Here is a 72,089-nt window from a genome sequence, read left to right on the forward strand (position 1 = left end):
CCAGTTGGCCCCTAACTATGTTAGTGGGATTACCTCCCAATCCTAACTCAACTTTTATTTTAACTATGATAATTAAGACATTTGACTAAGCAATCTTTATCTGGTATGTCAATTGTTCTCTCGATGAACTTCCAGCGAACTTCTCGGCGAACTTCCGGTGAACTCTCGACGAACTCTCAGCAAACTCCCGATGAATTCTTGGCGAACTTCCGACAAACTCTCGACGAACTCTCGGCGAGCTCCCGACGAACTCTCATCAAGCTTCCGGCAAACTCACGACACATCGTCCGAATCTTCGACGTATCGTCCGATCTTTGACTCCGGCCCAATATCTGCTTTATGTCTTTATTGCTATCGTAGTTAATCCTGCAATACTTATCTCAACATATGGATTAGATTAATAATTTACCAATTGATTTCATCATCAAAATCTAAGATTCAACACTAGGATCTACAAATCAAGGATATACAAGTTCCCTTAGGCGAGATCATCTTATGTCTTATGTAGTTTTTTATTTGACAAGTTTTTCACTCCTAATATTTGCACGCGATTTGATATAAACCTATTTTTAAAAAATTAATTTTTATTTTATTTTTTCGCTATGCATGTGATGCTCTTCCAGGTTTCCCAACATTATGCACCTAGTTGAGTCTTTTCACACTCTTTATTCCAATGTTTAGCCCTTGTAATTTGGCACTTTTTATTTTAAAGCAATAGAGATTGTTTTCTTTTAATTTTATGCTTTCCATAGTGATATATTTCTCTTCCGTCAAAATTTTTCATCCAAGAAGTTGTATCGTATCGATGGATTATCGAACCCAAACCCCATATGGATCACGTAGGCTGGAAACTAAATGAACAATTACTGATGCAAGGGTTAGACCACACCTTGATTTGGATCCCCTTGCCAACGATCCTCTAAAGCCCTCCCCAAACATAATACAGAAGTCAGAAGAGGCCTCGACTAGCATGGGACGTTCTAGTGTGCATATAACTGGCCTAAGGCATGATTGATAGGATGCACTTATTCTCGTGATTCAAGAGGGGTAGGATGTGCTTAGCATCGATGGTATTGTTGACAAGTTTGAGGTCATGAATACTAAGGTCACCAAGACAGTTAGGATCGGTGACCTAGTCCCAAAAATTAATTTGCATTTGTTATGATTAGAATGGTTGTTCCAAAAAAAATTTCCTAGTAATGTTACCTTCTGATGTTATCAGAAGTCCAAGAATTCAAAAAGTTATGTCAGAATCGAGTTGATAACAAAGTTAATCAAAATGGTTTTACCAACCAAGGTAAGAAGGCCCTTGTATTGAAGTAACTTTAGCTTGAATGCATTAGCATGTCCCTCTCCTATTTATAGGGATTAGGATGGAGGATTTTCCTCAATGGAATAAAGGATTTTCCTCAACAGAATAGATAAGATTTCCTCATATAGTTGAGGAAATCTTATCTTCTATCATGCCCCCAAGATGGTGCTCCTGACAAGGATACCAATCTTGGATCGATGCAAAATATGGTTTACAAGCGAGAGGCTTCATGAGTAGGGCAAGAGCATATTGCTGCTGCTATTGTTGTTGCTATAGTTTTGACGATGATGGCTGCGGTTGCGATGGCAGCGGCTATGATTGCGACGACGACGGTTGCGATTACGATGGCGGCGGTTGCGGCTGCGACGACGACGGTTGTGGCTGCGATGGCGACGGTTGTGGCTGCGATGGCTACGATGATGGCAGAGGAGAAATCTATAGTAATGTTGCAGTGATGCTACTACAACAAAGGAGGAAGCTACAACATAGGAGGAAGGTGCAGCAGAGGAGGAAGCTGCAGTAGAAGTGCAGCAGAGGAGGAAGCTGCAGCAAAAGAGGTAGGAGGTAGCTACAACGAGAAAGAAAGGTGGGGCAATGCTGGTGAGCACAGCACTAGAGACACCGCAAATGAAGGTAACAGACATTGGCGCAGAGTGGCAGTGCCGTTCGCCGAAGAGGAAAGATTTGTCGACGATGGAAAAGTAATGGTAGAAAGCTTTTTCTTTTGCCGTCAGAGATAGAGAAGCAATAGTGATAAGTCGGCAGTGAGAAGAGAGAAGAGAGCTTGCTCTAGGCAAGCAGCTCTGATACCATGATATAAAGAATAGAAGATAAGAAGCTTTATTGAAGTAACTTTAGCTTGAATGCATTAGCATGTCCCTCTCCTATTTATAGGGATTAGGAGGGAGGATTTTCCTCATAACTTTAGCTTGAATGCATTAGCATGTCCCTCTCCGGGATTAGGAGGGAGGATTTTCCTCAACAGAATAGATAAGATTTCCTCATATAGTTGAGGAAATCTTATTTTCTATCAGAGCACTCAAGAATTCTGCCAGGGGAGATGAATGTGCCAAGGTAAGGCATAGGCCAAGCCTCCTCCTTGAGTCCAAGTGTGTCATAGATGATCCTATGCTTGGACTAAGGAGTGTAGTGCTTCGGAAAAAAAGATATTAGATTTGTCGTTATTGGCTTTAAGATTGGTGAACTTCAAAGAGGTCAAGAGAGGAAAGAATGGCAACACACTACTCGGGATTAGCACGAGAGGTAATCAAGACATCATCGGCAAACATAAAATATAAAATTTTAAGCCCTTTGATTTTAAACAAGATAAGGCTGTTAGAGTCATCAAGGTCGGAGAAGATAGAGGATAGGCCCTACCGAGTGCCCCTATGGCTACGGAACCAACTAGAGTAACCATTTATTAGGCAAGCAAAGGAGGAAGAGGTAAGACAAGCAAAAATCCAAGAAGTAAACATATCAAGGAAATTTATTAGATTAAGGACTTTCATAATGTCATCCCAAGAGATGCTATCAAAGACCTTCTCTAGGTCAGGACAAAGGGTAGAGACCTTTGTATCATGGATAAAACAGCCAGGAACGAAAGTAGACTGTTCTTGGTAGTATCAAAGTGCAGCTAAATTCTATTCGCCAATACTTTAGAGAGGAGCTCGTAAATAATGTTACACAGGGTAATCAATATGTAATCCTTGATTCTCACGAGGTTATCTTTCTTAGGGATGAATACAATAAAAGTCATCCCCTAACTAGGAGGCCGAAACTTATAATGGTTGAAACACTTGAAAGCTGAAGAGGTACTATCCTTGAGGTAATCCCAGAAACTCAAAAACACACATTCAACATTATAACCATTAGGGCCCATACTTTTGCCCCTACTCATCTGTTAAAGGGGGGTTTTTAATTTCCAATAGGGGAAAAGGTTCACACAGGAAGACCTTGTTAACAGTAGAAAGTCTAGGAATGGAGTCAACAGAATTCTAGAGAACCAGAGAGATATAGGACTCATGGTGAACCAAAGATCCGAATACCATCTAGAAAACTAAGAGAGGATCTCATTATCATCGTAGATAACATTACCATTATCAGTTTTAAGGAGATTGATTTGGTTCTTCCTAACTGAGGGTGGCCACTTTATGAAAAGTGATATTTCGATCTCCCTAGAGTGAGTTGTTTGTTTAAAGCTGAGAGCTTATTGTGGAGGCGAAAGAGTTATCTGATCTCCCTAGAGTGAGTTGTTTGTTTAAAGCTGAGAGCTTATTGTGGAGGCGAAATAGTTATCTGATCTCCCTAGAGTGAGTTGTTTGTTTAAAGCTGAGAGATTATTGTGGAGGCGAAAGAGTTATCTTCCAGGATCAACAACCCTTGAGAGTCCTTGATCTCCAATGTGACGATCTCCTTATCGATATCGACGCTACATCTTTACCTAGAGTGAAGTTGTTTGTTTAGAGTTTAGAGCTCGTTGCGGAGACAAAGGAGTCAACAACCCATGAGAGTCCTTGGTCTCCAATGTGATGATCTTCTTATCGTTATCGACGATAGATATTTCAAACCTACGACCATTATGACCATTATTGCAAGCCAACAGGAAGGTAGGTCCACTGGTCTAGGAGAGATCGGTATGGGATCAACAGAAGCGTCGTCAGACGTCCAAGAAGAATTAATATCTTTGACTTCCTGGAAGTCTACCTAATAAGGCTCAAACCAGAAAATCCTAGCTTTACGTCCATTCTTCTAAAGTATAGTGGAGTCATAAGGAGGGGAGCATGATCAGAAGCAATATGAGCTAAGTGTTGCATAGTGATCCTGTTGCAAAAAGGACAATCAGAGGTTATTACCAAGGAATTTGACATAAACCAGAGGTGTCGTGGTTGTTGCTCCAAGTAAAACTAAGGTAAGCAATATCGAATAATACCGTCTAGGCGGTACATATCGATCCGACGATATACCGATATGCGGACCGCTCGTTACGGAACAAAACGAATAATAATAATAATATAATATTTATTTATTTATTTATTTATTTTATTATTATTATTATTATTATTATTATTATTATTATTATTATTTTAGAAAAGGTTGAAAGGTTTATCTCCAAGCTCATCCTCGGCTGAAAGAATGGGATCAAAATCGTTGCAAACCAACCTAGGAGAATTAATAGTACTGATATCCATAAATATATTCTAAAGGTCACAACGACAACCAAAGAAGTACTGGAATAAACCATGGAAAAAAAACAAAAAAAAAGGCAAGGAGGCACACCTGGTGTTTCCAGGATGATATTAAGACATTGAGGAAATTTACCAGGTGTCGCCTTGACCGAAGCAGTTCTCCATACCACTATAATGTCACTAGAGCATCCATTGGCAGGGATGACGTCACCCTCTCAAGCAGATCCTAGCTTTCGGAAAAAGGCAAGGTTGTGGTCCTCAACAGATGACTCTCCAGGATTGCACCACTGCAATTCTAGGATAAAATAAACAAGTTCAGAGGATGGAGGCAAGAGATTCGCTGCATCAACAACATTGTCGCTGGTATGAAGGGTCTTCTTCTTCTTACTCCGAGCAATTGATAGGAAAAACGGGACTGAAGGGACCTTCTTAGGAGGCTCTCCTAGCTTTCGACCCCTCCTTGTCCATAACCTGAACCCACTCTGGATCCACTTCATCCGAGAGGAGATTGTCACCCCTCCTCAAGCCATCCCCTACAACTGTTGTGGAAGGCCTCCAACATCCTACAAACAAGGGATTCGAACACAAATACATGCATATTGACATTGGTATATTCCTCACTGTGACACATGCATTTTTAACAGTCGATTGCTTCAAGGGAGAAGAAATTTCAAGATTTTACCATAAATTCATGAGGAACCAATTTCTAAGGACATTTGGACAATTCTTAAACATGATGAACAATAAGATTCCATTATCATATTATGATTATTAATGTATCTGATACTGTGCTGCCATCATACTACATCAGAAGAGCAGGAAATCAAAGAGAACTTCACTGACAAAATGAGTTATATTGTTTGAAGTATACCTTTGTAAGTATTATTGTATTGTACACATGACAATGAAAAATAATTTCATGATTGACGGAAATAATATAACAAATACCTGTATTGTGATTGTAATTAGAAGCTCTAGAAACATGATTGACTCACGGGCATGATTTCAAGAAATTTGCACCTGAGATCATTACACTTGCACTGCAAGGTCCCTGCAAAAATATGGTGATACAAGATGAGACTAGAGTGATTTTTCTCCATTAATTGGTTTGAAAATAACTAGTTGTAAGATGATGCAGCACCACAAACCTGATTAGACTCATTTGCTTTCTAACCACCTGAAATCAGGCAAAAAAGAGAGAAAAAGTAACATGTACCAAATTTAGTAGCTTCAAGTTCTCTGGCATGCTACAAGGCCACAGGGACTTGCAGGTTTCAAACAGAAGAAAACAAGAAAATATGGAAATTTATTAGGCTGACATCATCTGAAGTTTCAGCCATGGTCTAGCTAAAATCCTCGACAAGATAATGTTACAAAACAATGAATATAAGCATATTAAATTTCAAAATAGAACTAAAGTTTTAGTACAGATTATTATGCTTCATTACATTCTGGCCACTCAAACAGAGGCCGGAAGGGGAAAAAATTCTGACGTCCTGAGTTATTACTCAGAATATAACAAAGAAAGCATGTGACTGATTCCAAACAAGTAGGACAGGCTACAGCCCCTCTTAACTAGAGGCTTCAGTAAAGCACTAAATAAGCTATGACAACAATGCTAATTCTCGGAAGACTTCTCCTCGGTGTTCAAAGTTTCTGAAGTCATCAAAACTAGCACATCCTGGACTCAAAAGAATTGTATCACCTAAACATAACACAAATATTTGATCAGCTTCTCTTAAGAATCTAACCAAACATAGAAGCTTTGATGGAATAGAAAATATAAAACAGCATATAACCAAACATGCAGCCCCTGAAAAAGTTAAAATTTATCATAAGTATACTGTCATGTGATCTTAATAATAAATACAGCAAAGTGATTTATGTGCATTGGTTACCATTCAGCAAAAAACAATGGATACAATGATGCATCACAATGAAGGAAAGATTTCATAGAATATTTAGAAAGCTAAGCAAGGTTTGTTTTACTCTGAAAGACAAGTCAAAAGGACTGTCAGTAAACTAATACTAGTTACGGACAAAGTAGGCTAGATCATTCCACTTTTACAAACCGTGCCCTTTTTTCATTAGATGTGTGTGTCTACAACAGCAAATCATAAGGTCCCAACTATATGGGGTCTGCTACATGAATGTTGTCCACAACATTCAAACTCTTTTTACAGTTTTTTTAGGGTTTCTATATCTAAAACCCAAAGCCCCAAGAGCATGTGGCAACTGAAATATCCAGACTACAGCTAATTCTCTGAAGATAAAAATTTGGACTTACTTGTAAAACCAATGAAAAATTGCATTGCAAAGGAGAATTGCTATAAAAGATAAATATTTCTTAGTTCCAACAGCAACAAGAAAAAATAGGAAGACGGAAGCTCCTACTTGCACCTAAATCTTTTAATAGGAAGGAAAAAAGCAAAATGTCCAAAACTAGACAACTTTGGTTCCTGATAAAGACTACAAGTATGCTTCAAAGAGAAAAAAGCCAAACCATATGTTGCCATGTTTTTGGCAATATCCACAGCTTGTTTAAGATTCATGGCTCTGACACAAGGAACTTCTAGACCACCATCACAGAGTGTTTTCTGGATCATTGCACCTGATGATCCAAACTAAAAAAAATCCATGATATTGTTGGTTAACAAACCTATCATCAGAAATTTAATTTATAAAGTAAGAAAAGTATAAACTAGTGGATCTAGTCATATAAGCACAACCAGCTTCAACTAGAAAATATCTTACCGTGATAACACCTTTGTGGTGTTTAAGATCGTCTATTAGTTGTTCAAAACCATTGGATTCTCGATCATTCAAAGCCTAGAAAAGCACATAAGCATGACAAGTAAGACATATAATGCCATATGATTTCCCTTCTTAAAAATTTGTAACTTAATTAAAGATGTAGACATCAAGTATAAGCAACTGAATCCAACAGCCACCATTAAGAAACTTTAAGACTGTACTGACATGACAATTTATACATAGGCAAGTCCATATTCTAAAAACACCTATAATGTTTACAATATCAATGTTATCATAGGGATATGGTGATACTCAAGAACTCATGTACCTCCCAACATTTAAAAAACTTACAAAGAAAGAAAAAAATATCTAAAAGCCATTATGATTAAAAACGTTCTGTTGAAAACACATGTTATGAGTTGAAGGTCAAACTAAAGTTACCTTTGCAACACCACCAAGAAGAACAACAGCATTATGTTCTTTTAAACCCTTTAATCCTGTCAAGGTTGATTCAACATTTGTTGCCTTGCTGTCATCCACCCATGTTATTCCATGTGCATCTATGCAAACTGTATTTAGCAAATCCATCAAAACTTGCAAATAATATAAAACCATGTCCAGGAATAAATCAAATCCAGAACAACCATGAACAAAGTAATATATATTTTTTCTGAGTGAACAGGAGTGACATCTTCAGAAGAAAATTTATTTTGACCAACAATTCCCTTGAAATAATTTGTAAAAAGAGGTGTAAGATAATTCAAACAGTTAATCACATAGTATTCAGGTAAAGCAGGCCCCAAACTTATGCAAGATAGCAATAATGTTTATCATTTGAGCAAGACCCCACATTTTAAATTTGAGTGTCAACTCAATCCTATGATGATCTGTCTATAGTTCATTGGTTTTCTTACCTCAAGCAAATTGAAATTCTTGTCTTTGATGTCATTGAACTACAATGACACAGGAGTATCTAATTTGGTACAATTTGCTCATAAGGACCTTGCTGATGATATAGTATTTTTTTCAGCCAATAATGTTGCCTCAATCTTCAACTCAGGCTACTCAAATATGACAGCTCATCAGCATATTCCCTACACAAAGTTAAAACTATTTCAATATGCTTTTCTTCATAACCAAGGAATGCTTTAAAGGAGTTGGTTTGCAGCTGTAAAACACTTAATTTAGAAATTCCCTATGCATGAAGGGTTGTTTCATGCAAGGTTCGCAATACCGTACCGTACCGGTATTTCGACCTGGGCTCGGTACCGGTACGGTACGGTGTACCGAGCGGTACACCCAAGTGTACCGAGCACTGTAGCACTTCTATAGTGCGGACCGGTACCGGGCGGTCCGCGTACCGCTGGCCTATCGGACCGGTACGTACCGCCCGTACCGGGCGGTACGTTTCGGTATGGCAGACACTGGTTTCATGCACTAGTACTTATTTTGGTGTTTAGGGCTTAGAAAGGACTTTAGAAACTGATGATATTTTGGCAGAAGCTCTCTTGGAGTTCTCTTAAAAACTTTGTATCTCTTGGATACTTCCTTGAATGGTGAGTCTTTTATTTTCAGTTTTGTATCTTTGTTTAATTTTCTTGGGGTGGTTAATTCTCTGTATCCCTTTGTGATTTTAAACTTGGTGGTGAGCTGTTTTTTTTTCGATCTTATTGAAGTATTATCCTGAGTTCGTACATTTTCTATCTGAAAAACTATACCATCAGTTTTCTTTCGAAATCTATTCTACTTTACCCACATTCTGCATCACACCAGTATCAGTTTGGTATCAGAGCTAAAGGTTAGTGTAACACCCTTGATTAGTCCCACATCGAAAGTGGACAAGATTAAGATTAGCTTATAAGGGTCTGATGAGTGTACTACTATCAACTTCAGCTTAAGCATTTTGGTCAGTGGATTAGACCAAACGAAGTTGATAGGCTAGTTAGCTCATCAGGCTCGGATCATTATATTTGGTATCAGAGCCGACCTAGCATTTGGGCATAGTGAGGGGGCTCGAGTAGGAAAGGGCTACCCGTAGACGGAGTCAGAGGACTCGTCACGGCGTGGAGCCACTACTGGGCTACGCCTCACATGCACTATGTTAGGGTCTGATCTGGGTTATGTTGGGGCTTGACGAGGACGTCAAGCCTTTGAGTGGGGGTGATTGTAACACCCTTGATTAGTCCCACATCGAAAGTGGACAAGATTAAGATTAGCTTATAAGGGTCTGATGAGTGTACTACTATCAACTTCAGCTTAAGCATTTTGGTCAGTGGATTAGACCAAACGAAGTTGATAGGCTAGTTAGCTCATCAGGCTCGGATCATTATATTAAAAATGTAATCAAATCAAATATTTGAGATTGAGATTTAAATTTTGTTTTCCTTACTTGCTATCATAATTTAGGAAATCTTAATCTACTTCCTTGTTTGTTGATATGAATTAAGGAAATAACTATTAAGTATTCCAAATATGATGATATCATATTTGTTAGTATATTAAATGGAAATAATTTATATTAAATAAATACGAAAATTAAATTTTATTTCCCTTAATAGAGGCTCACCACCTCCTATTTAAAGGGGAGGGATTTCTCTCTTTCGTTCCTTACCTAGTCGAGCCTGACAACGGGAGGAACGAGGAGTTACACCCTGTTGACAAGAGAACGAGGAGTTACACCCTATTGACAAGAGGTAGGTTTCCCTACATTTCTTAAAAGTTTTAGCTTTTATTTTGATTCTTTAAATGTTGAAAGTTTTATAGTTTGAAAAATGTTTATCAATTCTTTAAATGTCAAATTTTTTTTATATTAAAATAATCAATTAAAGTTTTCATAATATTCTTTGACCCATGATTAAGGTTTTTATTGTAGAATTAAATATGTAAAAAAAAAATATGTTTTATATGATATATTTTATGTATTACAGTTTATCTTCAATCTTTTTTGGATTAAAATCTTGTTAGACTAGAATATGTTATCTAAAATCCCTTTTTTTATATTCTTTGATCTGAAATTTAAAATATATTATTCTGAATGATTTAAAATATGACTAGAATATGTTAAAATTTTATGTGTTGAAAACATGATTTTTATTTGAATTTAGAAAGCTATTTCATTGTGTTAAAACTTATCTCCTAGTCCCTCTTTAATGTCTTGTGATTTCTAGTCAAATTGAGAATGTTATTTCTTTGTATTAAAGCATTTCTCCTCATCTATCTTTTAATGCATTATTATGTTTTCATTTATGTTGTTAATGAGTATATGCTATGACTAGTCCATGGGCCAAGGTTGGGCCAGTTTTATGTAATGCATGCTCAATCATGTATAATGCACATGACCAGTAGATGGACTGGCTCAATCTAGTCCAATATTATTGTTGAACTTGAGCCCAAATATTGATTGAATTAAACTAGACTTGATTAGTCTAGATCAATTCAGGGTGATTCCGAATTGATTGACTTATTCAAGTTAGTTTAACCTAAATTGAACTTAATCTAGTCTAAATTATACTAGTCTAGGGTGGTTCCAGACCAGTTAAATAAGGATTAGAGATCAGTTCAGTTAGGCTCTAGTAAATCGAGTTCAATAGAATCGATTAAACTAGAGTTCAAGTCAATTGAGGGTTAATTTATATTATTTGATATTGATGATTTTTGAAAGAGATGTTTTAAATATGTTATTTCATCCCGAAATAGATATGACCAGTGTGAGATTATATTCCTGCCGAGAGCAGGTAGGGCGATTCCCTTCGGGGATTAGCGGGCCGTCAGACGTGGCGGCTGGACAGTTCCTCCCTCCGCTGTTGGGAGGAACGTGTCCTCACTTTGGCGGGTGTGGGACACCACTCCATCCGCTGTTGGGAGTGTGATATGAGTTTGTCTCCATCCGCTGTTGGGAGAACACAAACTCATCCCGTAGGATAAAGCCTCTCCATCCGCTGTTGGGAGAGTGCTCCTTCGGGTATTTGATATACGCCAATGGGATGATTGATTGAATTTTGGTCATGTATTCATCTTGATTTGACTTTTGGGGTTCCTACTCAGCGTTGCTGAATTTTCTTTGTTTTTGATTTTCAGAGCAACCTCCCTCTAGTACTAAGTCGGATTCTAGTGGAGAGCGGACCTTCCTCTACCGCTAGGTAGAGCCACTTGGATGACTCTTGAAGTTAACATCACTATATTTACTTTTCTATTTGTAATTTGATGAATAAATGAATTGTAATAAATGGTTATAGATGATGAATAAAGTGATGTTTATTTATTTGGCCTGTGTGAAAAAAAAAAAAAAAAAAAAAATCCAGGATGTGACAATTTTTATGGTATCAGAGCCATGGTCTAGGGCCTGTAGGTGTATTAGGTCCCTTGATTGACTCTAACCGATGATTGTCTTTAACATATTATAGGAGTAATGGAGCCAATTCCAGAGATTAGTGGTCCTGTCACTCGGGGAGCTCATGGTCGCAATGCTATTGGTCTACGCACTCGGAGAGGTGTTCAAACAAATAATAACTTGGAAGCTCCACGCATCGTAGAGCAAACCCAGTCCTCCCGTACACCTGTCACTAATTATGGGCCAGCTTCTCCGACTTCGCAGAATGCCCCTCATGCCCCAGCACCCGTCAATGCTCAAGATGACGTACACGGAGTCCTCAATGCTATTAGAGGATACTTTGAGCGTCAGGAGGAACGAGATGAAATTCCACGGGGTAGGAATAATACTTTAGATCACTTTAAGAGATTGGGACCACCAATTTTTGAGGGCAAGCCAGACCCAATCTTTGCTGAACGTTGGATTCGTCAAGTGGAAAAGACATTCGAAGCTATCGAATGTAGGGAAAATCAGAAAGTGCCTTTCGCTTCTTTCATTTTGGAAGGGAAGGCAGACACTTGGTGGACCTCAAAAAGGAGGATGTTAGAGGCTGGAGGTAATGTGGTAACTTGGGAACATTTTAAAGATGCATTTTATGAGCAGTTCTTTCCTGATTCAGTTCGCTTTGAGAAACAACAAGAGTTCCTTAGCATCCACCAAGGAAATAGAACTGTAATGGAATATGATCATCATTTCACTGAGTTGGCTCAGTTCTCTCCACATATTGCTTTTAATGAAAGTCAAAGAGCTCGTCATTTTGAGAGGGGACTTCGATCATCAATTAGAAAGTATGTTGCAGTACTGATTTTACCAACATATGCTGAAGTGTTAAATCGAGCTTTGGTAGTAGAGAAATTGGATAATGAATTACAGCAAGCAAAGGATCGAAAGCGACCTTTTAGTGCTGCACCATTTACGTATGGGGGATCACATTCTGGACCCTCAAAGAAAGGAAAAGGCAAACAGTTCGGGCATCAACAAGCAGGAGCTCCTAGCAATCAAGTTGTTATAAGATGTTATTTCTGTGGGAAGACAGATCATGTTTCCACCTCATGCCCCATGGGACAACGCGTATGTTTTTATTGTCAACAACCGGGGCACATGTCGAAGGATTGCCCACGGAAGCAATATCAACGCCGAGCTCCACCCCAAACAACTGGACAACAACAGCTACGACCCAGAGAGGAAGGACAGGCAAGAGTCTATGCACTGACTCATCAAGATGCTGAAGCCTCGGGATCTATTATTAAAGGTATCATCACACTCTGTGGTATGCCAGCATCTGTGCTTATTGATTCTGGTTCTACGCATTCTTTTATATCACCTTGTTTTGCTATGAAACTGCATAAGAATCGTGAGACAATGAATAATGCATTAATGGTAGTAACACCGGTTGGAAACTCTTTGATAGTTGATCAGATATATAGAAACTGTGTTATTACTATTGAAAGTCACGATTTGCTAGTAGATCTTATTCTATTAGAATTTCAAGATTTCGACGCTATCTTGGGTATGGACTGGCTTTCCGCATACCATGCAAGTGTAGATTGTTTTCGGAAGACTGTTACTTTCTCACCTCTAGATCAACCACCTTTCAAGTTCATTGGGATTCAAGAAAAGTTCCCTTCTATTATTTCAGCCTTGAGTGCTACCCAACTATTACTGAAGGGATGTCAAGGATACTTGGCCTTTATTTCTAGAGAAGAATCTAAGAAGCTAGTATTAAAGGACATCCCCATTGTACGGGATTTTCCAGATGTTTTTCCTGAAGATCTACTTGCACTGCCACCAAATAGACAGATTGAATTTACAATTGATCTTCTACCTGGTACTGCACCTATTTCTAAACCTCCATATAGAATGGCACCAATTGAGTTGGAGGAGTTAAAGAAACAGATCCAAGAGCTTTTGGACAAGGGTTTTATTCGACCTAGTGTATCACCTTGGGGTGCCCCTGTCCTATTTGTGAAGAAGAAAGATGGATCTATGCGACTATGCATTGATTATAGACAACTCAACCAAGTGACCATAAAGAATAAATATCCTCTTCCTCGAATAGATGACCTGTTTGATCAACTTCAAGGTACTCAGGTATACTCAAAGATTGATTTGAGATCCGGGTATCATCAACTAAAGATAAGGGAAGGAGACATACAGAAAACTGCCTTTAGAACAAGATATGGTCATTATGAATTCTTAGTAATGCCTTTTGGACTCACAAATGCACCAGCTGCCTTCATGGATCTCATGAATAGAGTGTTCCACCCTTATCTCGATAAATTTGTAATTGTGTTTATTGATGATATCTTGATCTACTCCAAAAGCATAGCAGAGCATGAACACCATCTTAAGACAGTTCTGGAAGTCCTAAGGCGAGAGAAACTATATGCCAAGTTAAGTAAATGTAACTTTTGGCTCAATGAAATTATGTTTCTCGGTCATGTAATTTCGAGCATTGGCATATCTGTTGACCCTCACAAGATTGAAGCTGTGATAAAATGGAAGCAGCCTTCTAATGTTTCAGAGATTAGAAGCTTCTTGGGTTTGGCTGGATACTATAGAAGATTCGTAGAAGATTGGTATCAGAGCCGACCTAGCATTTGGGCATGGTGAGGGGGCTCAAGTAGGAAAGGGCTACTCGTAGACGGAGTCAGAGGACTCGTCACGACGTGGAGCCACCATTGGGCTACGCCTCACATGCACTATGCTAGGGTTTGATCTGGGTTATGTTGGGGCTTGACGAGGACGTCAAGCCTTTGAGTGGGGGTGATTGTAACACCCTTGATTAGTCCCACATCGAAAGTGGACAAGATTAAGATTAGCTTATAAGGGTCTGATGAGTGTACTACTATCAACTTCAGCTTAAGCATTTTGGTCAGTGGATTAGACCAAACGAAGTTGATAGGCTAGTTAGCTCATCAGGCTCGGATCATTATAGTTAGAGATCATAGTGAGGCGGAATAGAAAAGATATAGTTGGTAAAGGTAGTTGCCATGAAGATGATGCTGAGTCATTGAGGCTGCAGCTACGAAGATTGCTACGTAGTTTACAAGAAGAAAATGAAATAATCGAAGAACTTCAAAGTAGACACAACCAGCATGAAAATGATGTCCATGAATTTACTTCTGATGATTATACACCTCCTCATCCAAGGGAGTCGAGAAGATTTCGGACAAGGCATGGAGTCCAAGACGAGTGGCAGAAAAAATACAACCCAAGATTGGATATTCCAGAGTTTGAAGATAAAATTAATGTTGATGACTTTATTGATTGGCTTAATACAGTAGAAATAATTTTCATTTTTCAAGAACCATCATAACAAAAGGTAAAATTTGTGACACTTAAACTTAGACGGAATGCATCTTTTTAGTGGAAAAATATGAAGAAACAAAGAGAACGTGAGAGGAAGAGTAAGATCGTGACATGGGAAAAAATGAAAAGGGAGTTGAAGATAAAATATTTACTTAACAATTATCGACAAGAGATATTTCTCAAAATCCATGATTTTAAGCAAAAAGATCTTAGTGTGGAAGAGTACATAGCAGAATTCGATAACCTAATGTTAAAAGGAGAGCTTATGGAACCAGAAGAGCAAACCATTACAAGATTCTTAGGAGGTCTGAAGTATAAGATTGCTAAAGTTGTTCAACTGCAATCATATTGGTCTTTAAATGATGTGAGCAAGCTGGCATTAAAAGTTAAAAAGCAATAGAAATTTGAAATGAGTTCTCGATACGGTTCAAAAGAAGGCTATACAAAAGGAGGAAGTTCCAAGCCTACTTTACAAAGCAAGGTGATATCGAAGGTGCAAAAAAAGGGTGAAGAATCTGTTGGGAGCAAAAAAAACCTAATTCTTCTACCCCAAGTGGCCGAAAATGCTTCAAATGTCATGGTTTTTGGTATATTGCTTCAAATTGTCGAAATAGGAGGATTGTAACTTTGGTTGAAGATCATAGTGATGGAGGAGTAGATGAAGCCGACGACGAACCAAAATATGATGAAGATAAGGAAGAGGTTACTTATGCAGATCATGATTTGTCTATTGTATTGCAATGTAGCTTACAAGTATCTTATGTGGCCGAGGATAAAAGTTGGGTGAGAAAAAACATGTATCACACTAAATGCACTTCTCTTGGCAAGGTGTGCTTGGTGATCATCGATAGCGGCAGCTTTAAGAATGTGGTATCTTTGAAGATGATGAAGAAGCTAAAGTTAGACACAATCCCTCATCCACATCCATACCAATTATGTTGGTTGCAAAAAGAAAATGACATCAAGGTAACTAAAAGATATTTAGTTTCGTTTTCTATTAGCAAGTATTATAAAGATGAAGTATGGTGTGATGTTGCTCCTATGGACGCTTGTCATTTGCTGTTGAGAAGACCTTGGCATTATGATAGAAGGGTGTTGTATGATGGCTACAAACATACTTATTCTTTTAAGATGAATAAAAAGAAGATTATCTTAGCTCCACTACAATCTTCCGAAATCAGTGCACTAAAGAAGGAAGTTAGTGCTTTTATGTCCTATGGCGAATGCAAAGGTGAATTAGACAAGGGTGGTCATGTTATGGCTCTAGTAGTAGTAGAGGAAAATGAATAACACAAGGAGACACCAACAATCATGAAACAAATCCTGGAGAAGTTTAAAGATGTTATACTGGAAGAGATTCCACATGGCCTTCCACCTTTGAGAGACATCCAGCATCATATGGATCTTATTCAAAGGGCTATTCTACCTAACAAGACCGCCTACAGAATAAGTCCCAAGGAGCATGGAGAACTTCAAAGACAAGTGGACGAGTTGATGGAAAAGGGATTGATTCGGGAAAGCATGAATCCTTGTGCAGTTCCAACCTTGTTGATGCCTAAGAATGATGGTTCTTGGAGAATGTGTGTGGACAGTCGCACCATCAACAAAATCACAATGGACTATCGTTTTCCTATTCAAAGGTTAGATGATTTACTTGATCAATTGTGTGGTGCTTATATTTTCTCTAAAATTGATTTGAGGAGTGGTTTTCACCAAATAAGAATGAGGCTTGGAGATGAGTGGAAAACAACATTTAAAACTAGAGAATGCTTATATGAATGGTTGGTTATGCCATTTAGGCTATCTAATACTCCTAGCACTTTCATGAGATTTATGAATCACATACTTGAGCCATGCATTAGAATATTTGTTGTAGTTTACTTTAACGGTATATTGGTGTCTAGCAAGAGCGAAGAGGAGCATATGAATCATCTGAAAGAGATCTTTCTTATTTTGAGGTAGAAAAAACTTTATGCTAATCTAAAGCAGTATGATTTCTTTACTTCTAGTGTTGTGTTTTTGGGATATGTTGTTTCAAAAGATAGAATCATGATGGATCAAAGTAAGGTAGAAGCTATTCTCAATTGGCCAACACCTGCTTCATTGTATGATGTGAGGAGTTTCCATGGCTTAACTTCCTTTTACAGAAGATTCATCAAGAGTTTCAGCTCTATTGTCGCTCCAATCACCGAATGTCTAATATGTGATAAATTCAAATGGATTAGTGAGGCTAATGATGCTTTTGAGCTTTTAAAAAGAAAGGTGACCGAAGCTCCTATCTTAGTTTTACCAAATTTTGACAATGTGTTTGAGGTTGAATATGATGCATCTAATGTGGGAATTGGTGTTGTTTTGAGTCAAGACAGAAAGCCTATTGCATTATTTAGTGAAAAACTAAATGATACGAGAAAGAAATATTCTACCTATGACAAGGAGTTTTATGTCACTTATCGAGCTTTATCTCATTGGAGTCAATATCTTCTTGTCAAGCCATTTGTCCTATATTCTTATCATGAGGCATTAAAGTTCTTTAATCACCAACACAAGCTAAACAAGAGGCATGCAGCTTGGGTAGAGTTTTTGCAATCTTATAACTTTACAATTAAGCATAAATCTGGTGTTCAAAATGTAGTTGCTGACGCATTGAGCAGAAAGTATTTTTTATTATCAGCAATGAAAGCCAAAGTGGTTGGATTTAAAACATTCAAATATCTTTATGAGAACAATATGGATTTCGGCTCAATATGGTAGAATTGTAAATTATGTTCCTTTCAACAATTTTCTATCTTTGATGATTTTCTTTTTCGAGCTAATGTTTTATGTGTTCCATCTTGTTCTTTGAGACAAGTAATTCTAGCTAAAGCTCACGGTGGTGTTTTTGGTGGATATTTCGATAAAGACAAGACTAGCTCTTGTTCAATAAAACTTTTATTGGCCTAAGATGTTTAGAGATGTGGAGAGACATGTAAAGCAATACCGAGTGTATCATTTGGCAAAAACAAAAAGTCAAAATTCTGGATTGTACACTCCATTGTCTGTGTCAAATGCTCCATGGGAGAAAGTGAGTCTTAATTTCGTTTTGGGACTACCAAGAACTCAAAGGAACAAGAATTCTATCACGGTTGTTATTGACAGATTTTCAAAAATGTCTCACTTTGTTCCCTGCAATAAATTGAATAATGCATCTCATATTGTTGATTTGTATTTTAAGGAGATTATTAAATTGCATGGTATTCTAAGAACTATAGTGTCTGATCGAGATTCAAAATTTCTTAGTCATTTTTGGATAACTCTTTGGAGGAAGATGAGTACTTCTGTGAATTTCAGCAGCTCGCATCATCCACAAACCAATGTGTCACGGACAAACTTCGAAACTGGATGTTTGATGTAATGCTTATGTATGTCCGTGTCTTTTCGTATGTTCATGCTTTGCCTAACATGTAGAGGGACAACCGAAGGTTTAATAGTCCCATTTTAGTTGGGTTTGGTGGTCGTTTTAGGCTCGTAAATAAAGGTTATGTCATGTGGACACTTATGAGAGATTTTCGATCTATAGTGGACCATTTTACCCTTTGTTGTGCAACTGTTTAGAGCTTGTAAAGTCTATTTGTAATTTGCATTGTCTATGAAGTGTTTTCGAAAATGTTTGATTGTGGATCCCGAATGAGGCGTTTTCTCTAACCCGTTCTCTCGTTTGTGGATCCTAAGGGACATGAGAGGCTTCGGGGAGGCTGACCTTTGCGGACGGACATGCAAGGGTGCCGCACGACTTAGGCAAAACCAGCTAAGTCCGTGACAAATGGTATTAGAGCGGGACAAGCACTCATAGAAACACTTAGCATGCAAACGTGGGGGACCTAGCGGGGCTGTGTTGAGGGCAGTCAGCACACGCATGACCTTTTGGGAGAAAACGGGCATGGAGATGCAAGGAAAAGGAGTCGCTCGGAGGAGTGGGCATTTGAGATTGGCATTCAGAGGAATGGCCAACCCTTCGCACAAGAGGCACCACGAGAACAGGCAAGCTTGAAAGAATGCGGAGCGCACAAAGGTTGGGATGGGTGAGTTTGAGCTACGGCTCAACGTTGACAACTAGACTTGATGGTGCTCAAGGCAAGCGAGGCGCTTAGTAAAAGATGAGACCATGCAAGGTGGAATGAATTGCTCAGCGACCGAAAGAGTTGTGCAATGCTCACAGAGGTGAGGGGAATTGCTAACTCAAAGAATTTGGTACTCATGCATGAGCTTGTATGTGGACAACGGAATGTTCACGGCCATCCCAAGGCGACCAAAACTCAACGCCATGGAGCATTGAAACTTTCTCTTCGGCATGTGAAGGATACGTCCGTAGGAGGCTAAAGTGTGCAATGAGTTCAGTATGTTGCTAGGCCTTGAGTGGTGCAGCGGGGGCTGTATTGATGTGAAGTCACAATCTAGCAAGTGCGTTTGCAGGAGGTAGAACAATGCACAGTTTGTTCAGCAAATCGGAGTAGTCCAAGGGGATGGTGGACTCCGAAACGAAGAGAGATGTTGCTCCAACGGGATAAGTCCCGGCTCTCCAAAGGGAGAATCATGTGGAACGAACCTCACATGTTGAGGAGTACCTCAACAAACAACAACTCCACGAAGCTCAATGGACTGAGCGAGCGGCGAGGAGTCGTCGCATGATCTCGCTCGAGAGAATATATTGGTGGATGCATTGCGAGATCAAGTGGGGGAGCGATCCAAAGCAACACAAATGAAGGCAAACTTAGAGTCGATATGGAGATCGGACTCGAGGGAGAGCTGACCCGTGGAATGGTGGGCAGGAAGGCCACCATCAACTCAATGCAAAAACGAGGAGCGGAGCAACTTGGGTGTAACTTGGCGAAGTACCCAAGCCGCATAAAGGGAGCCAACTTAGAAGATGGAACATGGAGTAGAGGCACAGTGCTTTCCTTGGACAATGGTCAAGGACATGAACTCTTGCAGAGGCAAGAGCAGGATCATGTTGTTCTATGGGTCCTTCATTCTATCGGAGCAGACTCATCTTACATGATGCCAAAGACGAAGGGAGCTTCTAGGCACATACACTTTATCTCGGAAAAGCATTTGATGGAGGAACTAAGGCAACTCAAGTTGCGGAGGCGAAGTTGGGTTTAGAAGGCCTTGGCACGGGGCAAGAGGACGCGGAGGCGGGTACTCTTAAAGAATATGCCACAGTGTTGTCATTCAAGTTGCCATGAAGGAAGCAGTGCGCAACGAAAATTGTGTTGGTAGGGGCAGAGGCCCAGGATCCAGACAATGGTGCACTAATTGCAGCGAAGTCGGGGGACTTCGGGAGCTACTAGGTGACGGACTGTCCTAGAGCGGTGCTTCATCTAGGTGTGACCCAAGGGTGGGTGGATGAAGATCGATTGCCAAATGAGCGAACAAAATCGAAGGCGGAAGAGACCCTGCGATGTATTGGCAGAGGCCACACATGGAGGGATCACAATTCGAGTTCATCCCACAAGGATCAGAATGCAATGGAGATGTCACCAGGAGGCGACATGATACAGCGGATCATGGTGGAACAGTTCGTGGCAATGCGATACACATGAATGAGTCCTGTGAGGGACTAGATCATATAGAGGTATGATCGGGAGCTTCTAGAAGCTCCACTTCGGTGAACAACACGACAGCAAGAAGGGCTATGGATTCAAGGAGTGAAGGCCATGGTAGCACAGAGGTGGGTCTTCCATACGTGCATCGGATTTTGCATCGGATGGAAGCCTTGGTCATCAATATATGGGGGCTGTGTTTCACCAAGGAAAAAGTTAGAATGCAAGTACCAGTAAGTCCTATGCGAGGGACTTAATCATGCAGAGATATGATCGAAGCAGCTGGAGAGTTGGACTGCTCCAGAGCCCATATTTGCTTAAGGGAGCCCAACAAGTCAGAGGACAAGGTCGAGTAAGCGAATGTTGCTACTAAGGAAGCTAAGGAGAACAGAATCGGTGCAAATCCTACAACGTGATGGCAGAGGCCATGCATGAAAGTTGCAGTCTGTCTTTCCATCGACCAAAGGGAGCTGTTTGGAAAACACAGAGGTGTTGAAGCAAGGGGTCGAAAGGGGCGAGGAAGCAATGACGAGTCCCGAGGGACTTAGCTACCCAAAATCAAGCATCAGTTAGAATGGAGGTGGACTCAGAGGAGTGCCACAGAGACATATCTACTGATCGGGAAGAAAAGGGACGCAAATGCGAGGCGACGGATAGTAGGGCCATGGGCATGGTAGCGCCATGGTACTGCAGAGGCGGGACTTCCGTGAAAGTCATTGATCCCTTACTCTCATGGAGGGAGAGCGCTTGGTCGTGAAAGGGGCCGAGGAGGTGGAGCATGCAGAGGCAAACTCCAAGTACCGAGACAGAGCTGAAGGGTAGAGGCCAAGGAACTTCGTAAGACCAGTGTCAACGAGCTTCTCATCAAGATAGCCGAAAGTGAAGGACTTCGGGTCATGAAAGAGTGCACGACCAAGGAACGAAGTAGGCAGTACGCGGTGCTGTACCTTTGCTACTCAGTGGAGTAGGCGACAGGGTTGATGGAGAAGACGGTACAATCCCAGAGGCGACCAAATCTATTAGAGAATTACTCTAAGTTGGGGTGAAAACTTCTTGCATTCCAGAAGTTCGATGGCATTGAGAAGGTGAATCACAGTAGCTAACTCAACGCAAGGAGTGCAAACACTTCAAGTGCTTCAGAAGTGTGAGCAAAGAGCAGGCAAAGGTCATTAACCAGCTCGATGCATGAAGTACAACCTCGAGGAGGCGGGCGAAGTCAAGTAACCTTTGCCTTCTCAACCCTTAAGAGAATGGGCGAAACCGAGTACCCCAATTCTCTTATCTATCCAGCAGAGGAGCTCTGCACAAGTTCAAAGACCCTTCGAAGATAATGGAAGACAATAGTTGTCAAATCCTCACCAACGGTGATCAGTGCTACTGAGAGTAGATTGTCCGCTTCATTTCCCAACGAAATGCTAATCGAAAGTGAAAGTGATGCGAACCTACTTGGAAGTGACAACTAAGTGAAAGAAGAGTTATGGACAAATTTTATGGAGGAAAGACCCAAAACTTCAGAAGTTTGCGAGACGATGCTCGTTAAAGCTCCAACAAGCATCCACCCAGTTCAAGCAGCATGAGGCATTTGAGAGACTAGCGCAGTAAGGATGGTCTTTTCCTTCATCTGGAGGATCCGCAGGAACCAACAGGGATCAACACAACTCAGCCAACCCCACACTAGAGTCAGAGTCATTGGCGAGTTGAAGCAGTATGGCGGATCAAAGGTTCGACTACTCAAAAACAGCAACGGAGAGCAGCTGGGAGCCAGGAGGCGAATTGCAGCTAGAGCAAAAGATTGAAGACTCAGCAAAGGCAAGGAGTTGCAGTGTCGGCAAAGGCTTCGACGAGGACGTCGAAGGAGTAAGTGGGGGAGAATGTCACGGACAAACTTCGAAACAGGATGTTTGATGTAATGCTTATGTATGTCCGTGTCTTTTCGTATGTTCATGCTTTGCCTAACATGGAGAGGGACAGCCGAAGGCTTAATAGTCTCATTTTAGTTGGGTTTGGTGGTCGTTTTAGGCTTGTAAATAAAGGTTGTGTCATATGGACACTTGTGAGAGATTTTCGGTCTGTAGTGGACCATTTTGCCCTTTGTTGTGCAACTGTCCAGAGCTTATAAAGTCTGTTTGTAATTTGCATTATCTATGAAGTGTTTTCAGAAATGTTTGCTTGTGGATCCCGAATGAGGCATTTTCTCTAACCCGTTCTCTCTTTTGTGGGTCCTAAGGGACATGGGAGGCTTCGGGGAGACTGACCTTTGCGGACGGATACGCAAGTGTACCGCACGACTTAGGCAAAACCAGCTAAGTCTGTGACAAATGGGCAAACTGAGATAACGAACAGAAGCTTGGAAAATTTGCTTAAAAGCTATGTTGGCAAGAATATTAAGCAGTGGGATCAAATTCTTCCATAAATTGAGTTTGCCTACAATCGTTCTATGCATCATAGTATTGGTAAGAGTCCTTTTTAGGTTATTTATGGTGCTAATCCTACTGGTCCTTTAGACTTCGTCTCTTATTCGACAACTAAGCAATTTAGTGGAGATGTTAATGAGAGAGTAAAGCAGATAAAGAAACTACATGAGGGTGTTAAAGCAAATATAGAAAAGCAAAATAAGAGGTACATGAAAGCTGCCAACAAACACAGAAAACATATGGAGTTTAATATTGGTGATTTGGTCTGGATTCATCTAAGGAATGAGAGGTTTCCATCGGGCAAATTTAGAAAATTGAAACCAAAGGCTGATGGTCCATTCAAAGTGCTTAAGAGAATTGGCAAAAACGCTTATAAGGTTGAGCTACTTGAAGATTATGGAGTGTCCCCAACATTTAATGTTGTTGATTTAAGTCTTTTACACAATTATGTTAACGAAACAAACAAGGACTTGAGGACAAGCCTTTTTCAACCAGGGGAGATTGACACGGGAGTGTCTAATTTGCTACAATCTGCTCATAAGGACCTAGCTGATGATATGCTATTTTTTTCAGCCAACAATGTTGCCTCATAATCTTCAACTCAGCCCACTAAAATATGACAACTTATCAGCATATTTCCTGCACAAAGTTAAAGCTATTTCAAGGTACTTTTCTTCATGACCAAGGAATGCTTTAAAGAAATTGGTTTGCAACTGTAAAACACTTAATTTTGAAATTCCCTATGCACGAAGGGTTGTTTCATGCACTAGTACTTATTTTGGTATTTAGGGCTTAGAAAGGACTTTAAAAACTGATTATATTTTGGCAGAAACTCTCTTGGAGTTCTTTCTAAAACTCTGTGTCTCTTGGATGCTTCCTTGAGTGGTGAGTCTTTTATTTTCAGTTTTGTATCCTTGTTTAATTTCCTTGGGGTGGTGAACTCTCTGTATCCCTTTGTGATTTTAAACTTGGTGGTGAGCTATTTTTTTTCGATCTTATTAAGTATTATCCTGAGTTCGTACATTTTCTATCTGAAAAATTGTATCATCAGTTTTCTTTCGAAATCTATTCTACTTTACCCCTATTCTGCATCACACCGGTATCATACATCAAAATATGACTTTTCTTAATAGAAGCAATTCAGTATTCTACACTGGTTTTGTGAAATTATATCATTTCCAGGGAACCTCAAAGTTAGTAATCCCATTGCTTGTTAGCGGAGCATCAAATCATCATGAAGTTGAACCTGTTATTAACAGAAATGTAAGTGTACTAAGAGAGTGTGAGAGAACCTAATGGTAGTTAAGTACAAATTTCATTATTGAACAAAGCCCCACCATGTTAAAGAATTTAGCAAACTAACCTACTTGCATCCGATGTGGCAGAATACTGAGAATACCCACTGTGGATTTAATGAAGTCACAATCAATTCCAACATCCAACCCAAGAACTGAAAATGCAGCCACAGCTGCATTACTATGATTGTGGGCCCCTATTGCCTTTAGATCTCCTAGTTGTAGATGTGTCACAATCCCAGTTGTAGGAAAGCTAAATGTGGCGACCTTTGACCCAAAATCAGTCTTCAAAACAAAACACAAAGTCAAAGACTATAAGTAAAAAAAACATTTAAAAGACCAAACAGAACCAGAGAACTCAAGATTACCTTAATGCCTGGGTTTCCTTCAATCCAAGCTAGATTGCACTTATCAGTATATTTGCTGTAAGCTTCCTCCACGTATTGATTTCCTATCATGAGAGTCAAATCTTAAGAATACAGAAAGCAATGGGATATTAAAATGAAACAAGGTGATAGGATATTGAATTTAAAGTTCACTTCCTCTTATTATCCGGTTTTCCGGAACATGTTTGATTTTTGGTTTTTATTTTCAACATCTAACTACATATGGATCCCATATCTTAGTTTCCTTTATAGTCTGATGCATTTAACTCAAACATTTTGCTCTACCAATTAGCCTGATATCAATTTCCCATGTTTGTTCCTGATGCCTAACTACAGCACCATTTCCAAAAGAGATGCATGCTAAAAAAATTTAAATAACAGTTACCAGAAAATTACATGCATCACTTATGTATTTAAGTCATGTCAATGATCAGGTGAAAAACATAACAAAGCAGTCAAAGCCAAAATGGAAAGCAAATTCAACTTTAAATAGAATACACCACGTATTACATTAATGTTGAGAGAAGACATAGCAAATGGACTTTACCCTTGTCCCTTGCATTGTTGTTACTACTGAATTTGAAGATCATGGGATCTCCAACTCAAGGAATTAATGATATTAGTCAAGTCATGGTGTCATCATACTTCACATTGTGTTCAGGAGATTACTGTAGTAAGCAGTAATATGCAAGGTGCACTAATTTATTTGCTCTTTGAGGAGTTGATTAAAGAGTATGCAAAGGGCATCTCTGTAACAGAACAATGGGGTAGCTACATAGAATCCAAATGCAGCACCATTAAGAGAAGAGTCAGTAACTTAACAACTATACTTAACCCCTCATGCACTAAATTTTTAAGAAACATATGCATCTGCAGTTCTCAGTCTATCTTCATAGCATAATCCTAGAAGTAATTGTTTTCAGTTCTCAGTCATATATGACAGCAAGTACATGAGATGTGTTAGCTATCAGAGCAGATAACCAAAATGAAAATAATAGTGCATATCAGAATAATTAGAACACTTGCATACTTCCTAGACACTAGAATTATTCCTACATGAAATAAATGAATCAAGGCTGATGATAAACTAAATATTTCAGCATCAATAAAATTGTCAACATGAATTTTCTAAACCAACAATTGCTTCACTATTCTCATGTTGATGTGTTATAACACTTCAATTTCGACCAACAAACGCAATGTAAATATCTTGATCTCAATATAGACACATATCTAAAACTTTGTAGAAATGTACCAACGGGGAGGATCGCAAGCTTGTTATGCTTCAAATGAGAAAACAAACGGCATTTTGTTTCAGCATAATTCTTCAACGTCTTGTGCCTCTCTAGATGATCAGGAGTGAGATTTAGAAAGACTGCAACCTTAAAAGATAATTGAGATTAATCAATCAATAATTTGCTAATTGGATGCTATATAGAAAAAAACAAACAAATCAAACTTACTGATGGGGAGAAGTATTTGGTTGGAATTTCTAGCTGGTAGCTACTGACCTCCACCACAGCAACCTAAGACAACAAAATTAGATGTCATTAACACATAAATCTAATTGAGATGATCACAAAAAGCCTCACCAATGTTGTAAGTATAGAGGTTATAAGATAATAAAGGTCGAATTATGGATATTATGCCACATGTGAAATGCTAGAAGTTTATTACTTGTGCTGCTTATGTCCTACCATTATCAAAATTGCAAAAGGTACTTCACTTTTTTATGCTTATCACATACCCTAGTCCATCTTTGCAATTGATAAAAAGACATATAAGCAGAGAGTTAAGACTATCTTTTGCATTAAATTTATCAAGGAATAATGATACTGCCAAAAGATGCATACATAGAGTATTTTAGTATCATTTATCAACAAACTATTCTGTCAAAAAAGAAAATGTTAGCACATGCATTAGCTAAAACAAATCAAACAGTTGTGCACGTAATCCAACCAAGCAATGGTGAGACGACTGCAGCGGGATTGCTTATTAAGGTGCATAGCCCAAGAGCATTACAAGCCTCATTTTGACAATATATATCACAACTGTGATGTCCAACGTCATTAAATTTGTCCAACAAAGAATACTTGAATCTATACCATCCTAGCAATTTTATCTTGAATAAATCAACCACCCATGATTACTATGGTAGAGAATAACATCTTTCAATGACCAGGCAACTGATCCAGAATTAACATAATTCGCGTAATTCTTATTTTGAAAGCGTGAAATCTTGAAGAAAGAAAATAAACATGTATTCCATTGACAGAGAGATAATCAGATTTGCCTGAATCATATCCTCAATGGAATTTGCATGCAAACAGAGGAAGGCAGCATCTGAGAGTGGCTTTCCAAGGTTCCCTCCAACAAAGATTTCAATGCCAAAATGATGAAGCATCTGTATCCAATAAAGGTAGAAAGTAATCAAATGCAGCCAGTTTCCACCTATGTCATCCAAAACAAACTTTGATTAGTGGTAATAAACTCAGTAAAATAAATATTAACACCAAGGTAGAAAGTAACAAATGCAGCCAGTTTCCACCTATGTCATCCAAAACAAATTTTGATTAGTGGTGATAAACTCAGTAAAATAAATATTAACACCAATAACCTGCATGATGCATGTTCTAAACTATCTTTTAGAACATGAAAAATCACATGGATAATTTCTGTCAGGTCTGAATTAGGAATTAAATGGGTCTGAATTACTATGTTAACATTAAGTCCAACATACCAGGTCTGCTTCAGATAGGTCCACAACAGGTTTTGTTACATCTTGTTCTATGTTGTTTTTTGTTAATAAAATGTAAAGTAGCTACTTTTTTATATGTTTGTAGAAATCTCAGGGTCAAACCATGACAAATACAGGTAGATTGAGAAAATCAAGACTGATTAAATACATTGATTGTATCCATTTATTATTTTTAGTCAAAATTTGGATCAAATTAGGTCATGTTTAGTTTGTCAAGAAAAAAAAATTCAGTTGGAAAAGGCAGCATCCGAAGACTGGGGATTGTGTACAGAGCAGGTCTGGCTGTTTTATCAATAATTGTTCAGATTTTTCCTACCTGAACCTGACCCGAAGCAGGTTTGCTGACAAACCTCAAATTAACCAGTCAAAATTAAAAAAATTGATTTACAATGTGGTGTGGGAAACTTAAAGTGCCACTAGTAGGACTCCTCTCTAGTTCAATGTCTTAAAAATGTATATCTATCAAAAGATAACATGCTAGAATTCTCAATTGCTTGTTCAGAATGATAACAGGAAAAAATCATAAACTTTATCAAGGTCTCATTCCAGTTATACACAGTGATTGAAAGAGGCGCTCGGGCGCTCGCCTAGGCGCTCGGGCGAGGCGAGGCCCGAGCGCCTCGCTAATGTCCCAGGCGACGCGTTTCAAACAGGCGCCGCCTGGGCGCTCGCCCGAGCCTAGGCGCTGGGCGCTTCGGGCGAGCGCCTAGGTAAACCAAGTGACCGAACCAGGATTTTAGGTCTGGTTCGGTCCTGGTTCGGTTGTTAGTTGGTTCAATCGAACCAACTAAACCGATATAACTCTTACCCAACCCTAACCCGCGGCCGCTGCCGCTTCCGATCTCGCTGCTCGTCGCTCCTGCTCCCGCTGCTGCTGCTCGTCGTTGTCGCTGCTCGCGCCTCCCGCGAGCCCTCCCGCTGCTCGCGCCTCCCGCGAGCCTTCCCGCTGCTAATAGATTAATAATATATTATTTTGATTTTAATGTTGTTAATTTTTATTTTGATGTAAAATTTTATTGTTTTGAATTTTGAAACTTTTTATTAATGTGACATTGTGATTTTGTATCTTAGATTTTCTTAATTTAATAGCATATTTTTATTTAAAATTTTAAATAATTATATTTATTAACTATATTATATATTTTTATATTTTAGCGCCTCGCTTCGCTCGAGCGAGCGCCTAGCGCCTCGGGCGTTTTTGGACCTTGGCGCCTTTTGGCGCCTAGCGCTTTTTAAATCACTGGTTATATTAAAACCGATGGCCAAGGTAGATCAAAAAGGCAGAGATAACTTTAGCCATAATAATTAATTTGATAACAATGCCACAGGAAGTTGTCTAGGGAGAAAGCCTAGGTGTAACTCCTAAGTACAGAAAAAAAATATCAAGTTACCTGTCCAGCAAAAGTAGTGACGGTGGATTTTCCATTTGTTCCTGTCACTGCTAAAATCTTCATGCTCTGAGGCAATGCTTCAGCTGCAAAGTCCAGTTCAGACATCACTAGCTTTCCCTGCAGTTAGTGACAACATAACTAGTTTTGTTTTGCCATATGTCAAAGTTCTTTCATGAAATACAATATAAATATAAAAAGCTATTGAGCCATTATATCTGAGCCCTGAACTACTCAGTGAACACTTTCATTGACTTCTATCTCTAGGTAGACGGGGTATAGAAGAAACCAAGAGGTAGGAAAGGGTTGGCCAATGGAACTTACAGAATGCAGCAAAGAGGAAAGGTCATACTCCTGGAGGGGAACCCCAGGAGATACAACTATTCTATCTGCATTAGCAAGGTGCATGTTGTCACAATAACCAAGCATGGTTTGCAAATCAGCATATTCCACAAACTGAGGATCTCTCTGAAATCATGGATGTCTGTGATTAGATTAAAGACAAAAATGAATACAAAATAATTTTGACATGATCAATATGATAACAAACCTCCAGAGGAACCATTTGCTCATTTTTATCGATCGCAAGAACAGAAGCACCTCTAGAAAGTGCAAGCTTAACCGCAGCTCTCCCAGAAACACCTAGGCCTACAACCTGCCAAACTAGGATAACATCAACTCAATGAAGTGTGGTAATGCTGTAAGAAGCCTTAAGGCAGACCCGCAAGTTAAGCAGCAACACATAATTTAAACTATGCGAGTTTGCAGCATTTAAGATAATCTAAAACAGTTTCTCATGTAAAGTAAAGCAGTAAACAACATAAATGGTGACACTCTAGGCTTTCAGTTCTTCAATCTGATACATGTAGTGCATTAGGTATTTTTCTCTAAAACTTCCACCAAAATTGCAAACGTGATATTCCATAAACAAGGATAGACCTCTACTGAACAATTTTAACGGGAAAATTCACATAAATGTCCCACCAAAATCAATGAATTGCGTGTGTTTTACCCCATAAACAAGGATAGACCTCGACTGAACAATATTCCATAGGCAAAATCACATGCAAAACCCAGGAAACTCAATGAATTGCATTCATGCTCTTCCATTAACAAGACCATCCCATGTCTTCTCTCCCTTGTTCGAGCAAATTCTCCAATACCATCCAAAATGGAAAAGAAATTATTAGTAATGGAACACCCTGTTGAAGCAAGCCCTAAGTCTCTCTAAATGAAAATTGGTAAAAAAATTCAAAACTTTTCACTTATTTCGTCGGTTGTGATTCGTCAAATGTAAGTATGCTTGAGATTCTAAACAGAAGGTTTAAAAGGAAAAGGACATTCGACTGTGAACATATTGACATTTGGTAGAGTGGACTATGAAAGTACCTTGAGGAACTCGATCCAACATCTGTTGATCAGTACAAAGATTTTCTATTCTTGGATTTGTTGTCACCTCTAAGGGAAAAGATCGACAGAAACTACAAGAACAAGATATTTCCAGAGGAGGAGGAGGAGGAGAGTGAGGAAGACTGACCGCAACTCTCTGGCCCTTGAGATCCTCGATGGAGCACTGAATCCTACGAAAAAGTGTATAAGGAAAAGACTTGAGAGAGCTCGGAGGCTTAGGACGAAGGCCAATAGAGGCCGCGAGAGCCGCCATTTCGACGGGATTTGGAGAGCAACGCGAGCAGCCGTTTCACTTCTCGGAGGCGATCAACCAATTGCAAGTGTGGAGGTTGGCTCTTCCCATCGCGAAACGATCTTGGACAGCGGGAAACGAGAAACGGGATCTCTTGTGAGTGGAGTGAAGGCATTTCTTGTCTTTCTACTGCAAAAATTGCTTCTAATGTTTTAAAAAATTGTAAATTTTATTTTATATATTTAGTCACATATGAACATTGGGAAGTTTTATAACCAATTTAGATAGAATCATGGAAATGGTGAAAAAGAAAATTTCGTAAGAAAAGGTGATTTTCCTAAAATGCCTCCTTTTTCATTTTTTTTTTAAAAGGCCTCCTGTTTTATTTTTTTAAATGATATCCCAAAATACCCTCGTATACTACCCTCATATCAGTTTCAAAAATATCATCCTCATCTTTTTTGGAGTCATCTTATGATCCGTCCATACTATGACTTATTATAGTGTTTTAGTCATCACAATAAAAATATTATAAAAATTATTTGAAAACATTATAAATAATAATATAAATGGATTCACAATCGAACTTCTCAGTCTAAAAATTTGATTTTATAACAGTGTCTACGAGCAATCAGAAAGACATAATAAAATATTATTTATAATTTTTTTAATAGTACTATAATATTTTTAGTACCTTAATAAAAATATTATAACGCTATTGAAAACACTGTAACTAAACAAATAGAATCGAAACATACCAAAAACCATTTGATAAAACCGAGATTCAAATATATATTTATAATAATTTAAAATATCATCGTATAAATATAAATTAAAAATGACCTACTTAGTGTTTTGATCATCAAAATAAAATTACTATAAAATTTATTTTAAAATATTATACATGATTCAAATAGGCTCTTTATAGGGAAATCTATATGTGACATTATGCGTAACGGAAGAACTGAAAACAAAAATCCTAAATTTTCGAAAAGGTGTTCATCGTCGAGCGAAGATTAGTACACAAAACTCGCAACATAAAAAACCACGTATGAGATAGTTATGTTACCTAGGAAGATCGTATATCCCTGAATCCTTATAGATCTATTAGAGATTATAAAGGAAGCCAAGCATCCTCCTCTCTAGTGGTGATTCACATAATAATGTTAGGATCAAGAGCACTAAGAGGGGGGGGCATCAATTAGTACAGTGGATAACTTTCGACGATTTAAAACGACGTTCATACGATAAAAACACTTTCGATGAAAAACTAATTTCGAAAAGTTCTTCAACTTAAGATTAAGTGAAGTACAGTTGAAGAAAAAACAATTGAGGCAATTTGCAGTTAAGATAGAGAGTAGAATGTAAATGCAAACTGAGATTTAGAGTGGTTCGGTCAATCTTGACCTATATCTACTTTTGGCTTCCTCCTCCGATGAGGTCACCGACGTCCACTAGAGGCTTTCCTTCAATAGGCGAAGGCCAACCACCCTTTTATAGCTTTCCTCTTTTTGATAGGAGACAACCCTTACAGATTTTCACTCCACTCTTGAATGATCAAAACTTAGATAAAAAGAGGGAGAAGAACTTTTGGCCTTTACAACACTTTTGAGCTCTCAAATTCTCATAATAAGATTAAGATTTTCGGTGACCTTTCATGCAAGAAAGGGTGGGGTTTATATAGGCTCCAACTAGTTCGAATTTGGAGCTCAAAAATGTTATCTCCCGGATTTCTAGGGTCCTGGCGGTACTACTGCCATAATTGGGCGGTACTTCCGCCTGGCATTGCTCGGAGACCGAGCTTAGGCGGTACCATCGCCTGACAGGGGCAGTACCACCGCTCTGCTAGTCATAGGTGCCCAGCAAGCCAATCACGTGAGTGATGGCACGTGTGACTTGATACAGAATCTTTTTGCTTATTATATTTTGGCATATATCACTTTATAACTATTGCATAAATGCATATATATATATTGTGATGTCCTTGGATTTGTGCAATAGGAATCGGATCGTGATGAGATCACGATAATGAGATCGATTCACCTTTAAACACATATCCTAAATAATCCCGGTCATAGGTTACTCGAGAGGGACATCGTGATAACCGGATAGACTGGTGTGCTGTATACCCGTCCATATGATGGATGCAGTTGGTCTTGTTAGGATCGAGAGCACTAAGAGGGGGGGGGTGAATTAGTGCAGCGGAAATCTTACAGCAATTAAAAACCAAAAGCTGCGTTCGTTCAAAAACTATTATGATGCAAAAGCTGATTCTCAGTTTGTATCTAAGTGCAGTTTGCGTCTAAGCGCAGATTGCGTCTAAGCGCAGTTTTGCGTCTAAGCGCAGTTTACGTCTAAACTCATATTTACGTCTAAACGCAGTTTTACGTCTAAACGCAGATTTACGTCTAAACGCAGTTTTACGTCTAAACGCAGATTTACGTCTAAACTCAGATTTACGTCTAAACTCAGATTTACGTCTAAACGCAGATTTACGTCTAAACGCAGTTTTACGTCTAGACGCAGATTTACGTCTAAACTTTGAAACTCGTTTGTATACTCGTAGAAGGCAGTATGCAGTTGAAATCAAGACGTAAACGTGAACTGAGATCTGATGATTGTGCGAGGAAAGTCGATTTACGTCTGAATGCAGTTTTACGTCTAAATGTTGAAACTCATTCGTAAAATTGTAGAGGACAGTTTGCAGTTATCAATAGGATCAAAATGTAAGAGTAAACTGCAAAGAAGCTCGTTCGTAAAAGCACGGAAGACAGTTCTGCAGAATCAAACGTAAACGTAAACTGTAATGTATGAAAATATGAATTTACGTCTGAATGCAGATTCGGAAGAACAGCACTTAGAACTTGTTCGTGAAAGCGCAGAGAGCAGTAGTAATGAAGGAGGTTTGCAGTAATGATAAAGTGCTCGAGAATAAACGCAAACCAGAGATTTAGAGTGGTTCGGTCAGCCTTGACCTACTCCACTTTTGGCTTCCTCCACCGACGAGGTTGCCGACGTCAACTAGGGGCCTTCCTTCAATAGGCGAAGGCCAAACTGCCCTTTTACAATTTCTCTCCTTTTGACAGGCTCAGGAGACAACCTTTACAGACCTTTCTCTCCTCACTTTACAACTGAAAACTTGAAGAACAGAAGGAGGAGACTTAAAGGCTTTACAACACTTTTGAGCTCTTAGAATCACAGAAAAGATCAAGATTTCGGTGTAGGTCTGTATCTTTTCAGTGCTGAATGGGTGGGGTATTTATAGGCCCCAACCCAATTCAAAATTCGAGCTCAAAACGATCAAATCGATCAAATCCCAGAATTCTGGGATCAGGCGGTTGCACCTCTTGACTGGAGAGGTGGCACCGCCTGGCAGAGCTCGAAGACTGAGCTCAGGCGATTGCTCCTCTCTGCCAGAGCTCGAAGACTGAGCTTGATGGTTGCATCACCTGGCAGAGCTCGAAGACTGAGCTCGGTGGTTGCACCGCCTGGCAGAGCTCGAAGTCTGAGCTCGGTGGTTGCATCACCTGGCAGAGCTCGAAACTGAGCTCAGGCTGATGCACCTCTCTGCCAGAGCTCGAAGACTGAGCTCGGTGATTGCATCACCTGGCAGAGCTCGAGACTGAGCTCAGGCTGATGCACTTCTCTGCCTGAGCTCGAAGACTGAGCTCGGTGGTTGCATCGCCTGGCAGAGCTCGAAACTTGAGCTCTGGCGGTGCAACCTCTTGACAGAGGAGGTTGCACCGCCCAGTCTAGCTCGAAGATTGAGCTCTGGGCGGTTGCACCTCTTGGCTGGGCGGTTGCACCTCCCAACCTCATAGCCCTGGCGGTTGCACCTCCTGGCTGAGGCGGTTGCACCTCCCAACCTCACAGCCCTGGCGGTTGCACCTCCTGGTGCAATCAGGGTCCGAATGGTTCGCTCCATTCGGCCCAATTTGAATCTTTTCAGGGGCCCAATTGCCCCAAGATTAAGCTAATGGGATCACCTCCCATTTTCAAGCTTAATCATCGTGCTAACTACGATTAACTCTAAGACAACTTCTGCAGCTATGCTCCGATGCGTCAATCGCTTCTTCCGGCGAGTTTCCGGCGAACTTCCGTCGATCATCCGATAAACCCTCGGTGATCCTTCTGCGGACATCCGGCATACTCCTGGACTTTGCGACGATCCACTTGGCGAGTTCCGACGAGCTTCGCTTGGCAAGCTTCTGGACTTCTCGGATCTGTTCTCGCTGAACCTCCGACGACCGTCCGAACTTTCGTCGAACTCTCGAACTCCCAACGTGATCATGATCTTGACTCCGGCGCAACACCTGCTGCTTGTCTTACTCTCATCGTAGTTAATTCTGCACAACAAAACAAAACTTCAATCGAGACAATTAATCCTAAGCAATTAACCAAGTTGTCCAACATGTCATTGGTCCCTCGACGCTTCGTCCGATTCTTCGGCGCATCGTCCTCTCGTGCAGCCTATTGCCCAATCGGCCAGTTGACTCCGCAACTCCGATATCCTTGGCACAATACCCGCTCTTCTTGGCCCGATGCCCGAGTCCACGGCCCGAAGCCTTCTGTCGATACGCCGACCGATCCACCGGCCCGACGTCCAATCTTCTGACATGTTCCTTCGGCACAACATGATTTTCCTGCTTTAATTGTCTCATCCTGATCGAAGCATCCTGCGTCACTCAAAACGCAGATTAAATCATAAACATATATCAAGTAGTTTCATCATCAAAATACGAGATTCAACAATCTCCCCCTTTTTGATGATGACAACCACTTGATGACGGAGTTAAACTTAACTCCCGGAGTTTAAACAAACTCCCCCTATCAATATGCCATATTGATAGAACCTTGAATTCACACTGAATTCAAGTCATTGCAATATTCATCATGAATACTTGCAATACGTCAACATGAACATATGCATAAACTTATGCATCATATGTCATGTCATCAACATACTTCTCCCCCTTTGTCATCAACAAAAAGGAGAAGTACCACAATCAAGTGTGTGTGTGATATTGGTTCATCTCATTGCATGAAAAACATAGTATCAAGTTTTATCATCATGCAATCTTGGAGCTAGAAGATTTAGCAATAGTTATATCATGCTTAGAACATTCATGCTATCAAGTTTTAGATATTCAAGTTTGATAGCACTTTTGGTAATGTTCAAGATAGCAAGTTCTATATCATGCAAGCTAGCAAATTAGAGATGTTCAAGAAGGCAACTCTTGCTTCTTGAAAATTTTGCTCACTTTGCTAGATGCGCAAGTTAGCATTTTTGCCTCTTGAGATAGGCAAGATAGCACATTTGTTTCTTTTGAGATAGCAACTTTTTGCTTCTCTTTAGACCAACAAGCTAGCAATTTTTATGATATACAAGTTTCACAATATATAAGCTAGCAAAGATTTCGAAAGCAAATGCAAGATAAATTTCTTGTGTAAGCTCATGATTCTTGCTTCCTATTGCAATGTGCAAATTGCAAGTTTTGCTTCTTGAGATATTCAAGATAGTGATGTTCAAGAAGACAATTTTTCTTCTTGAAATAAGCAAGTTAGCAATCTTTGCTTCTTAAAATAGGTAAGCTAGCAATCAAGTTTTTGCATCTTCTTGACTTGTACAAGCTAGCTATCTCCCCCTTTGTCATTGTAAAAATGAAAGAGAGAATACAGTTTTGTAGTTCTCTTTTCCTTTTAGAACGATTTCAAAATCATGACAAATGATGGATAATCAAGTTATGAATGTCAAGACAATTTTTCATCATGAATATTTTATCATTGCATGCATCATTATCGTAACTTGAAGTATTACATGCATGATACCATATCACCATTCATAATTACATTAATATTTTAATATAACAATTTCTTCTCAAAATGTGTAACTTGGCACTCATAGCATTTTAAATCATGATTTACATCATATGCAATACATCACATCATAATTAGAAAGCACAAGTATTGCATGCATAATTGTACATCATAAATGTTTCATATCATGATGGTATCAATTTTGTCAAATTATATCCTACCATGCATGATCAAAACTTCTCCCCATTTTATCATTGAAAACAAGAAGAAAGTAGGGGGTAGAGCATAAAAGTGTTAAATATTTCAATCATTTCAAGGCATTTATATCATAGATCAAGTCATGATTTGTAATTCATCATAAAGCAGGTTAGTTTTCAATCATCACATAAGGCATTTAAGGAATTTTTGAAACATAGGAGAATGATTAATTTAAGCATACAATGTTTCAATCCAATTCAAGTCATGAATATCAATGCTTTCATATTGTGAGTATCAATTCATGAATACCACAAGATATTATTTGTGACTTCAATTTTGCAAGATCAAGATTATGATTTAGATAAAACTTATTCAAATCAAATTATTAATTTGAAATTCATAATCTAGTCATTAAAATTAATTTCGAGATTCACAAAATATCATGAAATCATTAATCTCGATCAGATGGGAAAAGCATTTTTTAAGAGATTCTTTTTCATCTAAACATGCCTTAGTCTTTATATGCCAAATTAAGATAAGCATTAAAGTTCAAGACATAAGGCAAAGAAATCTTGTATTATGAAATATATGATATCAAGGCTCATGATTCATTCGAAAAGATATAGTACAAGGAGCAACTTGAAACATTCTTATCAAGATCACATTTTAAAATATTCCAAGTTTCAGGATATCAATATGACACTTCATTGAATTGCATTTCATTTGAAGAACTCCTTTTTGATAAATGTAGGAAGCATAATAAACGATCTTGATTTATAAGGAGCTTTATGTTATCAAGATCATGATTTTAATAATTATTCTCTTTAGCAAAGAATCACAAAAGCACTTTATTTTTGCATAAGAAATCACATTGTATTATGATTTATAAATTCTTTTTCTGCACACGAATCATAGGAGATATGAATGTGAAACAAATTTTTGCAAGCAAAAACACTATCATTCATATTTCAAGATGGAGTTTATAAGCATGAATCATTTCATCAAATCCATTTTATAAAAATATTTTTCATAAGTGTATGAGAAAATCCGATTGTTAGGATACCAATAGTTAAGTGAATCCGAAAATGAAATTAACACTTTCATATATTCAAACATGATTTTTGCTATAGATCTTGAAATTAAGTCAAGAAGATCAAACAAGCTCATGATCATGGATAACTTAAAATCACATGCATAAAATTGTTAATAACCATTTCATATTACATCTTTATGCATTACTTTAAATCAAACGTGATTTCATTCAACAATGTTATGATACACATTATTACTTCTTAACCATGATCAAAATCATTTTGTTTGTTTATCATAAAATATGCAATATTATTTTCGAAATGATCATAATTTTTGTATTTTTATTTTTAAACATGTAATTTTCAAGAAAATTAGTTCTAAACTAAAAAAGAAAATATATCAAGTAATTTCAAAATAAACCAAAGGCATTTTAATTACCTCAATGTCGTAAGCTAGTAAGGCGTAGTTTGCCGCCTCGCTTTTGTTGACTTTCTCGTCTTCAGATGAGCTCGATTCATCCCAATTTTTGTTCTTCTTCTTGCGTTTAAAGCAAGTAGTTCCATTCTTTTTGCTTTTTAATTTTCGTTTCATTTGTAGTTTAAGTTCACCATCACTTGAGCTTATGCTCGAGTGGTCTTCAAATGTTCTATGTCCCAAATCCTTCCTGTTCTTTGGAAGGTGGTTCTCAAGTTCTTCACGTGCATTGCACGTCATTTCATATGTGATCAATGAACCAATTAGTTCTTCAAGTGGAAAATGGTTCAAGTTTTTCGATTCTTGAATAGCAGTTACTTTTGAATCCCAAGTTTTAGAAAGTGAGCGCAAAACTTTGTTAACGAGTTCAAAATCCGAAAAGCTTTTACCAAGTGATTTTAAACCATTGACGACATCCGTAAAACGGGTGTACATGTCAACAACGGTTTCGCTTGGTTTCATATGAAAAAGCTCGAAATCAAGCAGTAAAATATTAACTTTCGAGTCTTTGACTCTACTAGTTCCCTCGTGCGTGATTTCAAGAGTGCGCCAAATATCGAAAGCCGTTTCACACGTAGAAATCCGATTGAACTCATTTTTGTCCAATGCGCAAAATAAGGCATTCATAGCTTTTGCGTTTAAAGAAAAATTCTTCTTCTCCAAAACCGACCATTCGTTCATCGGTTTGGAGGGAAGTTGAAAACCGTTTTCAATGATATTCCATAAATCCAGATTTAGAGAAATTAAGAAAACTCTCATTCGAGTTTTCCAATAAGTGTAGTCCAATCCGTTAAAGAACGGTGGACGAAAGACCGAACAGCCCTCTTGAAAAGTCATTTCTCTCGGGTGTAAATCCGAAATGAGAAATACCCCGCTCTGATACCAATTGTTAGGATCGAGAGCACTAAGAGGGGGGGGGGTGAATTAGTGCAGCGGAAATCTTACAGCAATTAAAAACCAAAAGCTGCGTTCGTCAAAAACTATTATGATGCAAAAGCTGATTCTCAGTTTGTATCTAAGTGCAGTTTGCGTCTAAGCGCAGATTGCGTCTAAGCGCAATTTTGCGTCTAAGCGCAGTTTACGTCTAAACTCAGATTTACGTCTAAACGCAGTTTTACGTCTAAACGCAGATTTACGTCTAAACGCAGATTTACGTCTAAACACAGTTTTACGTCTAAACACAGATTTACGTCTAAACTCAGATTTACGTCTAAACTCAGATTTACGTCTAAACGCAGATTTACGTCTAAACGCAGTTTTACGTCTAGACGCAGATTTACGTCTAAACTTTGAAACTCGTTTGTATACTCGTAGAAGGCAGTATGCAGTTGAAATCAAGACGTAAACGTGAACTGAGATCCGATGATTGTGCGAGGAAAGCCGATTTACGTCTGAATGCAGTTTTACGTCTAAATGTTGAAACTCGTTCGTAAAATTGTAGAGGACAGTTTGCAGTTATCAATAAGATCAAAATGTAAGAGTAAACTGCAAAGAAGCTCGTTCGTAAAAGCACGGAAGACAGTTCTGCAGAATCAAACGTAAACGTAAACTGTAATGTATGAAAATACGAATTTACGTCTGAATGCAGATTCGGAAGAACAGCACTTAGAACTTGTTCGTGAAAGCGCAGAGAGCAGTAGTAATGAAGGAGGTTTGCAGTAATGATAAAGTGCTCGAGAATAAACGCAAACCAGAGATTTAGAGTGGTTCGGTCAGCCTTGACCTACTCCACTTTTGGCTTCCTCCACCGACGAGGTTGCCGACGTCAACTAGGGGCCTTCCTTCAATAGGCGAAGGCCAAACTGCCCTTTTACAATTTCTCTCCTTTTGACAGGCTCAGGAGACAACCTTTACAGACCTTTCTCTCCTCACTTTACAACTGAAAACTTGAAGAACAGAAGGAGGAGACTTAAAGGCTTTACAACACTTTTGAGCTCTTAGAATCACAGAAAAGATCAAGATTTCGGTGTAGGTCTGTATCTTTTCAGTGCTGAATGGGTGGGGTATTTATAAGCCCCAACCCAATTCAAAATTCGAGCTCAAAACGATCAAATCAATCAAATCCCAGAATTCTGGGATCAGGCGGTTGCACCTCTTGACTGGAGAGGTGGCACCACCTAGCAGAGCTCGAAGACTGAGCTCAGGCGATTGCTCCTCTCTGCCAGAGCTCGAAGACTGAGCTCGATGGTTGCATCACCTGGCAGAGCTCGAAGACTGAGCTCGGTGGTTGCACCACCTGGCAGAGCTCGAAGTCTGAGCTCGGTGGTTGCATCACCTGGCAGAGCTCGAAACTGAGCTCAGGCTGATGCACCTCTCTGCCAGAGCTCGAAGACTGAGCTCGGTGATTGCATCACCTGGCAGAGCTCGAGACTGAGCTCAGGCTGATGCACTTCTCTGCCTGAGCTCGAAGACTGAGCTCGGTGGTTGCATCGCCTGGCAGAGCTCGAAACTTGAGCTCTAGCGGTGCAACCTCTTGACAGAGGAGGTTGCACCGCCCAGTCTAGCTCGAAGACCGAGCTCTGGGCGGTTGCACCTCTTGGCTGGGGCGGTTGCACCTCCCAACCTCACAGCCCTGGCGGTTGCACCTCCTGGCTGAGGCGGTTGCACCTCCCAACCTCACAGCCCTGGCGGTTGCACCTCCTGGCTGAGGCGGTTGCACCTCCTGGTGCAATCAGGGTCCGAATGGTTCGCTCCATTCGGCCCAATTTGAATCTTTTCAGGGGCCCAATTGCCCCAAGATTAAGCTAATGGGATCACCTCCCATTTTCAAGCTTAATCATCGTGCTAACTACGATTAACTCTAAGACAACTTCTGCAGCTATGCTCCGATGCGTCAATCGCTTCTTCCGGCGAGTTTCCGGCGAACTTCCGTCGATCATCCGATAAACCCTCGGTGATCCTTCTGCGGACATCCGGCATACTCCTGGACTTTGCGACGATCCACTTGGCAAGTTCCGACGAGCTTCGCTTGGCAAGCTTCTGGACTTCTCGGATCTGTTCTCGCTGAACCTCTGACGACCGTCCGAACTTCCGTCGAACTCTCGAACTCCCAACGTGATCATGATCTTGACTCCGGCGCAACACCTGCTGCTTGTCTTACTCTCATCGTAGTTAATTCTGCACAACAAAACAAAACTTCAATCGAGACAATTAATCCTAAGCAATTAACCAAGTTGTCCGACATGTCATTGGTCCCTCGACGCTTCGTCCGATTCTTCGGCGCATCGTCCTCTCGTGCAGCCTATTGCCCAATCGGCCAGTTGACTCCGCAACTCCGATATCCTTGGCACAATACCCGCTCTTCTTCGCCCGATGCCCGAGTGTTGGGAAATCATAGGGAGCGACATCATATGCGCAGCGGAAGAACAAGAAAACAAAAATCCCCGATTCCCAAAAAGATGTTCATCGTCGTGCGAAGATTGGTGCGCAAAATCCGCAAAAAACACAAAACTGCGTATAGAGATTGTGTTACCTAGGGAGATCGTATATCCCTGTTTCCTTGCAGATCCTTAGGAGAGGGTGAAGGAGGTCAAGCGTCCTCCTCTCTAGCGGTGATCCACACAGCAGGGTTGCGACGACGCTCCTCAAAACTCCAGGCCTACTCTGAGGTGGAGAGGGAGAGGAGAATAGGAAGGGCAAGCAAAGACTCTAGCCTATGAGGCTGTGAATCCCTCCTATTTATAGAGATCCCGTGTCAAAACCCTAATGGGTCCTTTCCCTAGTGGGTATTGGATCTGCATCCAATAAGACAAGGGCTCCGTCGGAGATCTCATATCCGAACCTCTACTCATCGCAATGCCTACCATATGTGTGTGACCCTCTAGGCCCAATATCGAGCTGGCCGTGAGTCATACCTGTCAGAACTCCTTCTAACTCAGTGAATTATTATCTCTGTAATAATTCACTCGACTCATCGACTACGGAAGTACTAGGCCACTACGCCGTAGTCCCCAGACGATACAGGGGAATCCAATCCATTGGACCTGTCTGTCCTCAGTTACCATGTACCTATAGTCCCTCATCCATCTAATATCCCAGAGACCGTATATCGAGCATGGTGCTGTCAGACCCATACGGTTTCTACTCGAGTCTCGCTCTAATCGGATTCTCCCGGAGAACTCTTTCTCTCTCAACCCGAATGACCCTGGCCAGGGATTTGTCTGAGCAAGAACACATGGGATATTCCTCTCATGATACCGAGAGTGGATGATCCTCTATTGACACTCAATAGCCCTCGTAAGGTCGACTACCACTCCCAATGACCAGCTGTACTAGATCTGGGAACAGCCAAACCTATAAGTTTGGTATCAAAGAGTGGAGCACTCATACAGGACATCCTTGGTGTCTCAAGTCTAAGAACCAGATACACCACTAGGACTACGGAATCGTTGTCTGACAATAAGGCATCATCAACCATCCATCATTCCGTAAGCGGATCAATCAGTGAACTCATTCTCCAATGAGCACCTGTACTGTATCCCTAGTGTCCCTACACGAGCAGCTATGAGACCAGCTGCATCCATCATATGGACGGGTATACAGCACACCAGTCTATCCGGTTATCACGATGTCCCTCTCGAGTAACCTATGACCGGGATTATTTAGGATATGTGTTTAAAGGTGAATCGATCTCATTATCGTGATCTCATCACGATCCGATTCCCATTGCACAAATCCAAGGACATCACAATATATATGCATTTATGCAATAGTTATAAAGTGATATATGCCAAAATATAATAAGCAAAAAGATTCTGTATCAAGTCACACGTGCCATCACTCACGTGATTGGCTTGCTGGGCACTTATGACTAGCACCGAGTCCACGGCCCGAAGCCTTCTGTCGATACGCCGACCGATCCACCGGCCCGACGTCCAATCTTCTGACATGTTCCTTCGGCACAACATGATTTTCCTGCTTTAATTGTCTCATCCTGATCGAAGCATCCTGCGTCACTAAAAACGCAGATTAAATCATAAACATATATCAAGTAGTTTCATCATCAAAATACGAGATTCAACAGGTCTCATAGCTGCTCGTGTAGGGACACTAGGGATACAGTACAGGTGCTCATTGGAGAATGAGTTCACTGATTGATCCGCTTACGGAATGCTGGATGGTTGATGATGCCTTATTGTCAGACAGCGATTCCGTAGTCCTAGTGGTGTATCTGGTCCTTAGACTTGAGACACCAAGGATGTCCTGTATGAGTGCTCCACTCTTTGATACCAGACTTATAGGTTTGGCTGTCCCAGATCTAGTACAGCTAGTCATTGGGAGTGGTAGTCGACCTTACGAGGGCTATTGAGTGTCGATAGAGGATCATCCACTCTCGGCGTCATGAGAGGAATATCTCATGTGTTCTTGCTCACACAAATCCTTGGCCAGGGTCATTCGGGTTGAGAGAGAAAGAGTTCTCCGGGAGAATCCGATTAGAGCGAGACTTGAGTAGAAACCGTATGGGTCTGACAGCACCATGCTCGATATACGGTCTCTGGGATATTAGATGGATGAGGGACTATAGGTACATGGTAACTAAGGACAGACAGATCCAAAGGATTGGATTCCCCTGTATCGTCTGGGGACTACGGCGTAGTGGCCTAGCACGTCCGTAGTCGATGAGTCGAGTGAATTATTACAGAGATAATAATTCACTAAGTTAGAAGGAGTTCTGACAGGTATGACTCACGGCTAGCTCGATATTGGGCCTAAAGGGTCACACACATATGGTAGGCATTATGATGAGTAGAGGTTCGGATATGAGATATCCGACGGAGCCCTTGTCTTATTGGATGTAGATCCAATACCCACTAGGGAAGGACCCATTAGGGTTTGACACAGGATCTCTATAAATAGGAGGGACATAGGCTAGAGTCTTTGCTTGCCCTTCCTATTCTCCTCTCCCACTCCACCTCAGAGTAGGCCTGGAGTTTTGAGGAGCGTCGTCGCAACCCTGCTGTGTGGATCACCGCTAGAGAGGAGGACGCTTGACCTCCTTCACCCTCTCCTAAGGATCTGCAAGGAAACAGGGATATACGATCTCCCTAGGTAACACAATCTCTATACGCAGTTTTGTGTTTTGCTGATTTTTTGCGCACCAATCTTCGCACGACAACGAACATCTTTTTGGGAATCGGGGATTTTTGTTTTCTTGTTCTTCCGCTGCGCATATGATGTCGCCCCCATGATTTCCTAACAGTGGTATTAGAGCCAGGTTGTTCGTGCGAATGATTGGTTTTGAACTGCGTGTGTTGTATTTAGGAAGAATATTGACGTCAAAATCGTTGACACAAAAGCGAGGAAGGGCAGCAACAGTTGCTGCCCTCGATCTGCATGCCTGCAGCCACCTGCAGCGGCAGTCGCAGCCGCAGCCAGGCAGCATAGCGCCGGCGCATGCGCAAGCGCTGTGCCTGTAGCAGCCGGCCGGCGGTCTGCTTGCAGCAGGCTTGTTGCTGGCGGGGCTGGCAGCCCACAGGCAGAGGCGCCGCTGCTCCCACGGGCGAAACCCCCCCACAGGGGCGGTCGCCCGGCGGTACAGCACCGTCTGCGGAGGCAGCGGCGCCCGAAGGGGGCACCCACCCGCAGCGGCATCGTCGCCAGCGGGCGTGCCGCCTGCAGGCGAGGGCAGTGCCCTCGCCCCGCCGCCAGCAGGGTGGCGGCGGCGATAGTAGCGAAAAGGGGAAAGGGTATTAGGGTTTTCTGGTCAAAAGACAGTTTTGCCCCTCGAAATTTGAGAAATTCCAGTTTCTGTCTTTTGTCCAAATTACGAAAATACCCTTAGGAATTGAGAAATTCCCTACATGTCCCTGATTTCAGAAAAAATATTAATTAATTAAAAGGTTTAGTTGATTATTATTTTTATTATTATCTAGTAGTCCTACATGATGATGATTATTTATACATGTGATGTATGATGTGTGGACGGATGATCATGGACCGTGTGATGTGTGTACTTGTGATTATTATTATTGAGGTTTGCGAACCTCCATTATATTTCTCGTTAATTGTCGGGCCTGCGTGCCTATAATTAAGTTGTAATCACATGAGGAGGCGCAGCGGGAGCGTGGATGCGATAGCGGGACCCACGAGACGGACGATCGTGATGCATGGAGATGCATCAAGATGTCGACGGAACCGACGAGGACGAGATGGACGATCACAGGGCATGGAGATGCACCGTTGCACACATAGATCTTGATGTGAGTGATTAGGCCTACTGGCTCGGGCCTAATCATATTAGGTTGTGGTCCATGATCATCTGATGTGATTGCTTATACACATACTAGATATGTATATATATTTGCATGCGATGTAGATATATATTAAATATGTATATGTGTGACATGTCATATTAGGAGACCAAATTATAGAAACATCTCTCGATAATATTAAGTCGGTAAACGTGAGGCAATTAGATTGACCCACGTGGCCTTCCATCGTTATGAGTAGGAACCGATTCTCGGTGTAGGTTGAGTTGGTCGAGTCCCTCGAGACTCACCCATATTGCGATTCGCTATCTTGCTTACGACATAGAGATGTCACCGGTGACCTGAGGGCATGGTATGCTTGGTCGAGTCCCTCGAGGGTATATCATCAAATCAGACTCATCTTGTAACGAAGGTGTTGACTTAACCGAGCATCATGGTTGGTCGAGTCCCTCGAGGCCATGGTGATTCGGAGGCCAAACAGGACGGGAATCACAAGGAGTTGTGATCGGCAAGAGTTGCCTACCTTTTAGGCTTAGTGTGATTGGTCTAGTCCCTCGAGGTTACACTAAGACACAGATTGGATCTTGATCCCCACTAGAAGTCTGCCGGAGACTTCCGTTTCACGTGCTGAGGGTGTCGCGTGACTTGTTAGTAAAATAGTGGGAGCATATTAAGATAGAAGTTCATATCTTGATAGTTTATTTCTTGCAAAATCTGCATGTTATTCATTTCTGCTACATCTTTATTTTCAGAAAATGTCACTTTCAAATCCCTTACGTGGCATACTTGATGTCAACCGCCTCACTGGTCCAAATTATACGGATTGGCTCCGTAACTTGAGAATTGTTCTCACAGCGGAGAAAATCGCGTACGTCCTTGATACAGTGATGCCTACGACCGAAGAAGGGGCAAGCGAGGATGAGATCGCTCGCTACGTGAAGTACATTGATGACTCCACTCTTGCTCAGTGCTATATGTTGGGCTCTATGACTCCAGAGTTACAGAGACAACATGAAAAGATGGATGCCAGATCCATTCTCCTACATGTCCGTAAATTGTTTAAGGAACAGGGAAGGACTCAACGATATGAGATATCCAAGAGCCTTTTCCGCGCTAGGATGACTGAGGGGACACCGATTCAGAACCATGTCCTAAAGATGATTGAGTGGATAGAGAAACTCACAGGTCTAGGAATGGTCCTAGAGGATAACTTGTGTGTAGACATTGTGCTTCAGTCCCTACCAGATTCCTTTTCACAGTTCATAATGAATTTTAATATGAACAAGCTTGAGGTGACTCTCCCAGAGCTCCTCAATATGTTGAGGGAGGCAGAGAGTACTATTAAGAAAAAGAAGCCAGTTCTCTACACTGGTGAGACCAGAAAGAAAAGGAAAGCAGAAAGGTCCCTTAAGAAGGGAAAGGGCAAGGGCAAACAAGGTAAAGCAAAGGTTGCTAAGAAAGACCCAGCAAAGGACAAAGGCAAGTGCTTCCACTGTGGTAAAGATGGGCATTGGAAGAGAAACTGCAAAGAGTACCTTGCAGAAAGGGCGAAACAAAAGCTTGATGAAGCTTCAGGTACATTCATGATCAGTCTCCATTTGTCAGACTCTTATGATAACACATGGGTATTGGATACCGGTAGTGCTTATCATATATGCAATTCGTTGCAGGTTCTGACATGGCCTAGGAGACTAGAGAGAGGCGAGATGGACCTCAAGATGGGTAATGGAGCAAAAGTTGCTGTATTAGCTGTTGGCGAGGTCGCCCTACATCTGCCTAGTGGAGCTTTTATTGCATTAGATGCATGTTATTTTGTTCCTTCTATTATCAAAAACATTATCTCCATTTCATGTTTAATAGTTAGTGGATATAAATTTGTTTTTTAAAACAATGGTTGTTCGATATTATTAGATGATAAGATCATCACGAAAGGAACATTGCATAATGATTTATTTATGTTAGACACCACTCCACATATCATGAATGTAAATGTGTCCAAAAGGAAACGAGATGAGTTGAACAGTGCATACCTGTGGCATTGTAGGCTAGGTCACATCCATGAAAGAAGGATTCAAAAGTTGCTAAATGATGGATATCTAGATCCATTCGACTATGTGTTTTATGCAACTTGTGAGCCTTGCATTCGTGGAAAACTGACCAAATCTCCATTTAGTAGAACTGGAGAGAGAGCCAATGAGTTGTTGGAACTCATACATAGTGATGTATGTGGACCCATGTCAACTCATGCCATTGGAGGTTACTCCTACTTCATTACATTTACTGATGATTTCTCAAGGTATGGATATGTGTACTTAATGAAGTACAAGTCCGAGGCCTTTGAGAAATTCAGAGAGTATAAGAATGAGGTGGAGAACCAGACTGGAAAGAGTATCAAAATTCTTCGATCAGATCGAGGAGGTGAATACTTAAGTACAGAGTTTACTCAGTTCCTCAAGGACCATGGGATATTATCCCAATGGACACCTCCTTATACACCTCAGCTCAATGGTGTCTCTAAAAAGAGAAATCGTACATTATTAGATATGGTACGGTCCATGATGAGTTTCGCTGACCTACCCATCTTATTCTGGGGATATGCCCTAGAAACCGCAGCTTACCTTCTGAACAGAGTTCCAACTAAGTCGGTAGTGTCTACACCATATGAGATATGGAAAGGGAAGAAGCCTGATCTTAAGGTTGTTAAGATTTGGGGCTGCCCTGCCCATGTTAGAAGACACAACCCCGATAAGTTAGAATCAAGGACAGAGCGATGCAAATTTGTGGGATACCCCAAGGAAACTTGTGGGTATTATTTCTATCATCTCGAGGACCAAAAGGTCTTTGTAGCTAAGAGAGCAGTGTTCCTTGAGAGGGAACATATTCTTGACGGAGATAGTGGGAGAATGATAGAATTGAGCGAGGTTGGAGAACCAAGCTCAAGCACCACTCTATAGCCCGAGTCTGTTCAGGTACCTAATACACAAGTATCAACTTTACGCTGGTCTGATAGAGTATCACATCCTCCTGAGAGATATGTGGGACATATTAGAGCAGAGGATGTAGAGGATATTGATCCTCAGACCTACGAGGAGGCTATTATGAGTATAGACTCCGGGAAGTGGAAAGAAGCCATGAATTCTGAGATGGATTCTATGTACTCCAATAAGGTTTGGAACCTAGTTGATGCGCCCGAAGGTATTGTACCCATCGGTTGCAAGTGGATCTTTAAGAAAAAGATCGGAGTAGATGGAAAGGTAGAGACCTATAAAGCAAGGCTAGAGGCTAAGGGGTATCGTCAAAGGCAAGGTGTTGACTACGACGAAACTTTCTCACCCGTAGCAATGCTAAAATCCATCAGAATTTTATTGGCTATTGCAGCACACTATGATCTGGCAGATGGATGTGAAAACCGCATTCCTCAACAGGAACCTCGAGGAGAAGATGTCTATGATGCAACCTGAGGGATTCGTGTCCAAGAACTGCCTAGATAAGGTGTGTAGGTTGCTTAGATCCATTTATGGACTAAAGCAAGCTTCCCGAAGTTGGAACATAAGATTTGATGTGGCAATCAGATCTTATGACTTCGTTAAGAACGAAGATGAGCCTTGTGTATACATAAAGGTAAGTGGGAGCGCTATCACCTTTTTGGTGTTATATGTGGATGACATCCTCATCATTGGGAATGATGTAGGAATGCTATCCATAGTAAAGGCTTGGTTATCTAGACACTTCTCCATGAAGGACTTAGGGGAAGCATCCTGTATTTTGGGGATTAGAATCTATAGAGATAGTGTTAGGATCGAGAGCACTAAGAGGGGGGGGGGTGAATTAGTGCAGCAGAAATCTTACAGCGATTAAAAACCAAAAGCTGCGTTTGTTCAAAAACTATTATGATGCAAAAGCAAATTCTCAGTTTGTATCTAAGTGCAGTTTGCGTCTAAGCGCAGATTGCGTCTAAGCGCAGTTTTGCGTCTAAGCGCAGTTTTGCGTCTAAACTCAGATTTACGTCTAAATGCAGATTTACGTCTAAACGCAGTTTTACGTCTAAACGTAGTTTTACGTCTAAACGCAGTTTTACGTCTAAACGTAGTTTTACGTCTAAACGCAGTTTTACGTCTAAACGTAGTTTTACGTCTAAACGCAGTTTTACGTCTAAACGTAGTTTTACGTCTAAACGTAGTTTTACGTCTAAACGCAGTTTTACGTCTAAACGCAGTTTTACGTCTAAACGCAGTTTTACGTCTAAACGCAGTTAGACGTAGATTTACGTCTAAACTTTGAAACTCGTTTGTATACTCGCAGAAGGCAGTATGCAGTTGAAACCAAGACGTAAACGTGAACTGAAATCTGATGATTGAGCGAAGAAAGCCGATTTACGTCTGAATGCAGTTTTACGTCTAAATGTTGAAACTCGTTCGTAAAATCGTAGAGGACAGATTGCAGTTATTAATAGGATTAAAATGTAAGCGTAAACTGCAAGGAAGCTCGTTCGTAAAAGCACGGAAAACAGTTCTGCAGAATCAAACGTAAACGTAAACTGTAATGTATGAAAATACGAGTTTACGTCTGAATGCAGATTTGGAAGAACAGCACTTAGAACTTGTTCGTGAAAGCGCAGAGAGCAGTAGTGATGAGGGAGGTTTGCAGTAATGATAAAGTGCTCGAAAATAAACGCAAACCAGAGATTTAGAGTGGTTCGGTCAGCCTTGACCTACTCCACTTTTGGCTTCCTCCACCGATGAGGTTGCCGACGTCAACTAGGTGCCTTCCTTCAATGGGCGAAGGCCAAACTTCCCTCTTACAATTTCTCTCCTTTTGACAGGCTTAGGAGACAACCTTTACAGATGTTTTCTCTCCTCTCTTTACAACTCAAACTTGAAGAACAGAAGGAGGAGGAAAACTAGCAGTTTTGAGCTCTAAGAACCACTGAAAAGATCAAGATTTCGGGTCAGTTCTTTCTCTCTTCAGTGCTGAATGGGTGGGGTATTTATAGGCCCCAACCCAATTCAAACTTCGAGCTCAAAACGATCAAATCGATCAAATCCCAGAATTCTGGGATCAGGCGGTTGCACCTCTCGACTGGAGAGGTGGCACCGCCTGGCAGAGCTCGAAGACTGAGCTTGGTGATTGCATCACCTGGCAGAGCTCGAAACAGAGCTCGGTGGTTGCATCACCTGGCAGAGCTCCAAGCTGAGCTCAGGCTGATCCACCTCTCTGCCAGAGCTCGAAGACTGAGCTTGGTGAATGCATCACCTGGCAGAGCTCGAGACTGAGCTCAGGCTGATGCACCTCTCTGCCAAAGCTCGAAGACTGAGCTTGGTGGTTGCATCGCCTGGCAGAGCTCGGAACTTGAGCTCTGGCGGTGCAACCTCTTGGCTGGGGCGGTTGCACCTCCCAGCCGTGCAGCCCTGGCGGTTGCACCTCCTGGCTGGGGCGGTTGCACCTCCCAGCCTCATAGCCCAGGCGGTTGCACCTCCTGGCTGGGGCGGTTGCACCTCTCAACCCCACAGCCCAGGCGGTTGCACCTCCTAGCTGGGGCGGTTGCACCTCCTGGTGCAATCAGGGTCCGAATGGTTCACTCCATTCGACCCACTTTGAATCTTTTCAGGGGCCCAATTGCCCCAAGATTAAGCTAATGGGATCACCTCCCATTTTCATGCTTAATCATCGTGCTAACTACGATTATCTCTAAGACAACTTCTGCAGCTTGCTCCGATGCGTCAATCGCTTCTTCCGGCGAGTTTCCGGCCAACTTCCGTCGATCAACCGATAACCCTCGGTGATCCTTCTGCGGACATCCGGCATACTCCTGGACTTTGCGACGATCCACTTGGCGAGTTCCGACGAGCTTCGCTTGGCAAGCTTCTGGACTTCTCGGATCTGTTCTCTCTGAACCTCCGACGACCGTCCGAACTTCCGTCGAACTCTCGAACTCCCAACGTGATCATGATCTTGACTCCGGCGCAACTCCTGCTGCTTGTCTTACTCTCATCGTAGTTAATCCTGCACAACAAATCAAAACTTCGATCGAGACAAATAATCCTAAGCAATTAACCAAGTTGTCCGACATGTCATTGGTCCCTCGACGCTTCGTCCGATTCTTCGGCGCATCGTCCTCTCGTGCAGCCTATTGCCCAATCGGCCAGTTGACTCCACAACTCCGATATCCTTGGCACAATACCCGCTCTTCTTGGCCCGATGCCCGAGTCCACGGCCCGAAGCCTTCTGTCGATACGTCGACCGATCCACCGGCCCGACGTCCAATCTTCTGACATGATCCTTCGGCACAACATGATTTTCCTGCTTTAATTGTCTCATCCTGATCGAAGCATCCTGCGTCACTCAAAACGCAGATTAAATCATAAACATATATCAAGTAGTTTCATCATCAAAATACGAGATTCAACAATCTCCCCCTTTTTGATGATGACAACTACTTGATGACGGAGTTAAACTTAACTCCCGGAGTTTAAACAAACTCCCCCTATCAATATGCCATATTGATAGAACCTCTTAGATTCAAAAATCTAAGCAACATGTCATCATAAACGGAGTTAACCTTAACTCCCGGAGTTTAAACAAACTCCCCCTATCAATATGCCATATTGATAGAACCTTGAATTCACACTGAATTCAAGTCATTGCAATATTCATCATGAATACTTGCAACACGTCAACATGAACTTATGCATAAACTTATGCATCACATGTCATGTCATCAACATACTTCTCCCCCTTTGTCATCAACAAAAAGGAGAAGTACTACAATCAAGTGTGTGTGATATTGGTTCAACTCATTGCATGAAGAACATAGTATCAAGTTTTATCATCATGCAATCTTGGAGCTAGAAGATTTAGCAAGTGTTACATCATGCTTTGAACATTCATGCTATCAAGTTTTAGATATGCAAGTTTTATAGCATATAAGATAGCACTTTTGGTAATGTTCAAGATAGCAAGTTCTACATCATGCAAGCTAGCAAATTAGAGATGTTCAAGAAGGCAACTCTTGCTTCTTGAAAATTTTGCTCACTTTGCTAGATGCGCAAGTTAGCATTTTTGCCTCTTGAGATAGGCAAGATAGCACATTTGCTTCTTTTGAGATAGCAACTTTTTGCTTCTCTTTAGACCAACAAGCTAGCAATTTTTACGATATACAAGTTTCACAATATATAAGCTAGCAAAAATTTCGAAAGCAAATGCAAGATAAATTTCTTGTGTAAGCTCATGATTCTTGCTTCCTATTACAATGTGCAAATTGCAAGTTTTGCTTCTTGAGATATTCAAGATAGTGATGTTCAAGAAGACAATTTTTCTTCTTGAAATAAGCAAGTTAGCAATCTTTGCTTCTTAAAATAGGTGAGCTAGCAAATCAAGTTTTTGCATCTTCTTGACTTGTACAAGCTAGCTATCTCCCCCTTTGTCATTGTAAAAAAAAGAAAGAGAGAATACAGTTTTGTAGTTCTCTTTTCCTTTTAGAACGATTTCAAAATCATGACAAATGATGGATAATCAAGTTATGAATGTCAAGACAATTTTTCATCATGAATATTTTATCATTGCATGCATCATTATCATAAATTGAAGTATTACATGCATGATATCATATCACCATTCATAATTACATTAATATTTCAATATAACAATTTCTTCTCAAAATGTGTAACTTGGCACTCATAGCATTTTAAATTATGCAATACATCATAATTAGAAAGCACAAGTATTGCATGCATAATTGTACATCATAAATGTTTCATATCATGATGGTATCAATTTTGTCAAATTATATCCTACCATGCATGATCAAAACTTCTCCCCATTTTATCATTGAAAACAAGAAGAAAATAGGGGGTAGAGCATAAAAGTGTTAAATATTTTAATCATTTCAAGGCATTTATATCATAGATCAAGTCATGATTCGTAATTCATCATAAAGCAGATTAGTTTTCAATCATCACATAAGGCATTTAAGGAATCTTTGAAACATAGGAGAATGATTAAATTAAGCATACAATGTTTCAATCCAATTCAAGTAATGAATATCAATGCTTTCATATTGTGAGTATCAATTCATGAATACCATGAGATATTATTTGTGACTTCAATTTTGCAAGATCAAGATTATGATTTAGATAAAACTTATTCAAATTAAATCATTAACTTGAAGTTCATAATCAAGTCTTTAAAATTAATTTCGAGATTCATAAAATATCATGAAATCATTAATCTCGATCAGATGGGAAAAGCATTTTTTAAGAGATTCTTTTTCTGCACATGAATCATAGGAGATATGAACGTGAAACAAATCTTTGTAAGCAAAAACACTATCATTCATATTTCAAGATGGAATTTATAAGCAGGAATCATTTCATCAAATCCATTTTAGAAAAATATTTTTCATAAGTGTATGAGAAAATCTGATTGTTAGGATACCAATTGTTAAGTGAATCCGAAAATGAAATTAACACTTTCATATATTCAAACATGATTTTTGCTATAGATCTTGAAATTAAGTCAAGAAGATCAAACAAGCTCATGATCATGGATAACTTAAAATCACATGCATAAGATTGTTAATAACCATTTCATATTACATCTTTATGCATTACTTTAAATCAAACGTGATTTCATTCAACAATGTTAATCAAACATGATACACATTATTACTTCTTAACCATGATCAAAATCATTTTGTTTGTTTATCATAAAATATGCAATATTATTTTTGAAATTATCAGCATGATCATAATTTTTGTATTTTTATTTTTAAACATGTAATTTTCAAGAAAATTAATTCTAAACTAAAAAAGAAAATATATCATGAAAGCATCAAGTAATTTCAAAATAAACCAAAGGCATTTTAATTACCTCAATGTCGTAGGCTAGTAAGGCGTAGTTTGCCGCCTCGCTTTTGTTGACTTTCTCGTCTTCAGATGAGCTCGATTCATCCCAATTTTTGTTCTTCTTCTTGCGTTTAAAGCAAGTAGTTCCATTCTTTTTGCTTTTTAATTTTCGTTTCATTTGTAGTTTAAGTTCACCATCACTTGAGCTTATGCTCGAGTGGTCTTCAAATGTTCTATGTCCCAAATCCTTCCTGTTCTTTGGAAGGTTGGTTTGTTCATCATTGTCCTCATCACTTGAGTCATCGCTCAAGTGGCATTCATTTGTCCAGAGTTCCAAATCCTTCCTGTTCTTTGGAAGGTGGTTCTCAAGTTCTTCACGTGCATTGCACGTCATTTCATATGTGATCAATGAACCAATTAGTTCTTCAAGTGGAAAATGGTTCAAGTTTTTCGATTCTTGAATAGCAGTTACTTTTGAATCCCAAGTTTTAGAAAGTGAGCGCAAAACTTTGTTAACGAGTTCAAAATCCGAAAAGCTTTTACCAAGTGATTTTAAACCATTGACGACATCCGTAAAACGGGTGTACATGTCAACAACGGTTTCGCTTGGTTTCATATGAAAAAGCTCGAAATCAAGCAGTAGAATATTAACTTTCGAGTCTTTGACTCTACTAGTTCCCTCGTGCGTGATTTCAAGAGTGCGCCAAATATCGAAAGCCGTTTCACACGTAGAAATCCGATTGAACTCATTTTTGTCCAATGCGCAAAATAAGGCATTCATAGCCTTTGCGTTTAAAGAAAAATTCTTCTTCTCCAAAACCGACCATTCGTTCATCGGTTTGGAGGGAAGTTGAAAACCGTTTTCAATGATATTCCATAAATCCAGATTTAGAGAAATTAAGAAAACTCTCATTCGAGTTTTCCAATAAGTGTAGTCCAATCCGTTAAAGAACGGTAGACGAAAGACCGAACAGCCCTCTTGAAAAGTCATTTCTCTCGGGTGTAAATCCGAAATGAGAAAAACCCCGCTCTGATACCAATTGTTAGGATCGAGAGCACTAAGAGGGGGGGGGGTGAATTAGTGCAGCGGAAATCTTACAGCGATTAAAAACCAAAAGCTGCGTTTGTTCAAAAACTATTATGATGCAAAAGCAAATTCTCAGTTTGTATCTAAGTGCAGTTTGCGTCTAAGCGCAGATTGCGTCTAAGCGCAGTTTTGCGTCTAAGCGCAGATTGCGTCTAAGCGCAGTTTTGCGTCTAAGCGCAGTTTTGCGTCTAAACTCAGATTTACGTCTAAATGCAGATTTACATCTAAACGCAGATTTACGTCTAAACGCAGTTTTACGTCTAAACGTAGTTTTACGTCTAAACGCAGTTTTACGTCTAAACGTAGTTTTACGTCTAAACGCAGTTTTACGTCTAAACGTAGTTTTACGTCTAAACGCAGTTTTACGTCTAAACGTAGTTTTACGTCTAAACGTAGTTTTACGTCTAAACGCAGTTTTACGTCTAAACGCAGTTTTACGTCTAAACGCAGTTTTACGTCTAAACGCAGTTAGACGCAGATTTACGTCTAAACTTTGAAACTCGTTTGTATACTCGCAGAAGGCAGTATGCAGTTGAAACCAAGACGTAAACGTGAACTGAAATCTGATGATTGAGCGAAGAAAGCCGATTTACGTCTGAATGCAGTTTTACGTCTAAATGTTGAAACTCGTTCGTAAAATCGTAGAGGACAGATTGCAGTTATTAATAGGATTAAAATGTAAGCGTAAACTGCAAGGAAGCTCGTTCGTAAAAGCACGGAAAACAGTTCTGCAGAATCAAACGTAAACGTAAATTGTAATGTATGAAAATACGAGTTTACGTCTGAATGCAGATTTGGAAGAACAGCACTTAGAACTTGTTCGTGAAAGCGCAGAGAGCAGTAGTGATGAGGGAGGTTTGCAGTAATGATAAAGTGCTCGAAAATAAATGCAAACTAGAGATTTAGAGTGGTTCGGTCAGCCTTGACCTACTCCACTTTTGGCTTCCTCCACCGATGAGGTTGCCGACGTCAACTAGGTGCCTTCCTTCAATGGGCGAAGGCCAAACTTCCCTCTTACAATTTCTCTCCTTTTGACAGGCTTAGGAGACAACCTTTACAGATGTTTTCTCTCCTCTCTTTACAACTCAAACTTGAAGAACAGAAGGAGGAGGAAAACTAGCAGTTTTGAGCTCTAAGAACCACTGAAAAGATCAAGATTTCGGGTCAGTTCTTTCTCTCTTCAGTGCTGAATGGGTGGGGTATTTATAGGCCCCAACCCAATTCAAACTTCGAGCTCAAAACGATCAAATCGATCAAATCCCAGAATTCTGGGATCAGGCGGTTGCACCTCTCGACTGGAGAGGTGGCACCGCCTGGCAGAGCTCGAAGACTGAGCTTGGTGATTGCATCACCTGGCAGAGCTCGAAACAGAGCTCGGTGGTTGCATCACCTGGCAGAGCTCCAAGCTGAGCTCAGGCTGATCCACCTCTCTGCCAGAGCTCGAAGACTGAGCTTGGTGAATGCATCACCTGGCAGAGCTCGAGACTGAGCTCAGGCTGATGCACCTCTCTGCCAAAGCTCGAAGACTGAGCTTGGTGGTTGCATCGCCTGGCAGAGCTCGGAACTTGAGCTCTGGCGGTGCAACCTCTTGGCTGGGGCGGTTGCACCTCCCAGCCGTGCAGCCCTGGCGGTTGCACCTCCTGGCTGGGGCGGTTGCACCTCCCAGCCTCACAGCCCAGGCGGTTGCACCTCCTGGCTGGGGCGGTTGCACCTCTCAACCCCACAGCCCAGGCGGTTGCACCTCCTGGCTGGGGCGGTTGCACCTCCTGGTGCAATCAGGGTCCGAATGGTTCACTCCATTCGACCCACTTTGAATCTTTTCAGGGGCCCAATTGCCCCAAGATTAAGCTAATGGGATCACCTCCCATTTTCATGCTTAATCATCGTGCTAACTACGATTATCTCTAAGACAACTTCTGCAGCTTGCTCCGATGCGTCAATCGCTTCTTCCGGCGAGTTTCCGGCCAACTTCCGTCGATCAACCGATAACCCTCGGTGATCCTTCTGCGGACATCCGGCATACTCCTGGACTTTGCGACGATCCACTTGTCGAGTTCCGACGAGCTTCGCTTGGCAAGCTTCTGGACTTCTCGGATCTGTTCTCTCTGAACCTCCGACGACCGTCCGAACTTCCGTCGAACTCTCGAACTCCCAACGTGATCATGATCTTGACTCCGGCGCAACTCCTGCTGCTTGTCTTACTCTCATCGTAGTTAATCCTGCACAACAAATCAAAACTTCGATCGAGACAAATAATCCTAAGCAATTAACCAAGTTGTCCGACATGTCATTGGTCCCTCGACGCTTCGTCCGATTCTTCGGCGCATCGTCCTCTCGTGCAGCCTATTGCCCAATCGGCCAGTTGACTCCGCAACTCCGATATCCTTGGCACAATACCCGCTCTTCTTGGCCCGATGCCCGAGTCCACGGCCCGAAGCCTTCTGTCGATACGTCGACCGATCCACCGGCCCGACGTCCAATCTTCTGACATGATCCTTCGGCACAACATGATTTTCCTGCTTTAATTGTCTCATCCTGATCGAAGCATCCTGCGTCACTCAAAACGCAGATTAAATCATAAACATATATCAAGTAGTTTCATCATCAAAATACGAGATTCAACAGATAGATCCAAGAGGATGCTTGGCTTTTCCCAGTCCAAGTACATAGAAACCATTATCAAAAGGTTTGGCATGAAAAATTCCAAGAGAGGTCTCATACCGATGAGACATGGGATATCGCTTTCTACGAGTATGTCCCCAAAGACTCCAGAAGAAAGGGCGAACATGGATATGATACCTTATGCCTCAGCAATAGGGTCTATCATGTATGCCATGCTATGTACTAGGCCTGATATAGCGCATGCTCTGAGTGTCACGAGCAGGTATCAGGCTGATCCAGGCTTGGAGCACTGGAAAGTAGTAAAGTGCATCCTTAAGTACTTGAGAAGGACTAAGGATCTTTTACTAGTATATGGAGGTAATAGCCTTAAGGTTGATGGCTACACTGACTCAAGTTTTTAGTCTGATGTCGATGATAGCAAGTCGAATTCAGGGTATGTGTACACCTTGAATGGAGGAGCAGTGTGCTGGAAGAGTTCCAAGCAAGATACCACTGTTGACTCGACCACAGAGGCGGAGTACATTGCTGCATCAGATGCAGCAAAGGAGGGAGTCTGGGTGAAGATGTTCATCACAGATTTGGGAGTCGTTCCGAATAGCGAGAAGTCGACTTCCTTATATTGCGACAACTATGGGGCGATTACTCAAATAAGGGAACCCGAGTCTCATCAGAAGTGTTCTAAGGAGGTTCCAGCTTATCAGAGAGATCGTAACCCGAGGAGATGTAGCAGTGGAAAGAGTTCCATCCGAAGATAACATTGTAGATCCACTGACAAAGCCGTTGTCTCAGATTGTCTTTGAGCGTCACAGGAGTCTGATGGGGATCAGACACATAGGTGATTGGCTTTAGGTCAAGTGGGAGATTGCTAGTCATAGGTGCCCAGCAAGCCAATCACGTGAGTGATGGCACGTGTGACTTGATACAGAATCTTTTTGCTTATTATATTTTGGCGTATATCACTTTATAACTATTGCATAAATGCATATATATATTGTGATGTCCTTGGATTTGTGCAATGGGAATCAGATCGTGATGAGATCACGATAATGAGATCGATTCACCTTTAAACACATATCCTAAATAATCCCGGTCATAGGTTACTCGAGAGGGATATCGTGATAACCGGATAGACTGGTGTGCTGTATACCCGTCCATATGATGGATGCAGCTGGTCTCATAGCTGCTCATGTAGGTGTTGAATCTCGGATTTTGATGATGAAGTCAATTGTCATTTGTTATCTAATCTATGTGTTGAGATAAGTGTGCAGGATTAACTACGATGAGAGTAAGACAAGCAGCAGGAGTTGCGCCGGAGTCAAGATCATGATCACGTTGGGAGTTCGAGAGTTCGACGGAAGTTCGGACGGTCGTCGGAGGTTCAGAGAGAACAGATCCGAGAAGTCCAGAAGCTTGCCAAGCGAAGCTCGTCGGAACTCGCCAAGTGGATCGTCGCAAAGTCCAGGAGTATGCCGGATGTCCGCAGAAGGATCACCGAGGGTTATCGGTTGATCGACGGAAGTTGGCAGGAAACTCGCCGGAAGAAGCGATTGACGCATCGGAGCAAAGCTGCAGAAGTTGTCTTAGAGTTAATCGTAGTTAGCATGATGATTAAGCATGAAAATGGGAGGTGATCCCATTAGCTTAATCTTGGGGCAATTGGGCCCCTGAAAAGATTCAAAGTGGGCCGAATGGAGTGAACCATTCGGACCCTGATTGCACCAGGAGGTGCAACCGCCCCAGCCAGGAGGTGCAACCGCCTGGGCTGTGGGGTTGAGAGGTGCAACCGCCCCAGCCAGGAGGTGCAACCGCCTGGGCTGTGGGGTTGAGAGGTGCAACCGCCCCAGCCAGGAGGTGCAACCGCCTGGGCTGCGAGGCTGGGAGGTGCAACCGCCCCAGCCAAGAGGTTGCACCGCCAGAGCTCAAGTTCCGAGCTCTGCCAGGCGATGCAACCACCGAGCTCAGTCTTCGAGCTCTGGCAGAGTGGTGCATCAGCCTGAGCTCAGTCTCGAGCTCTGCCAGGTGATGCATTCACCAAGCTCAGTCTTCGAGCTCTGGCAGAGAGGTGGATCAGCCTGAGCTCAGCTTGGAGCTCTGCCAGGTGATGCAACCACCGAGCTCAGTTTCGAGCTCTGCCAGGTGATGCAATCACCAAGCTCAGTCTTCGAGCTCTGCCAGGTGATGCAACCATCGAGCTCAGACTTCGAGCTCTGGCAGAGAGAAGCAATCGGCAGAGCTTAGTCTTCGAGCTCTGCCAGGCGGTGCCACCTCTCCAGTCGAGAGGTGCAACCGCCTGATCCCAGAATTCTGGGATTTGATCGATTTGATCGTTTTGAGCTCGAATTTTGAATTGGGTTGGGGCCTATAAATACCCCACCCATTCAGCACTGAAAAGATACAGACCTATACCGAAATCGTGATCTTTTCTGTGATTCTAAAGAGCTCAAAAGCGTTGTAAAGCCTTTAAGTCTCCTCCTTCTGTTCTTCAAGTTTTTCAATTGTAAAGTGAGGAGAGAAAGGTCTGTAAAGGTTGTCTCCTAAGCCTGCCAAAAGGAGAGAAATTGTAAGAGGGAAGTTTGGCCTTCGCCCATTGAAGGAAGGCACCTAGTTGACGTCGGCAACCTCATCGGTGGAGGAAGCCAAAAGTGGAGTAGGTCAAGGCTGACCGAACCACTCTAAATCTCTGGTTTGCGTTTATTTTTGAGCACTTTATCATTACTGCAAACCTCCCTCATCACTACTGCTCTCTGCGCTTTCACGAACAAGTTTCAAGTGCTGTTCTTCCAAATCTGCATTCAGACGTAAACTCGTATTTTCATACATTACAGTTTACGTTTACGTTTGATTCTGCAGAACTGTTTTCCGTGCTTTTACGAACGAGCTTCCTTGCAGTTTACGCTTACATTTTAATCCTATTAATAACTGCAATCTGTCCTCTACGATTTTACGAACGAGTTTCAACATTTAGACGTAAAACTGCATTCAGACGTAAATCGGCTTTCTTCGCTCAATCATCAGATTTCAGTTCACGTTTACGTCTTGGTTTCAACTGCATACTGCCTTCTGCGAGTATACAAACGAGTTTCAAAGTTTAGACGTAAATCTGCGTCTAACTGCGTTTAGACGTAAATCTGCGTTTAGACGTAAAACTGCGTTTAGACGTAAAACTGCGTTTAGACGTAAAACTGCATTTAGACGTAAAACTGCGTTTAGACGTAAATCTGCGTTTAGACGTAAAACTACGTTTAGACGTAAAACTGCGTTTAGACGTAAAACTGCGTTTAGACGTAAATCTGCGTTTAGACGTAAATCTGCATTTAGACGTAAATATGAATTTAGACGCAAAACTGCGCTTAGACGCAAAACTGCGCTTAGACGCAAAACTGCGCTTAGACGCAATCTGCGCTTAGACGCAAAACTGCGCTTAGACGCAATCTGCGCTTAGACGCAAACTGCACTTAGATACAAACTGAGAATTTGCTTTTGCATCATAATAGTTCTTGAACAAACGCAGCTTTTGGTTTTTAATCGTTGTAAGATTTCCGCTGCACTAATTCACCCCCCCCCTCTTAGTGCTCTCGATCCTAACAATTGGTATCAGAGCAAGGTTAACTCTCTAAAGGATTAAAACCCAAGAGAGATGGCATACGCCGGAAACCAAGAGGGGCATTCGATTACACGTCCACCCATGTTCAGTGGAACGGACTACACTTACTGGAAGACCCGAATGAGGATCTTTCTTATTTCTATGGATTTTGAACTGTGGAACCTTGTTGAAAATGGATTTTCAAAATCTTCTCTTCCAATGATCGATTGGAACGATTTGGAGAAGAAGGCTTTCGCTCTTAATGCAAAGGCTATGAATGCCTTATTTTGCGCTCTTGATAAAAACGAGTTTAATCGTGTTTCAACTTGCGAAACTGCTTTTGATATTTGGCACACACTTGAAGTGACCCACGAGGGCACAAGTAGAGTGAAAGAGTCAAAAATCAATCTGTTGCTGCATTCTTTTGAACTTTTCCGAATGAAACCGAGTGAAACCATTGGCGACATGTTTACCCGTTTCACGGATGTCGTCAACGGTCTAAAAGGACTCGGAAAGAGCTTTTCGGATTTTGAGCTTGTTAATAAGATACTAAGATCCCTTCCTAAGAGTTGGGATCCTAAAGTCACCGCCATTCAAGAGGCAAAAGATCTGCAAAATTTCCCTCTTGAAGAACTAATCGGGTCATTAATGACCTACGAAATGACCTGCAAAGCTCATGAAGAGCAAGAAGACATCCTTCCAAAGAACAGGAAGGATATGGCACTTAAAACTTCTGAATGCCACTTGAGAGAAAACTCAAGTGATGAGGATTGTGACGATGACTTGGCACTTTTGACAAGAAAGTTTAAGAAATTCTTCAAAAGAAACAAGTTTAAAAACGATGTGAAAAATAAACTTGAATCAAAGAAGGACCAAGTGATCTGCTACGAGTGTAAAAAGCCGGGACACTACAAAAGTGATTGTCCCCAAGTCAAGAAAAGAACAACAAAGAAGAAGGCGCTCCAAGCAACATGGGATGATTCGAGCGCATCTGAGGAAGAGGAGTCCAACACCGAGCAAGTTGCTCATTACGTCTTTATGGCCATCGAAGAGGAGGTAACGGATTTATTAGATGCTGATTTATCTTTCGATGAATTACTAAATGCCTTCCATGATTTATTTGATGAATGCAAAGTTATAAATAGAAAATACAAGTTGCTAAAAAAGGTACATGATAATCTTACTTGTGAGTTTGATAAATTAAAAGTCGAACATCATGATAATTTAAAGTCATGTATCAAATGTCATGATTTAGAAACTATACAAAAAGAGAACTTGCTACTTAAGGACACCTTGAAGAAATTCGAGGTTGGTAGCAAGTCATTAAACATGATCCTTACAAACAAGGGTCATGCTCCCAAAAGAAGTGGGATTGGATTTGTGAGGAGTCCTCACCGAAATCCAACTACCTTTGTAAAAGGCCCCATCTTACACGTTCAACACCAAACCAAGTGCAACTTTTGTTGCAAATCTGGACACAAGACACATTGTTGTCCATTCAAGAAAATAAGTCCAAACAAATTGATTTGGGTTCCTAAAGGAACCATGATAAACTCTATGCAACATGATAGAAAATGTAGATCTATTTATGAGGCACCCAAAAGCAAATGGGTTCCTAAAGATCATCCGTTCCTATAAAAACATTAAAAGTCTAGGCCGGAGCAAGAAATAATGTTCTGCTCCTTGACTCTCAATGGTCATAAACCAAGAATCAAAAAGGGACTCGCAACGCTTAAGTAACAAGTGGAAGCTATGAAATCACAAATACGATACAATTAGAATATATCATATCCAAATTCACATACCCCCCTAATCTTCAAAACCTGTTCATCTACGAATTAATTCTTGTAGAAACTAAATATGTCATAATCTTAAAAGGGACACCAAACAAACATACGTACGCACGTTAAAAGATCTATCTTACAAAGAGCTTCTTCCTTAAATAAAAACTCATACGAAATCATGTAACAAACATCAATTGCTCTGAAACTCTCCTCAAGGCAAAGGCTCCCTAATCAAATCATCTTAAGAGCTCACCTGCTGCAGGCGGTGGCACCTCTCCAGCTGGCGGTTGCACCTCCAGCTATCACGGGTTGCCAGAGGTTGCACCGCTCCAGCCAGAGGTGCAACCGCCAGCAGCTCTGCTCTTTAAAATCACGCTAGGGCCGGCTGAGGAACCGACCCCAACTCACCCCCATTTCCTCCTCTACTCTTCCAAGTCTCCTCCATTCCCATTTCACTCCTCTAAGCCTTCCAAATACCTCTTATTTCGGAGCAAAACATCAAGAATCCTTCCTTCACTTGAAGATTTCACAAAGGTACTCTTTAAGAAGCTCTTAAATTCTGTTTTGTTCTTCATTTACTTTAGCTCATCATCATCCCTCTAAACAGCAGTAGTAATGGGATCTAGAAGATCCTCAAGGGACAAGGGAAAGAGGAGAGTAGTAGAAGAGTTTGATCTCACTCTTTTTGATTCCAAAAACCATGCTGAAAAATTTCTCTCCTTCGAACTAAGAAGCATCAATAAGGGAAAATACGTAGATCTGAATGAACTAAGAGATGTAGAGACTATCCATTGGTTTGCAAACCTAAATCTACTTCCCATTTTGCAGATCAACGAACCCATTTATCCTAGACTAGTTAGATTGTTTTATAACAACATGCAAAAAGATGATGAAGAAAGGATATCAACCTATCTCTTAGGACAACACATCTCAATCACTGATAGATTCATTTGTGATATGATAGGTATTCCCATGAAAAGCATAGGACTTTACTTCAAAGGATCATGGGATGAAAAAACTATTGAAACATCCTACGTTGAAGCCTTAGGAACAATCCTTGCCAATCCTAACGTAGAATCTATTCCTAAAAGTTGTGAACATCTAATGCCCTTTAACACTAAGATACTTCATCATATCATGACTAGTATAATTCTTCCTAAGCAATACCATCATGATGAAGTGAGTCAATTGGAATTAGGAATTATGTACCTAATTATGAAAGAACGTGACATCTGTCTTGGCTATCTGATCCAACAAAACATGTTGGAATTATCTACGAAAGATATGATGCTCCCATATGGTGGAATTATTACTAGAATAATGAAAGCTTACGACATTCAAATACCACTAGAAGAAGAAGTAATGAAATCAGATAGATTCAGCATAATAAACAAAAATCTACTTCACCGACTAAGATGTCACTATAGGAACGGTAACTGGGTTAGAATGCCTAGAAGAACTGATCCCCCTCAACCTGAACCTGAACCAGAGCCGGAAACCCCAGTCTTTAGGAGTACCCACTCTCCTCCGATCTGTCCCTTTGAGGAAACACATCCGGTTGAGCAAACTCACACATCATCCATCGAAGATATCGGGATTCGGATGGACCGATTTGAGCAACGACAAGAACGGCTTGAACTTCGACAAGATCAAATCCTAACCGAGCTACAACAAATCCATCGACAATTTGACTCTTTACTTAGGCACTTTAATCTTCCACCTCATGAATAAGCTTGTATAAACATCTGATGTTTTTGATATGACATGTTGTAAACTCCTTATGTTATTCATGAAGGACTTTGTCTTTATGGTTACCTGATATGCTGTACATATGTTACCCTGATATGGTTATCTTTGTCTGTGTAAGCATATTTGCAAACATCTCTTGTTGTTTATCTCGGTTTTTGCACTGAAACTAAAAAGATTTAAAAGCCTATGCCTTGAAAATATGAAGCAACATACCAATGTAAGTTGATAAGTCAGCAGTATGACATTGATATGGTTGCTATTGCTAATATGATTGCTATCATGCCATGTATCAAACAAAAATTTGCATCATACGAGCTGATATCTTACCATGTGATGCAATGCTACACTTGCTGAAATAAAAATCCTGCTATGCAATATGATATAATGCTGCACTTGAAATAATTGTGTTACTACATCAAAATTATTTTTCAAATGTTATTACTATTACATGCCTTGACAACGCTTGATCAAATAACATGTTGAAAATTATGTGACAAATATTTTTAACCAAATGCATGTAAGAAGTTCATTTTTCGGGTTGTATGCTAAAAATGGGATGTTCCTGTACACTCTTATGAAAACTCTTTGGAAAATGACTTTCCTCCGTCAAGCAAAAAACAATAAAGAGATATATGTGTCATGACTTCCTTTATATGCTTGATAATGCTATCATGCTTTTTGTTGATGACAAAGGGGGAGAAAAATATGAATTGATAAACACTATGTCATAGCTGAACTGCCATAATCATATCTATGTCATAGTTGCAAATAGTTGAGTGATGCTATAAACAATGTTATGCCATCCTTGCATCACCAAGAGATATGTGAACATGTACTATAGTTTGCATCATATCTTGATTTGATAATGTGAAGAAAATGCAAACGTACTAGAAAATCTCAAATGTGAGCATCATGTAAAAAGTCCTTCGTAGCTTTATATGATTACATGATGATTGGTTACAAACACTATCATACAAACTTGATGATGTATGTCATGCCTTGACATAATTCTTGAAGAGATACATCATGATAGGCATCATGATGGGAACATTGATAAGTTTAACTGATCTAACTTATCAATACGTCACTTGAATTCTTAGGTCTTGAATTCAAGGTTGACTTATCTCAACTATGGCATATAGATAGGGGGAGTTAAGGACAACTCCTTTATCAATTGATTGTCATCATCAAAAAGGGGGAGATTGTTGAATCTCGGATTTTGATGATGAAGTCAATTGTCATTTGTTATCTAATCTATGTGTTGAGATAAGTGTGCAGGATTAACTACGATGAGAGTAAGACAAGCAGCAGGAGTTGCGCCGGAGTCAAGATCATGATCACGTTGGGAGTTCGAGAGTTCGACGGAAGTTCGGACGGTCGTCGGAGGTTCAGAGAGAACAGATCCGAGAAGTCCAGAAGCTTGCCAAGCGAAGCTCGTCGGAACTCGCCAAGTGGATCGTCGCAAAGTCTAGGAGTATGCCGGATGTCCGCAGAAGGATCACCAAGGGTTATCGGTTGATCGACGGAAGTTGGCAGGAAACTCGCCGGAAGAAGCGATTGACGCATCGGAGCAAAGCTGCAGAAGTTGTCTTAGAGTTAATCGTAGTTAGCATGATGATTAAGCATGAAAATGGGAGGTGATCCCATTAGCTTAATCTTGGGGCAATTGGGCCCCTGAAAAGATTCAAAGTGGGCCGAATGGAGTGAACCATTCGAACCCTGATTGCACCAGGAGGTGCAACCGCCCCAGCCAGGAGGTGCAACCGCCTGGGCTGTGGGGTTGAGAGGTGCAACCGCCCCAGCCAGGAGGTGCAACCGCCTGGGCTGTGGGGTTGAGAGGTGCAACCGCCCCAGCCAGGAGGTGCAACCGCCTGGGCTGTGGGGTTGAGAGGTGCAACCGCCCCAGCCAGGAGGTGCAACCGCCTGGGCTGCGAGGCTGGGAGGTGCAACCGCCCCAGCCAAGAGGTTGCACCGCCAGAGCTCAAGTTCCGAGCTCTGCCAGGCGATGCAACCACCGAGCTCAGTCTTCGAGCTCTGGCAGAGTGGTGCATCAGCCTGAGCTCAATCTCGAGCTCTGCCAGGTGATGCATTCACCAAGCTCAGTCTTCGAGCTCTGGCAGAGAGGTGGATCAGCCTGAGCTCAGCTTGGAGCTCTGCCAGGTGATGCAACCACCGAGCTCAGTTTCGAGCTCTGCCAGGTGATGCAATCACCAAGCTCAGTCTTCGAGCTCTGCCAGGTGATGCAACCATCGAGCTCAGACTTCGAGCTCTGGCAGAGAGAAGCAATCGGCAGAGCTCAGTCTTCGAGCTCTGCCAGGCGGTGCCACCTCTCCAGTCGAGAGGTGCAACCGCCTGATCCCAGAATTCTGGGATTTGATCGATTTGATCGTTTTGAGCTCGAATTTTGAATTGGGTTGGGGCCTATAAATACCCCACCCATTCAGCACTGAAAAGATACAGACCTATACCGAAATCGTGATCTTTTCTGTGATTCTAAAGAGCTCAAAAGTGTTGTAAAGCCTTTAAGTCTCCTCCTTCTGTTCTTCAAGTTTTTCAATTGTAAAGTGAGGAGAGAAAGGTCTGTAAAGGTTGTCTCCTAAGCCTGCCAAAAGGAGAGAAATTGTAAGAGGGAAGTTTGGCCTTCGCCCATTGAAGGAAGGCACCTAGTTGACGTCGGCAACCTCATCGGTGGAGGAAGCCAAAAGTGGAGTAGGTCAAGGCTGACCGAACCACTCTAAATATCTGGTTTGCGTTTATTTTCGAGCACTTTATCATTACTGCAAACCTCCCTCATCACTACTGCTCTCTGCGCTTTCACGAACAAGTTTCAAGTGCTGTTCTTCCAAATCTGCATTCAGACGTAAACTCGTATTTTCATACATTACAGTTTACGTTTACGTTTGATTCTGCAGAACTGTTTTCCGTGCTTTTACGAACGAGCTTCCTTGCAGTTTACGCTTACATTTTAATCCTATTAATAACTGCAATCTGTCCTCTACGATTTTACGAACGAGTTTCAACATTTAGACGTAAAACTGCATTCAGACGTAAATCGGCTTTCTTCGCTCAATCATCAGATTTCAGTTCACGTTTACGTCTTGGTTTCAACTGCATACTGCCTTCTGCGAGTATACAAACGAGTTTCAAAGTTTAGACGTAAATCTGCGTCTAACTGCGTTTAGACGTAAATCTGCGTTTAGACGTAAAACTGCGTTTAGACGTAAAACTGCGTTTAGACGTAAAACTGCATTTAGACGTAAAACTGCGTTTAGACATAAATCTGCGTTTAGACGTAAAACTACGTTTAGACGTAAAACTGCGTTTAGACGTAAATCTGCGTTTAGACGTAAATCTGCATTTAGACGTAAATCTGAATTTAGACGCAAAACTGCGCTTAGACGCAAAACTGCGCTTAGACGCAATCTGCGCTTAGACGCAAAACTGCGCTTAGACACAATCTGCGCTTAGACGCAAACTGCACTTAGATACAAACTGAGAATTTGCTTTTGCATCATAATAGTTCTTGAACAAACGCAGCTTTTGGTTTTTAATCGTTGTAAGATTTCCGCTGCACTAATTCACCCCCCCCCTCTTAGTGCTCTCGATCCTAACAATTGGTATCAGAGCAAGGTTAACTCTCTAAAGGATTAAAACCCAAGAGAGATGGCATACGCCGGAAACCAAGAGGGGCATTCGATTACACGTCCACCCATGTTCAGTGGAACGGACTACACTTGGAGAACGAGTTCACTGATTGATCCGCTTACGGAATGCTGGATGGTTGATGATGCCTTATTGTCAGACAGCGATTCCGTAGTCCTAGTGGTGTATCTGGTCCTTAGACTTGAGACACCAAGGATGTCCTATATGAGTGCTCCACTTTTTGATACCAGACTTATAGGTTTGGCTGTCCCAAATCTAGTATAGCTGGTCATTGGGAGTAGTAGTCGACCTTACGAGGGCTATTGAGTGTCGACAGAGGATCATCTACTCTCGGCGTCATGAGAGGAATATCCCATGTATTCTTGCTCAGACAAATCCCTGGCCAAGGTCATTCGGGTTGAGAGAGAAAGAGTTCTCCGGGAGAATCCGATTAGAGCGAGACTTGAGTAGAAACCGTATGGGTCTGACAGCACCATGCTCGATATACGGTCTCTGGGATATTAGATGGATGAGGGACTATAGGTACATGGTAACTGAGGACAGACAGGTCCAATGGATTGGATTCCCCTGTATCGTTTGGGGACTACGGCGTAGTGGCCAAGTACGTCCGTAGTCGATGAGTCGAGTGAATTATTATAGAGATAATAATTCACTAAGTTAGAAGGAGTTCTGACAGGTATGACTCACGGCCAGCTCGATATTGGGCCTAGAGGGTCACACACATATGGTAGGCATTGCGATGAGTAGAGGTTCGGATATGAGATATCCGACGGAGCCCTTGTCTTATTGGATGCAGATCCAATACCCACTAGGGAAGGACCCATTAGGGTTTGACATGGGATCTCTATAAATAGGAGGGATTCACAGCCTCATATGCTAGAGTCTTTGCTTGCCCTTCCTATTCTCCTCTCCCTCTCCACCTTAGAGTAGGCCTGGAGTTTTGAGGAGCATCGTCGCAACCCTGCTGTGTGGATCACCGCTAGAGAGGAGGACGCTTGACCTCCTTCACCCTCTCCTAAGGATCTGCAAGGAAACAGGGATATACGATCTCCCTAGGTAACACAATCTCTATACGCAGTTTTATGTTTTGCGGATTTTTTACGCACCAATCTTCGCACGAAAACGAACATCTTTTTGGGAATCGTATATCCCTGTTTCACGGACAATCTTCGCACGACAATGAACATCTTATAGGGGCGATACCACCGCTTTGTCACGGACAAACTTCTAAACAAGGTGTTTGATGTAATGCTTATGTATGTCCGTGTCTTTTGGCATATTTATGCCTTGTACAGCATGTAAAGGGGCGGCCGAAGGCTTAATAGTCCCATTTTAGTTGGGTTGGCGGCCTCTTTAGGCATGTAAATAAAGGTTGTGTCATGTGGACACGTGCGAGAGATTATCGATCTGTAATGGACCATTTTACCCTTTATTGTGCCACTGTTCAGAGCTTGTAAAGTCTGTTTGTAATTTGCATTCTCTATGAAGTGTTTTTCAGAGATGTTTGCTTATGGATCCCGGTTGAGGCATTCTCTCTAACCCGTTCTCTCTTTTGGTGGTCCTAAGGGACAATGGGAGGCTTCGGGGAGGCTAACCTTTGCGGACGGACACGCAAGGGTGTCGCACGACTTAGGCAAAACCAGCTAAGTCCGTGACAGATGGTATCAGAGTGGGACAAGTACTCATAGAAACACTTAGCATGCAAACGTGGGGGACCTAGCGAGGCTGCGTTGAGGGCAGTCAGCACACGCGCGACCGTTTGGGGGAAAACAGGCATGGAGATGTAGGGAAAAGGAGTCGCTCAGAGGAGCGGGTATCTGAGATTGGCATTCAGAGGAATGGCCAACCCTTCGCGCAAGAGGCACCACGAGAACAGGCAAGCTTGGAAAAATGTGGAGCGCACAAAGGTTGGGATGGCTGAATTTGAGCTACGGCTCAACGTTGACAACTATACTTGATGGTGCTCAAGGCAAGCGAGGCGCTTGGTAAAGGATAAGACCATGCAAGGTGAAAGAGTTGCTCAGCAATCGAAAGAGTTGTGCAAAGCTCACAGAGGTAAGGGGAAGTGCTAACTTAAAGAATTCGATACTCATGCATGGGCTTGTATGCGGACGATGGAATGTTCGCGGCCATCCTAAGGCGACCGAAACTCGGCGCCATGGAGCATTGAAACTTTCTCTTCAGCATGTGAAGGATACGTCCGTAGGAGGTTGAAGTGTGCAACGAGTTCAGCATGTTGCTAGGCCTTAAGGGGTGCAGCGAGGGCTGTATTGATGGGGAGTTACAATCTAGCAAGTGCGTTTGCAGGAGGCAGAACAATGCACAGTTTGTTCAGCAGATCAGAGTAGTCCAAGGGGATGGTGGTCTCCGAAATGAAGAGAGATGTTGCTCCAATGGGACAGTTATCCAGGAGGGATAAGTCCCGGCTCTCTAGAGGGAGAATAATGTGAGACGGACCTCACAAGTTGAGGAGGAGTACCTCAACAAACAACAACTCCACGAAGCTCGATGGACTGAGCAAGCGGTGAGGAGTCGTCACATGATCTCGCTTGAGAGAATGCATTGGTGGATGCATTGTGAGATCAAGTGGGGGAGCGACCCAAAGCAACTTAAATGAAGGCACACTTGGAGTCGATGTGGAGATCGGACACAAGGGAGGGCTGACCCGTGGAATGGTGGGCGCAAGGGCCTCCATCAACTCAATGTGAAAATGAGGAGCGGAGCAACTTGGGTGTAACTTGGCGAAGTACTCAAGCCGCATGAAGGGAACCAGCATAGATGTTGGAACGTGGAGTAGAGGCACAATGCTTTCCTTAGACAGAGGTCAAGGACATGAACTCTTGCAAAGGCAAGAGTAGGATCATGTTGTTCCATGGGTCCTTCATTTTGACGGAGCAGACTCATCTTGCATGGTGCTAAAGACGAAGGGAGCTTCGGGGCACATGCACCTTATTTCGGAGAAGCATTTGATGGAGGAACTAAGGCGACTCAATTTGCGGAGGCGAACTTGGGTATAGAAGGCCTTAGCACGGGGCAAGAGGATGCAGAGGCGGGTACTCTTGAAGAATATGCCATAGTGTTGCCATTCGAGTTGCTATGAAGGAAGCGGTACGCAGCGGAGATTGCGCTGGTAGGGGCAGAGGCCCAGGATCCAGGCAATGGTGCACAAATTATAGTGAAGTCGGTGGACTTCGGGAGCTACTAGGCGACGGACTGTCCTAGAGCGGTGCTTTATCTAGGTGTGACCCAAGAGTGGGTGGATGAAGGTCGATTGCCAAAGGAGCGAACAAAATCGAAGGTGGAAGTGATCCTACAATGTATTGGCAGAGGCCACACATGGAGGGTTCACAATTCGAGTTTATTCCACAAGGATCAGAATGCAATGGAGATGTCACCAGGAGGCGACATGGTGCAGCGGATCGTGGTGGAACAGTTCGTGGGCAATGCGATACACATGACCTAGACCCGTGAGGGACTAGATCATATGGAGGTATGATCGGGAGCTACTGGGAGCTCCACTTCGGTGAACAACACGACAGCAAGAAGGGCTATGGATTCAAGGAGTGAAGTATATGGGGGCTCCACCATTCCAGGAGGCGGGTCATCAGCATATGGGGGCTGGGTTCCACCAAGTG

At 41.4% G+C, this 72,089-nt stretch overlaps 1 protein-coding gene across 3 annotated transcripts; it reads right to left on the reverse strand.

Moving 5' to 3' along the window:
* Positions 1 to 5,867: 5,867 nt before the first annotated feature.
* LOC135585912 (uncharacterized) lies at positions 5,868 to 30,535 on the reverse strand. Of its 3 annotated transcripts, XM_065142126.1 has the most exons (13): positions 30,290 to 30,535; positions 29,303 to 29,407; positions 29,077 to 29,220; positions 28,756 to 28,872; positions 26,900 to 27,010; positions 26,070 to 26,132; positions 25,862 to 25,988; positions 24,589 to 24,671; positions 24,289 to 24,505; positions 7,693 to 7,820; positions 7,252 to 7,326; positions 7,001 to 7,121; positions 5,868 to 6,202 (listed from the first exon to the last, which is right to left on the reverse strand). In XM_065142126.1, the coding sequence occupies exons 1-13, from the start codon at positions 30,413 to 30,415 to the stop codon at positions 6,102 to 6,104; spliced, it is 1,518 nt and encodes a 505-aa protein (XP_064998198.1). In that variant the 5' UTR covers positions 30,416 to 30,535; the 3' UTR covers positions 5,868 to 6,101. The 3 variants fall into 3 exon arrangements, with proteins under 3 accessions (XP_064998198.1, XP_064998197.1, XP_064998199.1); XM_065142125.1 differs by having other exon boundaries at positions 5,868 to 7,121; XM_065142127.1 differs by lacking the exon at positions 5,868 to 6,202 and having other exon boundaries at positions 6,973 to 7,108.
* Between the last annotated feature and the right edge of the window lie 41,554 nt (positions 30,536 to 72,089).

This window comes from Musa acuminata, chromosome BXJ3-3 (genome assembly GCF_036884655.1).
Source record: "Musa acuminata AAA Group cultivar baxijiao chromosome BXJ3-3, Cavendish_Baxijiao_AAA, whole genome shotgun sequence".
Lineage (NCBI taxonomy): Eukaryota > Viridiplantae > Streptophyta > Magnoliopsida > Zingiberales > Musaceae > Musa > Musa acuminata.

Excerpts from the sequence above, each read along its gene's own strand:
- LOC135585912 (XM_065142125.1), bottom strand. The coding sequence starts at position 30,415 with ATGGCGGCTCTCGCGGCCTCTATTGGCCTTCGTCCTAAGCCTCCGAGC. Across the intron at positions 29,221-29,302 it reads AGCAAATGGTTCCTCTGGAG|AGAGATCCTCAGTTTGTGGA; the intron begins GTTTGTTATCAT and ends CCATGATTTCAG. Across the intron at positions 27,011-28,755 it reads TCACTACTTTTGCTGGACAG|ATGCTTCATCATTTTGGCAT; the intron begins GTAACTTGATAT and ends TATTGGATACAG.